Source organism: Heptranchias perlo, chromosome 39, assembly GCF_035084215.1.
Source record: "Heptranchias perlo isolate sHepPer1 chromosome 39, sHepPer1.hap1, whole genome shotgun sequence".
Taxonomy (NCBI): domain Eukaryota; kingdom Metazoa; phylum Chordata; class Chondrichthyes; order Hexanchiformes; family Hexanchidae; genus Heptranchias; species Heptranchias perlo.
In genome coordinates, this window is record NC_090363.1 from 5,377,030 (window position 1) to 5,430,204 (window position 53,175).

The 53,175-nt window shown below is 49.7% G+C and overlaps 1 protein-coding gene across 4 annotated transcripts; it reads right to left on the reverse strand.

Annotated features, from left to right (window-relative positions):
• Nucleotides 1-9,081: 9,081 nt before the first annotated feature.
• abhd16a (abhydrolase domain containing 16A, phospholipase) lies at nt 9,082-51,715 on the reverse strand. 4 transcript variants are annotated; one of them, XM_067973943.1, is made up of 21 exons: nt 51,624-51,715; nt 43,922-43,975; nt 37,268-37,324; nt 34,576-34,642; nt 33,343-33,429; nt 32,608-32,693; nt 31,947-32,020; nt 30,748-30,873; nt 29,989-30,103; nt 27,274-27,375; nt 25,579-25,642; nt 24,938-24,987; nt 23,291-23,414; nt 22,529-22,633; nt 21,547-21,610; nt 20,242-20,298; nt 17,327-17,389; nt 15,755-15,831; nt 14,020-14,118; nt 11,879-11,925; nt 9,082-9,951 (listed from the first exon to the last, which is right to left on the reverse strand). In XM_067973943.1, exons 1-21 carry the CDS (start codon nt 51,693-51,695, stop codon nt 9,868-9,870), a joined length of 1,674 nt encoding a protein of 557 aa, XP_067830044.1. In that variant the 5' UTR covers nt 51,696-51,715; the 3' UTR covers nt 9,082-9,867. The 4 variants fall into 4 exon arrangements, with proteins under 4 accessions (XP_067830044.1, XP_067830043.1, XP_067830046.1 ...); XM_067973942.1 differs by having other exon boundaries at nt 37,268-37,327; XM_067973945.1 differs by lacking the exon at nt 43,922-43,975.
• Nucleotides 51,716-53,175: the final 1,460 nt, after the last annotated feature.

A 53,175-nucleotide genomic window follows, 5' to 3' on the forward strand; every position in this document is an offset into this window, starting at 1 on the left:
TCTGTATACGGCCAGGGCAACATTTAGGGGCGATGACATCTGACCTCCTCACTCGCTCCTGATCACTATCCAGTGACTGCACAGGCGTTGAGATTGGTTAAGAGCTGTGATACCTCCCATGACCAAATATCCCATTGATACCCATTGTCCTGATTTACAAATGAAGAATAACCATTAGGGTGTGGTGCTAGTGGGCAGCAGCTTGTGATATCCAAAAGTCCAGCAACATGATAAGGTTTGCAGGAGAGAAGGGGGGGGTGGGGGGGGGGGGAAGGTTTGAAAAATGGAAAGAGTAGGGAAGTCTTGGCAGTTGACTTGGAGACAATAGTTGAAAGAAGCTCCAAGCACTGGCTTCTCAGAGGCAGGTTGGATGCTTGTCCCTTGTGCGGAATAGGGTGGCTCACTAAATAATTCTCTTATTCCCTCATCTCTCTGCTCCATTAGCAAGAGTAACTAAACCCACACTCAGGCACTGTGGAACCATTCAGGTAAATCATTAACAGCCTCTAATTTCCTCTTGCTAATATAGATATTGTCAAGGAGGGATCAGTGATTCTGCCACTATACGTTATTCAGTCCTGTGTATCCATTATTCTACGTATAAACCATCCAAACACTTTGATTAGATTCTAGCCTGTAACTCACTCCCGAGTATCCATTATCCTATATATAAACCACCCGAACCCCTCGATTTGATCCCAGCCTGCAACTCACTCCCAGGTATCCATTATTCTATATATAAAACCATTTGAACCCCTCGATTAGATTCTAGCCTGTAACTCACTCCCAGGTATCCATTATTCTATATATAAACCATTTGAACCCCTCGATTAGATTCCAGCCTGTAACTCACTCCCAGGTATCCATTATTCTATATATAAACCATCTGAACCCCTCGATCAGATTCCAGCCTGCAACTCACTCCCAGCTATCCATTATTCTATATATAAACCATCTGAACCCCTCGATTAGATTCTAGCCTGTAACTCACTCCCAGGTATCCATTATCCTATATATAAACCACCCGAACCCCTCGATTTGATCTCAGCCTGCAACTCACTCCCAGGTATCCATTATTCTATATATAAACCATCTGAACCCCTTGATTAGATTCTAGCCTGTAACTCACTCCCAAGTATCCATTATTCTATATACAAAACCATTTGAACCCCTCGATTAGATTCCAGCCTGTAACTCACTCCCAGGTATCTATGCTTATATTTCTATTCCATCCAACCCCTGGGTTTAGATTTTAGTCTATAAGTCACTCCCAGAGTATCTGCTATTCTATTTGTACTCCAAAGTCCTTGATTGGATTCCAGTCAGTAACTCACTCCTGGTATTCATTATGTAGAAGTGCTACACATGGGTGGTTTGTGAGGTTATGTGGTTGAATGAACAGTTACTTTTACACATTTCTTTTAAATCTTCAAGTTGACTGTCAAGGTGCTTCTTTAGCTGACCTGTTTCTGTATTTTCTTGCTTTCTAATTACATCTTCACATTTTAAACTGTTCTCAGTTGTGACTCTTTTCTATTCCTATTTGAATATTCTACACTCTATATACTGCTGCAGTAAGCACATGGTTCAATTATTTAGCCTAGTTTTATTCCCTAACTTTCTGTAGATTATTCACCCCAGAATTATTCTCTAACTCTGTCCATTATTCACCATTTTGGTCCTCATTAAGTGCTTGTCCATTATTCCCCTCAGTGTTACTCCAGCTTTCTGTCTATTATTCCCGTTACTCTCTAACTTTTGGTCCATTACTGACCACAGTTTTACTCTAACTTTCTGTCCATTATTTCCCTCAGTGTTACTCTCTAACTTTCTGTCCATTGTTCATCTATTACTCTTGAACTTTCTATCCATTTCTCCCCAGTATTACTCTTAATTCTGTGTTATTCACCCCACTATTACTCTCTAAGTCTCTGTCCATTATTCACCCCACTATCTCACTCTCTGTCTGTTAGTGACCCCAGTATTAATCTCTCTGTCCATTATTCACCCCACTATTACTACCTAACTCTATCCATTATTCACCCCAGTATTGCTCACTAATTCTGTCCATTATTCAACAACAATTTGCATTGACATAGCACCTTTAATGTAGAAAAAATGTCTGAAGACATTTCACAGAAGTGTAAGGATCAAATAGGAGCTATAAAATGCAGGTTTCTTTTTTTTTCTTTAATATTTCTTTCTAATTACTTGATCGAGATGATGTTACATCACCCAACAATCATTCCACTGATACTTCTTCTGCATTTGTTTGTTTTGTCCTCTCTCCTTTTCCTTGTTCTATCAATATGTTTGTTCATTTCTCTCTTTTGAGTTCTGAAAGGTATGAATCCAGAATGCTAACCGGCTGCATAGTTCCACCTTTTTTTTGTTTGGGTATAAAGTTGGTAAACTTGTTTTTGCTGAGAGGCACCTTTCACATTCCTAGATTCCACATTGGAAGGACAGGTGCAGGCAAGACACGTTTTAAATCAGGTGGATGTTTGACAGCCTGATGCATTCCGAGATACATAGTTGATTTCCTTTGTTCCTGTTTGAACGTCAAAGAGAATGGGAAGTACATTTCATCGTCTTGTCCAATTCATGAGTTCCTGAGGCCTTTGAGACTCTGCGAGTCTCTGCCAGGAGCCTCCGGCCAAAACTCCACGTAGAAACTGTGTTACTGCTCTGTCGTTTACAATCCAGCCACTAGGTAATGTTTATTCTATTGCTTCTAGGGCTCGTGACATGTCCAGTAAGTTAACGACAGTAAGAAGGATTTCTGTTCAAACCTTTAGGCTTGCTACATTACGTTACCGTGCACACAAAGTAACACGAGTTTGTAGGAAGAGGGTTTGCTTAAGGGAGTGCTTTGACGCACCCAAAACATAAATATCTGAGCAAAACCCATAAACATAACAGGCATGTTTGGTATAAGTTTACTGAACAGAAGTGGATCATGCCTCCTGCAGGCTAGTGGATAAATGCATCGCCTGGTGTGGTATTGAGTGCTGCACATCAGGAAGACCCAACAGATCTTTCGGTCTTAGGTCCTCTCTTGACCCCCTCCACTGCCTCTGTGTTGTCCGACATCCAGTACTGGATGAGCAGAAATTTCGTCCAATTTAACACGGGGAAGACCGAAGCCATTGTCTTCAGCCTCCGCCATAAATTCCATTCCTTCCCCACCAATTCCATTTCTCTCCCTGGCCACTGCCTCAGGCTGAACTAGACTGTTCGCAAACTTGGCGTCCTATTTGAGAATAAGCTGAGCTTCTGACCCCAAACCCTCTCCATCACTAAGTCCAGCCACTTCCACCTCCGTAATATCGGCTGTCTCTGCCCCCGTTTCCGCCCATCTACTGCTGAAACCCTCATCTGTGCTTTTGTTATCTCTAGTTGATCATTCCGATGCTCTCCTGGCCAGCTTCCCACCTACCACCCTCCTTAAACTTGAGTTCAGCCAAAACACATGCTGCCTGCATCCTAAGTCGCACCAAGTCCCATTCACCCATCACCCCTGTGCTCGCTGACCTACATTGTCTCCAGGGCTATCTACGCCTCAAATTTAAAATTCTCATCCATGTTTTCAAATCCCTCCATGGCCTCGCCCCTCCCTATCTCTGTAACCTCCTCCAGCCCTACAACCCTCCGAGATCTCCCTGGGTAAAGAAGTCCCTATTGAATTTATTAGTGACTATCTTATATTTATGGCCCCTAGTTTTGGTCTTCCCTACAGTGGAAACATTTTCTCTACATCTACCCTTTCATAACCTTAAAGACCCCTATCAGGTCACCCCTCAGCCTTCCCTTTTCGAGACAAGAGACCCAATCTGTTCAATCTTTTAATTTGTACTCACCCAACATTCAGATTCCAGCACTCGATATCGCACAGGAATATGAAGACCGGCCGACCTGCCCCTCGCCTTCTCCCCGTCCCAATGAGACGGAGTCCAATTGCGACAGCACGTACCGTTACCCCTGCTGAGATGAGCAAAATCGGCCCAGAGCAAGGATGGAACCTGGCACCTTCCTGGACTCTACAGCTCTGGCACATACAGCCTTTCACTGAGGGCTCAAGTACTATGGAGTCAGAAGGTCGTGGGTTCAAGTCCCACTCCAGAGACTAGAGCACAAAATATAGGCTAGTACTCCTCAGTGCAATACTGAAGGAGTGCTGCATTGTCAGATGTGCCACCTTGTGGACGAGATGTTAAACCAAGGCTCTATCTGCCCTCTCAAGTGGGTGTAAAAGATCCTATGACCACTATCTCGAAGAAGAGCAGGGAAGTTCGCCCTGGTATCCTGGCCAATATTTATCCCTCAACCAACATCACTGAGTATGTGGGATCTTGCTGTGCATAAATTGACTACAAGCGTTTCCCACATTATAACAGTGACTACTGGTGAAAGGCGCTGTATAAATGCAAGCTCTTTCTTTGTGGGGAGTTCAGAACTTTTGAGGGGCAAGGGTGTTTGATACAAAGACAGCTTTATCGATGGAGAGGAGATGTTAGATAGACATATCATACTGTTGATAATATCAGATGAACACTCAGCTTCTTCCTAAGGCCTTCCACTGTCCAGCACTCTTCCTGTTGGTGTTAAGATGTTTATTTTGAAAGGGCTTTAGCTCTGCAGACAGGGACCAGACTAAGGCTTTCCAACTGCTTCAAGTATTCATCAGTCAACAGTAATTTCTAAAACACAGAATTACGTAGAATGTACAGCACAGACACAGGCCATTCCATCCAACTTGTTTGTGCCGGTGTTTATGCTCCACACGAGCCTCCTCCTCCCACTCCCACAACTTCATCTACCCCTACCAGCATAACCTTCTATTCCTCTCTCCCTCGCACGTACTTATCTAGCTTCCCCTTAAATGTTTTGATGTGGTTCGCCTCAGCTACTCCACGTAGTAGCAAGTTCCACTTTCTCACCAGTCTCTGTGTAAACCAGAGGACCTAATAGCATTGACAGTTGCACAGTAAGGACGGGCAGATTAGGGCACGATTGTCACTATTAGCCGCCATGCTCCCTCTCTTTCCAATCTTGTTCTCCCCGGGTGCCCTGGGCCAATATTTATCTCTCAACCAACATCACGTAAAAGATTATCTGGTCATTATTTCACTGCTGCTTGCTGTGCGCAAATCGGCTGCCGCATTTCCCTATCTTAGAACAGTGACCACAATTCAAAAAATACTTCACTGATGCTGAAGCGCTTTGGGACTTCCTGAGGTGGTGAAAGGCACTATATAAATACAAGGTCTTTCGTTCTCTCTTACGCTTAGTGGTTGGAAGATTGTGGTTAAAGCCAGCTCGAGAGATGAGAGCGGGGAAGAGGAAGAGACAGGACAACAGGAGAGAAAAGAAAAAAGCCATAAATAAACCAAAACTGCTGAAACTTTGCAGTGACCCCCATTTGAGTCAGGAGCAAGTAACAAATCTTTAATTGTGATTTTTTTTTTCTTCTCTTAAGTTATATTTTCACATATCAACTACTCAAGTCGGATGATGCACTTTATACATTCTCACAAATCATCTGGGGCAAAGGAGACAGGAGATTTTCTTTGTTCGATATTTGGACCAAACACGCAAGTAGAAGGAAATGGACTGATGATTTTATACAAATTGGTTACACAGCAAATCTCCTTCCCAGCCCCCTAAACATCGCCTGGACAACAGATTACAAAAAGCAAGCGGAAGCAGAATTTAGAAGCGTTCACTTACTTTATGACCAAAATCTTTAAAAATTAAAAAATGAGATGCATGAACACATTCTCATTCATTTTAGAAGAGACATCGCCCATTTGATGGAGGTTAAAAAAAATCGACTTTTCCATTCCAGGTAGGGGATGGTGGGAGGGATGAGTCACAACTTTGTCGTACAAGTTAAAAGCAGAAAGACGTCAGACAAGAGCAAATATCCACGCAGTGAGCCAAAGCAAGCCAAAAAATAAACTTGCTCAGACATCACAGACACAGTGCGGAGCAGGGGCAGTTTTAACCGAACCCGCCCGTCGGAAAACTCAACGGGATCAAGTGCGATGCTGGTTTTACACCCTGCCCCGATTTTACTCTCCTCTGAAGTTAATAGTGGGAGGGGTGTGAAACCAGTGTTCTACCTGATCCCATGGGGTTCCTGCCCAGTGAGTTAGGTTAAAATTACTCACCCACCCCCCACTAGTGTACATTAGATATTTATGACTAAATAAGTCAGCGAAACGGTTCACCGTGTTTTGAGGCCAGGTCGAAGTATAACCAAAAGTGCAAGTTTCAACAGAATAAGAGGGCTTGTTCGTTACAGTAATTCAACTGGACTGGGTCAGGCTCCCCCGGTGGGTATACGATATACAGGCCAAGGAAGGTTCCCAGGGTCCGCTCTGAATCTGAACCGAGTTAGTCCATCTCAGTCATGGCCTCTGCATCCCAAGGCTGGGGGGGGGGGGGGGGGGAAGAGGGGGGAAATCAGCTCAGGTTCTCGTACTTGATTGCCATCCAGCCACCCCCAGTGGAAAGCATGTGTGTGTGCACCTGCGCGCTGGATGAGGACAGGAGTGTGATGCCCATCGACACACGATTGATAGATTAATGACCACTTGGGGTGAGGTATCAGAGGGCGTCCGGCAACTGTGCATCGGTACCCAGGAGTTGGCAACTTGAGGAAAGGAAGGGAAAACACGAGAGAGAGAGAGAGAGAGAAAACACTAGAGAGAGAGAGAGAGAGAGAGAGAAAACACTAGAGAGAGAGAGAGAAAACACTAGAGAGAGAGAGAGAGAGAAAACACTAGAGAGAGAGAGAGAGAAAACACTAGAGAGAGAGAGAGAGAAAACACTAGAGAGAGAGAGAAAACACTAGAGAGAGAGAAAACACTAGAGAGAGAGAGAGAGAGAGAAAACACTAGAGAGAGAGAGAGAGAGAAAACACTAGAGAGAGAGAGAGAGAAAACACTAGAGAGAGAGAGAGAGAAAACACTAGAGAGAGAGAGAGAGAAAACACTAGAGAGAGAGAGAAAACACTAGAGAGAGAGAGAAAACACTAGAGAGAGAGAGAAAACACTAGAGAGAGAGAGAAAACACTAGAGAGAGAGAGAGAAAACACTAGAGAGAGAGAGAGAAAACACTAGAGAGAGAGAGAGAAAACACTAGAGAGAGAGAGAGAGAAAACACTAGAGAGAGAGAGAGAGAAAACACTAGAGAGAGAGAGAGAGAAAACACTAGAGAGAGAGAGAAAACACTAGAGAGAGAGAGAAAACACTAGAGAGAGAGAGAAAACACTAGAGAGAGAGAGAAAACACTAGAGAGAGAGAGAAAACACTAGAGAGAGAGAGAAAACACTAGAGAGAGAGAGAAAACACTAGAGAGAGAGAGAGAAAACACTAGAGAGAGAGAGAGAAAACACTAGAGAGAGAGAGAGAAAACACTAGAGAGAGAGAGAGAAAACACTAGAGAGAGAGAGAAAAAACACTAGAGAGAGAGAGAGAAAACACTAGAGAGAGAGAGAGAAAACACTAGAGAGAGAGAGAAAAAACACTAGAGAGAGAGAGAAAAAACACTAGAGAGAGAGAGAAAAAACACTAGAGAGAGAGAGAAAAAACACTAGAGAGAGAGAGAAAAAACACTAGAGAGAGAGAGAAAAAACACTAGAGAGAGAGAGAAAAAACTAGAGAGAGAGAGAGAAAAAACTAGAGAGAGAGAGAGAAAAAACTAGAGAGAGAGAGAGAAAAAACTAGAGAGAGAGAGAGAAAAAACTAGAGAGAGAGAGAAAAAACACTAGAGAGAGAGAGAAACACTAGAGAGAGAGAGAGAGAAAACACTAGAGAGAGAGAGAGAGAGAGAGAGAACCCAGAACTGGGCCTTTTAAGAATATACAACCAAGTGTGAAGTTGTAATCGAGTGCTGCCCAGTGATCGCTTCCCGCCCCCCTCTATAGCTAACCTTCAAGGGTGAAAGGTTAATCTCTAGGGCACTGCTTCCAGCAACACTGGAGAAAAAAATCAGAAGGGGTCATCAAAAAAAGTGTTTTTATTCATTTTCTTTGAACACTTTCATTTATTACTTATAAAAATATCGGAGATGGGGGGGGGAAAGAGAATGGGCTGTTTTGACAATCTATCTAATCGGGGTGGGGGGGGAGCTGGAGGGTCATGTGACGATACCTCCAGGAATATGCCCAGAGTTGGCAACCCTGTCCCCCTGGAAGCTCTGTCAACCAAAGACTTGCCAAGTGGATTGATGATCGGCCATTGAAGCCGAGGGAGATGGGGAGAGTCTGGACAAGGAGAAAGAGAGGGACCTCAGCTCTGCCAGGTTCTCATTCCTTCCTTCTACTGCAGCTATAAACAATCGTTCAGTATCGGCATTTAAGGGGAAGCTCGATAAATACACGAGGGAGAAAGGAATAGGGTGAGATGAAGAAGGGGTGGGAGGAGGCTCCCGTGGAGCATAAAGACCGGCACGGACCAGTTGGGCCGAATGGCCTGTTTCTGTGCTGTACATTTTATGTAAGTTCACGCTCCAAGGTTTACTTAGTGCCCGTGTTTTGGATTTCTTTAGACTCTCCCCACTTTGATATGTAAACCCCTCCCCCCATTCGGGCCAGGTGGAGACCCCAGGTGAGTGGGACACAGCTGGGGGCAGGAAGGCCCAAGATCAAATTGTGTACGTTTTAGGACAACTCAGCAAAATAAGGAGCTTCTGACCAGAGGGGCCGGGGCGTTGGGGGGGGGGGTGGAGGGAAGAAAGAGCGGAGAAGGGCAGGGGGCTGCGGAACTATGGACGTGCTTTTTGAGGCATACTATTTTAAGATGGTCCAGGTTCTACCGCTGACCAAACCGATCTGGAGCAAGCACGAGGAAAAGCCAACACATTTACAGCTGGGCCAACAGGCTGATTTCAATGGGCACCCAGAGCCCTTCATCCAGGTTCACAAACCGTTTCCTTCACTGCGCTCAAACGCGTGACACAGCGATGCGAAGGCTTGGGAACGAGCCAACCCTCGTCGCCCACACTGAACATTGTGACAATAAATAAACTGTCGGACGACTCCCTCCCCCTCCCCCACGTTGTTTGAAGATTTGGGGGGGGGGGGGGGGGGGGGGGGGAGGCAGTTTAAGTCATCAAGGGCACGCCACCCTCCCCCAACCATGCGGAGACGATAAACGCAGTGTCCGACGAGGTACTGTCACAGGAGAGCGTCGGGTTCAACTCCTCCGCAGCTGTGCGGATCTCAGGTGAAAACGGCAGTGGGAGAGATACAGGTGACCTCGTCCTTCGGGGAGGGGGGGGGGGGAAAAGAGTGCCGGGGGCGGATTGGGGGGTGGAAAAGGGAGCATGATCAGGGTTCCCCTGCTGTAAAGTGCGAGCGTGTAAACATGGGGCGAGGTCATGCTCTGCTGTGACAGCCCCCCACGGTCGAGTAGCATGGCCACGGTCGCCATTTCAGCTCAGACGGGCAGAGCGGCCACCTGGGCGAGGTACTGGACGGGGATCAAGAGAACCATAACCTGGCAGGAGTCAGCGCCTACAGGAGGAGTGGGGTGGGAGGGTGGGAGGGGGGGGGGAAAAAGAGAGACGGACCCAGACAGGGGCCTTCCGGCCACTCAGACCTCGCTTCAGACTTGTACTTTTTAAAAAATTCATTAGGACGTCAGATCGATCGTCGAGCACTCGAAACAGTCCCCTCGGTTCCTCAAAGGGTTAACAGAAAACACTCAGGACGGTCAAACCCGTTCTGGTCGGAGTCGGATGCCAGCCGGCCGAGAGCCGTTAGCAGCAGCGAAGCCTCCGCGGGTCGAGATGCCGGGGATTGGGCCGCAGTTCCTTTTGCGTCGCTCGCGCTCGGCCGTCACATCCCGTCCCGTCCCACTACAAGGACCAGGGCAGCGTGAACTCGAACGACGGTAACGGTGTGCAGTGGGTGGCATCAAAATTCTTCATGTGCTTGTGTGCCTGGAACACGGAAACGAGCAGACGTTAACATACTGGCCGACGCCCCCCCCCCCCCCCGTGGCATTGCTCTAGGATCAAGAGCACGGTTGTAATTTTTAAGCTGCTAACCTGGCCCCTCCCCTCTTCCCAAACACCGGGTCCCTCACCCCATTACACAGCTCAAAGTCTTAGAGGGTACGACTATCAGAAAAGACTGGAACAGGCTGGAGCTCTTTTCTGTGGAAGAAAAAGACTGAGGGGTCTTTAAAATTATGAAATGGTTTGATAGGGTAGATATAGAGAAGATGTTTCCACTTGCATGAGTGAGGGGAAAAAAAAGAGACACCAAAACTGGGCAGGGGTGGGGGGGGCATAAATAAAAGATAATCACTAATAAATCCAATAGGGAATTCAGGAGAAACTTCTTTACCCAGAGAGTGGCGAGAATGTGGAACTCGCTACAACAAGGAATAGTTGAGGTGAATAGTATAGATGCATTTAAGGGGAAGCTGGATAAACACATCAGTGAGAAAGGAATAGAAGGATATGTTGGTAGGGTGAGATGAAGTAGGGAGGGAGGAGGCTTGTGTGGAGCACAGACCAGTTGGGCCGAATGGCCTGTTTCTGTGCTGTAGATTTTATGTAAAATGTGCCCTTCAGCCCAAGTCTGGAAGGGCAGAATCCACCATTGAGCTGCTGAGTGTTTTCCATAGTTTAAGTGGGCACAGCACGGAAGTGTTGAGCATCGGCTACTCAATTCCCTGTGACAACTGTGTCTAAGTTCAGAAATTCTTGCACAGGGAGGGAAACATCAGCAGCTACAAGGCCCTCGGGGTCAGGCAGCCGAGACCATGCATAGGAACAGGAGGAGGCCATTCAGTCCCTTGAGCCTGTTCCGCCATTCAATTAGATCATGGATGATTTGTATCTTAACTTCATTTATCCGCCTTGGTTCCGTAACCCTCAATACCCTTTGCCTAACAAAAATCTACCAATCCCATGTTTTGAAATTTTCAATTGACCCCGGGCCTCAACAGCTTTTTGGTGGAAAGAGTTCCAGATTTCAACTACCCTTTGTGTGAAGAAGTGTCCTAGGCCCAACCAACTTCAGCTGCTTCATCAATGACCTTCCCTCCATCATAAGGTCAGAAATGGGGATGTTTGCTGATGATTGCACAGTGTTCAGTTCCATTCACAACCCCTCAGATAATGAAGCAGTCCGAGCCCGCAAGCAGCAAGACCTGGACAACATCCAGGCTTGGACTGATAAGTGGCGAGTAACATTCGCGCCAGACAAGTGCCAGGCAATGACCATCTCCAACAAGAGAGAGTCTAATCCCCTTGACATTCAACGGCATTACCATCGCCAAATCCCCACCATCAACATCCTGGGGGTCACCATTGACCAGAAACTTAACTGGACCAGCCACATAAATACTGTGGCTACAAAAGCAAGTCAGAGGCTGGGTATTCTGCGGCGAGTGACTCACCACCTGACTCCCCAAAGCCTTTCCACCATCTACAAAGCACAAGTCAGGAGTGTGATGGAATATTCTCCACTTACTTGGATGAGTGCAGCTCCAACAACACAAGAAGCTCGACACCATCCAGGACAAAGCAGTCCGCTTGATTGGCACCCCATCCACCACCCTAAACATTCACTCCCTTCACCACCGGCACACAGTGGCTGCAGTGTGTACCATCTACTCGCCAAGGTTTCTACGACAGCACCTCCCAAACCCGCGATCTCTACCACCTAGAAGGACAAGGGCAGGCACACGGGAACAACACCACCTCCAAGTTCCCCGCCGAGTCGCACACACGAATCCTTTAATCATCTCAAACACCTTAATTAGATCACCCCTTTTAGAAAGCTGATGCAGGTAATATAATGAACAGTAATATATCAGATACTGGGTATACTCAGCTCTGATGCACAGGCACTTACTAGGAATATTGCCAGCTGCCTTCTCCCTTCTAACGTCATGTCTTCCCCTAAAAAAAAAAGGCGTTAAAAGATAGTGAGACTGACGCAGAATAAAATGACCGCGGGTTCCCCAGCAGCCCACTGAGTAAAACAACGCAGCTGTACTGAGTCACACAGACCAGCAACACCTTTACGATCCATCCCCGAGTCTGTGTCAAGTCAGCCGACTTCACACAGGACAGCAGTCGGACACTTCGATTGGCCTCCGCGCTCCTGGGTTCAGCAGCCTTACCAAAAACTAAGCTTTTTGACACCGATTGCCAGCTTTTTTAAAGAAAAAAAATCATTTTTTGAAAACACGACAATGTTGATGCGGCTCGAAGCTGAAGAGAAGCTTTGGAGCAGGTGCACTGGCTAAACACTCCGGGTGCATCCTAGCGAAATGTCGATTCAGGCCAATTTTACATCGAGTTACATTGAGTCTCAGGCCATTCCGCTCAACACGTCTGTGCTGGCGTTTATGCTCCACATGAACCTCCTCCCACCCCCTCTTCATGTATCCTTATCAGCAAATCCTTCTATTCCTTTCTCCCTCATGTATTTATCTACCTTCCCTTAAAGACATCTATGCTATTCACCTCAACTACTCCCTGTGGTAGCAAGTTCCACATTCTCACCACTCTCTGGGTAAAGAAGTTTCTCCCGCATGAACAGGTGCAGAAAATAATCAATAAGGCTAATGGAATGCTGGCCTTTATATCTAGAGGACTAGAGTACAAGGGGGCAGGAGTTATGCTGCAGCTATACAAAACCCTGGTTAGACCGCACCTGGAGAACTGTGAGCAGTTCTGGGCACCGCACCTTCGGAAGGACATATTGGCCTTGGAGGGAGTGCAGCGTAGGTTTACTAGAATGATACCCGGACTTCAAGGATTAAGTTACGAGAGATTACACAAATTGGGGTTGTATTCTCTAGAGTTTAGAAGGTTAAGGGGTGATCTGATCGAAGTTTATAAGATATTAAGGGGAACGGAGAGGGTGGATAGAGAGAAACTATTTCCACTGGTTAGGGATTCTAGGAGTAGGGGGCACAGTCTAAAAATTAGAGCCAGACCTTTCAGGATTGAGATTAGAGAACATTTCTACACACAAAGGGTTGTAGAAGTTTGGAACTCTCTTCCGCAAACGGCAAATGATACTAGCTCAATTGCTAAATTTAAATGTGAGATAGATAGCTTTTTGGCAACCAAAGGTATTAAGGGATATGGGCCAAAGGCAGGTATGTGGAGTAGGATCACAGATCAGCCATGATCTTATCAAATGGCAGAGCAGGCACGAGGGGCTGAATGGCCTACTCCTGTTCCTATGTAAGTCCCTATTGGATTTATTAGAGATTATTTTATATTTATGACCCCTAATTTTGGACTCCCCCACAAGTGGAAACATCTTCTCTACGTCAACCCTATGAAACCCTTTTCATTATCTTAACGACCTTTATCAGGTCACCCCTCAGCCTTCTCTGTTCTCGGCTGTTTAGCCTTTCCTGATAAGTATATCCTCAGTTCTGGTACCATGCTTTTCAGACAGTAATTTTGACAGCAAAAGCCCAATTCCTGCATTTAAATACCCCACCTCAGTTTAGGACTGGATAGGAGAGGGCAGCCCCTGTATAGAGGCATTGAGGAAGGTGCAAAAAAGATTCTCAAGGATAATGCCAGAACTGAGTCTATATAACTATCAGGAAAGACTGGGGCTCTTTTCTCTAGAAAAAAGACTGAGGGGTGACCTGATAGAGGTCTTTACGATTATGAAAGGGCTTGATAGGGTAGACGTAGAGAAAATGATTCCACTTGAAGGGGAGTCCAGAACGAGAGGTCATAAATATAAAATAGTCACTAATAAATCCAATAGGGAACTCAGGAGAAACCCAGAGAGTGGTTAGAATGTGGAACTCACTACCACAAGAAGTAGTTGAGGCGAATAGCGTAGATTCATTTAAGGGGAAGCTAGATAAGTACATGAGGGAGAAAGGAATAGAAGGATATGCTGATAGGGTGAGAGAAGGCTCGTGTGGAGTATAAACACCGGCATTGACCTGTTGGGCAGAACGGCCTGTTTCTGTGCTGTACATTCAATGTAATTAATTAAAACATCGCACTCACCTACAGTCCAGGGGAACGTGTCGCCGTGCTCCGACTTGTAGGACTGCAAGACTGAGGTGCACCAGTCATCATCCACCTCATACTGGCTGTAGAGAGAGGCTACCAACAAAAAACGAATGAAATCGAAAGCTAATCTTTAGAGACCCCTCGCTTGACCCCCCAGTCTTTTGAAAGAAAGAACGTGCATTTCTATAACGCCTTTCACAACCTCAGGATGTCCCAAAGCGTTTTACAGCCAATTAACTATTTCTGAAGCATAATCACTGCTGTAACGTAGGAAACTCAGCAGCCAATTTGAGCACAGCAAGCTCCCACAAACAGCAATGTGATAATGACCAGATAATCTGTTTTTTAGTGATGTCGGTTGAGGGATAAATATTGGCCCAGGACACCGGGGAGAACTCCCCCTGCTCTTCTTTGAAATAGCGGCCGTGGGATCTTTTGCGCCCAGCTGAGGGGGCGGACGAGGCCTCGGTTTAACGTCTCATCCGAAGGACAACACCTCCGACAGTGCAGCATTCCCTCAGTACTGACACTGGGAGCGTCAGCCTAGATTTTGTGCTCAGGTCTCTGGAGTAGGGCTTGAACCCACGACCTTCTGACTCAGGTTAATAGCTTAGCTGATACTCAGCTAACATTGCTGATTGCAGTCGGGTTGGGATAAGGGCGATACAGTTTGCCTCAGCACCCGAGCAGGGGCGGGGGGGGGCAGTTTAAAAAAACAATTAGCTGGGCTCCTCCTTCTCTTGGGCACAACTGGATCAAGATGTTGCTCTCAGTCTCTGGCAACAGCCGTGTGCTATAATCAGGGTCCTTGTGCATCCTCTCTCTCTTCCATTTGTACTGGGCAGGCATGAGAAGCTCCAGGTCATGTACAGCTTGCTGCCAGCCAGTCACCAATGTATTTCCGAGCTGGCCGCCCTGAGATGCATAAAAGGAGCTTGGACAACAACAAGGCCTCCAAATCTCTCTACTCTCACAAACAGGCATCTTGTCCTACTCACCGTACTGCCTTATTGGCAACACAGTGGTGTGAGGGGAACCAATGCCTCATCCCCCACCGAGATGGAGCCGTACAGCGGTGCTCCTTTAAGCTGAGATAACGCCCATCGGTGTTGCCCTTCTGGGTCTTGTCTGCCCTTATAGAATCCTAGTGATCAGCAAAGGAGTCAAAGGATATGTGGAAAGGCAGGAAAGTGGAGTCGAGGTAAAAATCAGATCAGCCATGATCTCATTAGCTGGCGGAGCAGGCTCGAGGGGCCGAATGGCCTACTCCTATCTCTTTATAGAATGATGCAGCGCAGAATGCGGCCATTTGGCCCATCGTGCCCGTGCCGGCTCTTTGAAGGAGCTATCCAATTAGTCCCACGCTCCCCCTGCTCTTTCCCCCATAGCCCTGCAAATTTTTTCCCTTCATGTATTTATCCAATTCCCTATTGAAAGTTACTATTGAATCTGTTTCTACCACCTTTTCAGCACATTCCAGATCATAACAACTCGTGCATTATTTTTTCCCCCCCCCATCTCGTCCTCTGGTTCTTTTGGCCGATTACCTTAAATCCTTATCTACCGAACTAAAACTAGAGAAAAATGACTTGATTTTTGACACAGTCGGGTCTCATCAACAGGCGTCCTAACCAAAAAAGAAAAGCTCCATTCTCCCAACTGGAGGGTGGACATCAGGTTAAACTCTCGGATATAAATCACTACAGGTAATAGCGTGAGCACAGCTTACTTTCCTGGAGGGGGTTTGAAGCGCTCAGCCATTCTCGGACCACTCGGATTCCCTCCTCCGCCATCACCTTGGGGTACCTGGCAACGAAAGTACAAAGGGTTAAACTGGGTCAGCGTGTGAAGGTTATTGCAGTGAGTCACTCGAGTTTCGGGTGGTCTTGTCCACTAACCTCCATCACAGATGCTCGTCACTCACCGGCGCACATTACACCCCCATTAGAGTGAGACAGTCACTCAACCGATCCACACAAGACCCCCATTACATGGGAATCATTACTCACTAACCTGCACTGAAACCCCATTACAGGGGAACGATAACTCACTGTCCCACATTACAACGTCATGACGTGAACAAAAGATAAAAAGGCAAGTGATCGTTAACATATTCGCGGATCTCCTGTAGGCTTTGCCCACGGAAAGGCAGGACAAAGCAAATTTCCTTTGGTGTGCATCGGTGATGCTGTAGGTATCGGTGTGGGGATCAGTGTAGCTCCTGGAGCTCCATCTAGTGGTAGCGGAGTGCAACTGCAACCACAGGGCGGCGCTGCCCAGATAGGGAACTCGTGACTCACAGAGCAAAATTAATACATTACGTGGACAGCAGCAAAGAGGACGCAATCTATTTTCTGGCATGCTTGGCGGAGGCGTTCAGAGAACCCGCTGCCCCCAGCAATGCAGCCAGGAACTCCAGCAATGCAGCCACGAGGCTCCTGGTGCAGATGGAAGAGAGATTTGCGCTGGACTTAAAACAAGCGCTGCATTTTTTTTTAAAAACTTGCACTCAGGGTAGTGAACAATTGGAGAAGAGAAATATTTACTCTGTCGTGAACCACATTTGTAAAAAAAATGTCTAAATAAAATACAAACCAGGATTTATAAATCCAATGGGGAAATTCAGGAGGACCTTCTTTTGCGGTTCTCAATACAAGTTCTTCTCACAAACCAGGTTTATAATCAAGTTTTACAAGTGGGTGCCCAACAAATCCAGCTCAGTCTCAAAAATGGAAACATGTTAACATTAGGAGCAAATGCATTTAAGGGGAAGCTGGATAAACACAGGAGGGAGAAAGGAATAGAAGGGTATGCTGATAGGGTGAGATGAAGGCAGGAGGAGGCTCGTGTGGAGCATAAATACCGGCATAGACCAGTTGGGCCGAATGACCTGTTTCTGTGCTGTAGACTCTATGTAATTTTCATGGAGATAAAATTGGGGGAGGGGGGGTGGAAAGAGAAGTGATTAATGAGCTCGCCCAATGGCTTATCTGGTAAAGTTAGCATGTAACAGACATACAGGCCAAATGAGGCTGCTGGTGACTGCAGCTAGGGCTTATGGAGGGGAGGGGGAGCGGGAGCGAGGGGTAGAGGAGGGGGAGCGGGGGGGGTTAGGGGAAGGTCAGCCAGATTGCTACCCTGTGACCCCTGCAGGGGAGTGCGTTCAAGTCCTATTGGGCCAGTCTGGTATCAGGCTCGGGTGAGACGACCCCCCACATTCAAACAGCCCGGAAAAATACGCCAGCGCAGGACTGGGCCTTCAGGGGTGGGAGGAAAGAGAAAGAAATGGGTCAACAGTTACCTGAACTGGAGGAGCTTTAGGAGGAGATCATTGCCGCGGTTTGACATGATATCTTCTGGAACCCTGAGAGAGCGGGGGAAAATAAAACACAGCTGGTCAGTAACACGAAGATAAGAGCAAAAGGCTTTCGCATGGAAGAGGCCAGGAAAACGCAAACTGCAGCATCCAATGGCAGTGCCGCAGGCTGAATCTATCAATGCACTGAGGCCGGAGAATTGAGAGATAAAAGTTCCTGCAGACAACCTGCCAAAATCTCCTGACTCCCACTGTTGCCAAGACTGCTTCACGGTGTCTGACTAACGTTTCTCCCAGGCTACATTTATTCTTCGTTCCACTCTATATTGGTACAGCACAGAAGGAGGCCATTCGGCCCATCGTGCCTGTGCCGGCTCTTTGAAAGAGCTATCCAATTGGTCCCACTCTTTCCCCCCCTCCCCCCCCCCCCCACCCTGCTCTTTCCCCCATAGCCCTGCAAATTTTTTCCTTTTTAAGTATTTATCCAATTCCCTGTTGAAAGTTACTATTGATTCTGCTTCCACCGCCCTTTCAGGCAGCACATTCCAGATCATAACAACTCGCTGCTTAAAAGAATTTCTCCTCATTCCCCCCCCACTCTCGGCCTGGGCAGCAGATCGAGCACTATAATTGGCCTCTATAACTCCGAGCTTAGGGAGGGTGGGGGGTGAAAAATCAGCCACGCTCCCTCTAAGGATTGCTGTGTGACATTCACTGTTCAGCTACACACATGAAGAATGGTCACTTGATTGAAACACTGGAGGGGCTGTCAATGTCCATTTTACCACATCCCAGTCATCAATGGGCCAGGGGTGGGGGGGGGGGATGTAAATATAAATCACCTCAGCACCGGCAGCCGTGCCTTCAGCCCTAAACACGAATTCCCTCCCTAAACCTCTCTCTCCTCCTTTAAGACGCTCCTCAAAACCTACCTCTTTGACCAAGCCCCTCTCCTAATATCTCCTTACGTGGCTCGCTGTCAAATTTTGTCCGATTACGCTCCTGTGAAACGCCTTGGGACGTTTTACTTCAAATGCAAGCCGCTGTTGTTGTTTGGCGTGGATTGCTGACTCTAACATGACCTGGGGCTGTACAAATTCTGCAAGCTTCACTTCGATAGTTGAGGGAAGTCATCGGGAGCTGCTTGACTGGATTGTGGAACCCATTCGACTGCACTAAGCTATCCCCAGTCACTTTCTTCCTTGCTAGGATTCCCCTGTTCTTACCGATTCCAGAACTTCACATTCAGACTAGTTGTTGGAGTTTCGAGGTTTGGCTGCTCACTGATAAACCTCCCTCCCTCACTCACCCTCTCAGCTCACTCAATAACCCAATGTCGCAGATCCTCACACACACCACCAGGTGGCGACCGAACTCTCCAGACTGCGCTGAGCTGAACCTGATAACTCTGCACAGGTCACAGAATCGTACAGCACAGGAGGAGGCCATTCGTGCCTGGGCCGGCTCTCTGAAAGAGCTTTCCAATTAGTCCCACACCCCCTGCCCTTTCCCCATAGCCCTGCTACTTTCTCCCCCTCAAGTACTTATCCAATTCTCTTTTGAAAGTTACTATTGAATCTGCTTCCACCACCTTTACAGGCAACACATTCCAGATCACAACAAAGAAAGGTCTCCTTATATCCCCCTCTGGCTCTTTTGCCAATTATCTTAAATCTGTGTCCTCTGGTCACCGACCCTCCTGCCAGTGGAAACAGTTTCTCCTTATTTACTCTATCAAAACCCTTCATGATTTTGAACACTTCTATCAAATCTCCCCATAACCCTCTCTGCTCTAAGGAGAACAATCCCAGCTTCTCCAGTCTCTCCACACTACTGAAGTCTTTCATCTCTGCTATGCAATGTGCCCGATTCATTTGCAGTCACCCACTTCTGCTGGGAGACAACACTGCACCATGGAACGGGCTGGGCACGTGCGACAGTGTAAAACCAGCGTTGCACCCGATCCAGTCAGCTCACGATGGGCGGGTTAGGTTAGAATTGCCCCCATAGTGTGGGTTTTAACAGCCTGGTCAGATTGGCAGTGAATGCAAGAAAGAGACCTTGGCTCCAGGGCCTTAGCCCAACACGGTTAGGAAATTCCCAGTGACATCTGCTGCCTGAACCTGCTGTTCCTCCATCTCCAGATTACCAGACGTCTCCCGCTCCCTTACATGCTAACCGTTAGGCTTCCGCTCTCTGGAACTAATTCCAAACCACTTCACCTCAAACTCTTCTTATGCATTCCGCCTCCCTTCTTTACTCCCCTCACTGAGTGTCCGCCTCTCCCGGTGTCTTCCAGATGAGACGATAAACTGAGGCCCCATGTGCCTTCTCGGGTGGGTGTAAAAGATCCCACAGCCACTATTTTGAAAAAGAGCAGGGGAGTTCTCCCTGGTGCCCTGGCCCAATATTTATCCCTCGACCAACATCACTAAAAAAAATTATCTAGTCATTATTACATTGCTGTTTGTGGGATCTTGCTGTGCACAAATTGGCTGCTGCGTTTCCCACATTACAACAGCGGCTACACTTCAAAAAAAAAAAAGTACTTCATTGGCTGCAAAGAGCTTTGGGATGTCCTGAGGTCGTGAAAAGTGCCATATATAAATGCAAGTTTGTTCTTTCTGTTGCGTCAGGAGTTCTCTCGTGAAGCGCAGACAGTCGGGGTGGAACTGGGGAAGAGTTTACAAAGGCTCCACCGACCGGCCTCTAGACCGCGGGGTCCAAGAGAGTCGGTGATGCTACCACTGCCCGGGAAAATCAGTTCTGTGCCGCTGATGGGCAAGAAACGTGCCCAGCACGAAGCTTTGGGTGGGTGGGGGGGGGGGGGCGGGGAAATTAAAGGGCCCTCACAGACGGCAGATACTGTGCGGCTAATCCTGACAGCGCGCACTACATACGTGGTGGTAATGATCTCGTCCTTCGTTCGCCTGATCAGTAACACGGGTCCTTGGTACCTAAAAAAAAACAACCCAGCTCGTGAGAAGCCTCGGGCGATTGGGCAGTTCAGCCACCTCATTTTAAATGATTCACGGTTCACACACAGATGTAAATGACAAGAGTTTCGTTAATACCACCTGACCTGGCAACGCCTCGAGTTTAAAATTCTCATCCGTGTGTTCAAATCGCTCCGCGGGCCCTCGCCCCCTCCCTATCTCTGTAACCTCCTCCAGCCCCACGACCCTCCGAGATCTCTGCGCACCGCCAATTCTGGTCTCTTGCTCGTCCCCCGACTGCCATCGCCCCACCAGTGGCGGCTGTGCCTTCAGCTGCCTAGGCCCTACGCTCTGGAATCCTCTCTCCCTCCTCCTTTAACAAAGCTCCTTAAAAAGACTAAATTTAACACCAAGCCACATAAGGAGTAAGACAGGTGACCAAAAGCTTTGTCAAAAAGGTAGGTTTTAAGGAGCGTCTTAATGGAGGGGAGAGAGACGGAGAGGTTTAAGGAGGGAAGGGCCCAGGCAGCTGAAGGCACGGCCGCCAATGGTGGAGCGATTAAAATCGGGGATGAGCAAGAGGCTAGAATTGGAGGAGCGCAGAGACCTAAAACTAATAAACAACAGTGTTCAAAGAAAATTAAATGCACCATTTTTTTAATGCCCCGATGGTTGGTCGCAGCAGTCTAAACAATAGCCGCAGCTGAGGTAGCTGATACTCCTCCGACTTTGCACTGCACTATCGCTCACCCCCACGTGCTAGCGAAGAGGGAAGCTAAAGGCCCTGGATAATCCCGGGGAACGCACCGCGAGCCGGCCGCAGGGTCCGCCCGGGGAACGCACCGCGAGCCGGCCGCAGGGTCCGCCCGGGGAACGCACCGCGAGCCGGCCGCAGGGTCCGCCCGGGGAACGCACCGCGAGCCGGCCGCAGGGTCCGCCCGGGGAACGCACCGCGAGCCGGCCGCAGGGTCCGCCCGGGGAACGCACCGCGAGCCGGCCGCAGGGTCCGCCCGGGGAACGCACCGCGAGCCGGCCGCAGGGTCCGCCCGGGGAACGCACCGCGAGCCGGCCGCAGGGTCCGCCCGGGGAACGCACCGCGAGCCGGCCGCAGGGTCCGCCCGGGGAACGCACCGCGAGCCGGCCGCAGGGTCCGCCCGGGGAACGCACCGCGAGCCGGCCGCAGGGTCCGCCCGGGGAACGCACCGCGAGCCGGCCGCAGGGTCCGCCCGGGGAACGGCCGGCGGGATCTTTGACAAGAAACTGACTCACTTGCACAGCTGCTCCGCGTTGTTGAGGTTCAGGTAATCGCGAACTGTCCGGGTGACGAGACCTCCTGCCGACGACACAGTGTTACAGAGAGTTAGAGACGATCATCCAGAGCCTAATGCCAGCATTGGAAAGCACAACAGGAGTTCCAGTCGACAATGCAACAGGTGGATGACATGTTATATATTAACTCCCCAAAGCCTCTCCACCTACAAGGCAGAAGTCAGGAGTGTGATAGAATACTCTCCACTTGCCTGGATGAGTGCAGCTCCAACAACATTCAAGAAGCTCGACACCATCCAGGACAAAGCCCATCGGCCTGATCGGCACCCCATCCACCACCCTAAACATTCACTCCCTTCACCACCGGCGCACGTGCCTGCAGTGTGTACCATCTACAGGATGCAGTACAGCAACTCGCCAAGGCTTCTTTGACAGCACCTCCCAAACCTGCGACCTCTACCATCTAGAAGGACAAGGGCAGCAAGTGCATGGGAACAACACCACCTCCAAGTTCCCCTCCAAGTCACACATCATCCTGACCATGGAAATATATCGCCGTTCCTTTATCGTCACTGGGACAAAATCCTGGAACTCCCTCCCTAACAGCACTGTGGGAGAACCTTCACCACACGGACTGCAGCGGTTCAAGGAGGCGGCTCACCACCACCTTCTCAAGGGCAATTAGGGATGGGCAATAAATGCCGGCCTTGCCAGCGACGCCCACATCTCGAGAATGAATTTTTTGAAAAAAAAACAGGTCCCTTTTGATGTTTCTAGATTTAATTAGGTCAACATTCTGCTGGCTGACATCCTATCCTCCACCCTCCATAAACTCCAACTTGTCCAAAACTCTGCTGCACACGTTCCTGTCCTGTTTGCCCATTTCTCCAGCACTTGCTGACCTACATTGACACCCCATGCGTCAACGCCAATTCTCATCCTGGTCTTTCAATCTGCCCGGAGAAGGTTAAAGGTCACTTACTGCAGCTCTCCGGCATGACCTTCAGGGCAAGGGGTACAAGGTCATCAAAAGAAGCATCCAAGACCAGGGCGCTAATCTCTGGGTAGGTCATCGTTCCCCAGGTAGCTGGAAAATAAATGTAAAAGCAATTCAAAGTCTACATTTAGTAAACAACCTGTTCCAGTTTTCTCCCCTCTGTGCCTGGCTCCCTGCTGCGTGGGGGAATGGGGAGAGCGCAAGAGAAAGAATTGAAAGAAAGAAAGAAAAATTTGCATTTATATAGCGCCTTTCACGACCTCAGGACGTCACAAAGCGCTTTACAACCAATGAAGTACTTTTGAAGTGTAGTCACTGTTGTAATGTAGGAAACCTGGCAGCCAATCTGCACACAGCAAGATCCCACAAACAGCAATGTGATAATGACCAGATAATCTGTTTTTTTAGTGATGTTGGTTAAGGGATAAATTTTGGGCCAGGACACTGGGGAGAATTCCCCCTGCTCTTCTTCCAATAGTGTCCATGGGAACTTTTACGTCCACGGGAACTTTTACGTCCACCCGACAGGGCAGACTCTGGTAGTGCACTCCTCCCCGCCCAATTTTCCTGTACCGGCAGTGACCGGGTAATTAAATCGCCCCAGGCGCAGGAGCAGGAAGATCTGCCCCAGAGCGTCCAGCGGGCTACTCGAGACTGGAGCATTTGCCGACCGAGGTCGCTGGATGGTGATCAGGAGCAGGAAGGAGAGGAAAGGTCAGGGGGGTCAGCGCTGGTGGTGGGAGTTACCTGTGAATCCGCCAATGGACCAAGCGTAGACGATGATGTCCTCAATCCGGAAGTTAAGGCGATGGATGGCGTACTGTACCACCACATCCATGGCGTTGGCCTCGTTCTGAGGGAAAGGAACCCCCTACAGTCAAAACACAGGCAGGAGTCAAAACACAGGCAGGAGCCCAAAGACCACGGTTTGAATAAAACTTCACTCGCGTCTCCCAACTGCAGCTTCTGGAATTAACGACTGATCGGAGTGAGCACACATGCCTGGCGATGGGGACAGCCTCTCCATCTTACTGTACCATTAACACTTCATCAAAGTAAGATCTGGCTGACTGTATCCAAGCTAGTACAACTTCATTACAGATTATTTCTCCAGGGGCTTGCGAGACACTGTCCTTTCCCCCTCTGGGACTGGGTGGTACAGTGGGTCAGACACTGTCCTTTCCCCCTCGGGGACTGGGTGGTACAGTGGGTCAGACACTGTCCTTTCCCCCTCGGGGACTGGGTGGTACATAAGAACATAAGAAATTGGAGCAGGAGTAGGCCAATCGGCCCCTCGAGCCTGCTCCGCCATTCAATAAGATCATGGCTGATTTGATCCCAACCACAAATCTAAAGAACACAAGAAGTCGGAGCAGGACCCGGCCACATAGCCCCTGGGCCCTCTCCGCCACCCACAGGGCATTGACCGATCCGAACTCAGCTTCATGTCCAATTTCCTGCCCGCTCCCCATAACCCCTAATTCCCTTTACTTCTAGGAAACTGTCTATTTCTGTTTTAAATTTATCTAATGATGTAGCTTCCACAGCTTCCTGGGGCAGCAAATTCCACAGACCTACCACCCTCTGAGTGAAGAAGTTTCTCCTCATCTCAGTTTTGAAAGAGCAGCCCCTTATTCTAAGATTATGCCCCCTAGTTCTAGTTTCACCCATCTTTGGGAACATCCTTACTGCATCCACCCGATCAAGACCCTTCACAATCTTATATGTTTCAATAAGATCGCCTCTCATTCTTCTGAACTCCAATGAGTAGAGTCCCAATCTACTCAACCTCTCCTCATATGTCCGCCCCCTCATCCCCGGGATTAACCGAGTGGGTCAGACACTGTCCTTTCCCCCTCTGGGACTGGGTGGTACAGTGGGTCAGACACTGTCCTTTCCCCCTCTGGGACTGGGTGGTACAGTGGGTCAGACACTGTCCTTTCCCCCTCTGGGACTGGGTGGTACAGTGGGTCAGACACTGTCCTTTCCCCCTCTGGGACTGGGTGGTACAGGGGGTCAGACACTGTCCTTTCCCCCTCTGGGACTGGGTGGTACAGGGGGTCAGACACTGTCCTTTCCCCCTCTGGGACTGGGTGGTACAGGGGGTCAGACACTGTCCTTTCACCTTGAGGACTGTTGGTTCATAACTAGGCTGGAACGATGAGGTTAGAACCTCTTTTTGCACGACAGCTTGATTAGGAAATGCCCCTCACAATGGGGTGCCCACTGCTTGAACATTGAACAGGCAAAATTCCTCACAGGGGTAGCTGGGGGTTCATATGTCATGCAATGATGGGTCACAGGAGTGGGAAGTATTTTAAAAATCACTGATGCTGTCCTGGAGCATTCCTCGCTCATCGCCATCAGACTCAGCCCCTCCGTGAACCTACTCACCGTGCTCCCTGCAAAACCCGGGTGGTTCCATCCGAGAACCGAATACCCAGCTGCAAAGGACAAAAAACAGGCGATGTTATTCACTCAGATTAGAATCATAATATCCTACAGCACAGGAGGCGGCCATTTGGCCCATCGTGCCTGTGCCGGCTCTTTGAAAGAGCTACCCAATTAGTCCCACTCCCCCTGCTCTTTTCCCATTAGCCCTGCAAGTTTGTCCTTTTCAAAGTATTTATCCAATTTCCTTTCGAAAGTTGCTATTGAATCTACTTCCACCACCCTTCCAGGCAGCGCATTCCACATCATAACAATTATCATAACAATCTAGACTAACAATTCGGAGGTGCCGTCTTTTGGATGAGACATTAAACTAAGGCCCAGTCAGATCTCACGGCCACTATTTGAAGGAGAGCAGGCACAGCACGGTTCCGCATGAAACTTTCTCGGCTCTTCCCCGACAATGTGCCCAGCCTCAACCTAATGTGCTGGCATGACATTTTCCAAATCGCCTATTGGCCTTTTAAGTGCGTGGGGAAATTTAGGGGTGCAGTAGTTTTGCGCCCACTAGGAACTGCATCGAGTCTGCCCCAAATTGGTTTCATGCAAGATGCTTCAAGGACTTTGTTTAAAACGTGCCATACCTTCCAGTGGGGTGGAGACGCACCCAACCTCGTAGAAGCCGGCATTCCCCTCACAGCAGATCACCTGTCATTGAAAAGAAACAAGGCAGTTACTGTGGGGCAGACAGAGACGCCCTCTGTAGTCTAATGCAATTCATTAACACAGCACGACTGCCTGACTGTCAATCTCCCCCTCCTTTTTAAAAAAAATTTGTTCATGGGATGTGGGCGTCGCTGGCCAGGCCGGCATTTATTGCCCATCCCTAATTGCCCTCGAGAAGGTGGTGGTGAGCCGCCTTCTTGAACCGCCGCAGTCCGTGTGGTGAAGGTTCTCCCACAGTGCTGTTAGGAAGGGAGTTCCAGGATTTTGACCCAGCGACGATCAAGGAACTGCGATATATTTCCAAGTCGGGATGGTGTGTGACTTGGAGGGGAACGTGCAGGTGGTGGTGTTCCCATGTGCCTGCTGCTCTTGTCCTTCTGGGAGGTGAAGGTCGCGGGTTTGGGAGGTGCTGTCGAAGCCTTGGCGAGTTGCTGCAGTGCATCCTGTGGATGGTACACACTGCAGCCACAGTGCGCCCTTGGTGGAGGAAGTGAATATAGAAACTTACAGCACAGGAAGTCGCCATTTGGCCCATCGTGCCTGTGCCGGCTCTTTGAAAAAACTATCCAATTAGTCCCATTTCCCACTGCTCTTTCCCCGTAGCCCTACAAATTATTCCTTTTCAAGTATTTATCCAATTCCCTTTTGAAAGTTACTATTAAATCTGCTTCCATCTCCCTTTCAGGCAGTGCATTCCAGATCAGAACAACTCGCTGAGCACAAAAAAAAAAATCCTCATCTCACCACTGGCTTTTTTGCAAATTATTTTAAATCTGTGTCGTCTGGTTACCAACCCTCCTACCACTGATGAAGCTCCCTATTTCCTCTATCAAAACCCCTCATAATTTTGAACGCCTCTATTAAATCTCCCCTGAACCTTCCCTGCTCAAAGGAGAAAAGCCCCAGTTTCTCCACATAATTGAAGTCCCGCAACCCTGGAACCATTCTAGTAAATCTCCTCTGCACCCTCTCTAGGGTTAGGGTTCTTCCTGAAGTGTGGTGCCCAGAATTGGACACAATACTCCAGCTGAAGCCTAACCAGTGTTTTATAAAGGTTCAGCATAACTTCCTTGCTTTTGTACTCTATTTATATAGCCAAAGATTCCGTATGCTTTATTAACAGCTTTCCTCTGGGAGCCCTGAGAAAGCAGCTCCCCAAGTGTCTCTGGGCTGCCACTGATCTCCCCCGCCTGTTTGTGGGACAGCTGTGGGGCATTTCTGTCCTACATGCTCATATACGCAGTCTCAATTTGAAGTGTCAGCCCGTGGCTCAATGGGTAACGCTCTTGCCTCAGAGTCAGAAGGTCGTGGGTTCGAGCCCCACTCCAGGGCTGGCTGTGCTCCCCTCTACTGGTTGGCTATAGAATGCCATGGGCAGGAGACCAGCAGCAGGTTGGTTGATAAAGGGACATGACGCAGGGGGAGACATCAAGGCGGAGAGGGAGGAAGAAGCTTTTTTGTTTGTTAAATGGGCTTGTTGCACCTCAAGTACTTTTTTTTTTAAGAAATGGGATTTGAGTGCTGCACATTAAATAAGGGGGTCCCAGAAAGTCAAGTTAGGCAAACCGGCCCTTGTCCCACCCGGGTGATGACTCCTGCCCACGGTCACTTACCAGCTTCTTGCCACGCTCGCTCTCCGCTGCCCTCCGGTCCACAAACACTGTGTCGATCTGGTTCCCATCGCAGGCAATCAGCTTCGCTCGCTTACCCTGGTGCTGAGAAAGAGAACGAGAAAAGGCGTATCATCTTTATCATAGAATCATACAGCGCAGAGGAGGCCTTTCAGCCCATCAGCCCATCGTGCCTGTGCCGGCTCTTTGAAAGAGGTATCCGATTAGTTCCACTCTCCCCTGCTCTTTCCCCATGGCCCTGCAAATTTTTCCCAACAAGTATTTATCCAAATCCCTTTTGAAAGTTACTATTGAATCTGCTTCCACCACCTTTCCAGAAAGTCCATTCCAGATCATAACAACTCAGAGTAAAAACAATTCTCATATTCCCTCTGGATCTTTTACCAATTACCTTATATCTGCGTCCTCTGGTTACCGACCCTTCTGCCAGTGGAAACAGTTTCTCCTTATTTATTCTATCAAAACCCTTCATAAAATTGAACACCTCTGTCAAATATCCCCTTAACCTTCTCTGTTCTAAGGAGAACAATCCCAGCTTCTCCAGTCGTTCCACATAACTGAAGTCCCTCATCCCTGGTGCCATTCTAGTAAATCTCTTCAGCACCCTCTCCAAGGCCTAGACATTTACGATGCATCAGGAGCAACCTGCGTTCCACCCTCCCCAAATGATCGTTTTTGTTTTAAAATACGGTGGCATTTGTCTCACTGCATCTCTTCCTTCAGTTTAGCAGGTGTTGGGGGGGGGGGGTGCAGTGACGCAGGAGATAAAATCCAGGCTGTGACTTTATTCACTACTCCTCTTGATGTCCTCCGCATTAAGTCAATGCTTTCGGAAGAGGGGGGAAAGAGCAAAATCAAAAAGAAAAGCAGTCATTCTGTGGTTCTGCTGTTGCCATCTACGACTCCTCTGGTCCCAGCTTTTGTTTCTGAATATGTCCCATTACCGCCCTCTTTGCCTTGCACCAACATCTTTTTTTGTCATTTAATCACTCCTGCCCTCCACCCGATCACAGACTTCCCCTTTTGTTCTTTCCTCCCCTTCCTCGGTACTTGCTTATAAACTGTTAAATTCTCTTAACTTCTTCCAGTTCTGTCGAGAGGTCAGCGACCTGAAACGTTAACTCTGTTTCTCTCTCTCTCTCTCTCTCCACACATGCTGCCCTGACCTGACCTGCTGGGTGTTTCCAGGCATTTTCTGTTTTTATTTCAGGTTTCCAGCCTCCGCAGTATTTTGCTTTTGTTTTAAGAAATGCAGTCAGGTGTTTTCAGGGAGTTTCAGAGGAGCCAAGGGAGGTACAACACAGTCCGTCGTTACACTGGGGAGCTGAGCGGTAACCAGTAACCAGGAGAGGGAGTTAAATTGCTCAGTCTGGAAGGTAGGTGGAAATATTAGTAAATGGAGGCAAGTTTTCATCTGATTGGGGGGTCACCATCCAAGCACTGCAGGACATTGCCCCGATACTCCCTCCAGAACGTCGATGTTTACTGGGGTTATTGTCCGGAGTGCTGGCAGCAACATCCAAGCAGCCGTTTGTCACGTGCAACACGAAACAGTGAGTTTAGCTTATTCGACCATGAAGGGCAAAAGAGCGCATTTATACAGTGTCCTTCACCACCTTAGGATGTCCCAAAGCACTTTGCAGACAATGAAGTACTTCTGAAGTGTTTTTTTTTAATTCGTTCATGGGATGTGGGCGTCGCCGGCATTTATTGCCCATCCCGAATTGCCCTTGAGAAGGTGGTGGTGAGCCGCCTTCTTGAACCGCTGCAGTCCGTGTGGTGACGGTTCTCCCACAGTGCTGTTAGGAAGGGAGTTCCAGGATTTTGACCCAGCGACGATGAAGGAACGGCGATATATTTCCAAGTCGGGATGGTGTGTGACTTGGAGGGGAACGTGCAGGTGGTGTTGTTCCCATGTGCCTGCTGCTCTTGTCCATCTAGATGGTAGAGGTCGCGGGTTTGGGAGGTGCTGTCGAAGAATCCTTGGCGAGTTGCTGCAGTGCATCCTGTGGATGGTACACACTGCAGCCACTGTGCGCCGGTGGTGAAGGGTGTGAACGTTTAGGGTGGTGGATGGGGTGCCAATCAAGCGGGCTGCTTTGTCCTGGATGGTGTTGAGCTTCTTGCGTGTTGTCGGAGCTGCACTCATCCAAGCAAGTGGAGAGTATTCTATCACACTCCTGACTTGTGCCTTGTAGATGGTGGAAAGGCTTGTTGTAATGTAGGAAACGCAGCAGCCAATTTGCGCCCAGCAAGGTCCCACAAACAGCAATGTGATAATGACCAGATAATCTGTTTCTGTTTTTCAGCGAGATTGGTTGAGGGATAAATATTGGCCAGGACACCGGCTCTTCTTCGAAATAGTGACCGTCGGATCTTTTACGTACACCCGAGGGGGCGGACGGGGCCCTCGGTTTAACGTCCCATCCGAAAGACGGCACCTCCGACTGTGCAGCGCTGGGATCGTCAGCCTGGATTACGTGCTCAAGTCTCTGGAGTGGGACTCGAACCCAGGACCTTCTGACCCAGGAGGCAAGAGAGAGAGAGAGAGAGAGAGAGAGAGAGTGCTACTCACTGAGCTCAGATTCCTAGTCCAGTAACATAACCGCTACACGACCGTACCCCCGCCCCCACCCAATCTTTACACTGTCCGGGCAGCGTGCGGGCGGATTCCAGCTCCGGAGTGATCGATCGTACCTCCTCCATCAGGCGTGCCTGTCCCTGCAGCAGCATGGGCATGATGGCTTTCTGTAGCAGAGACACTGAGCCAGGGTACAGCATCCGCCGGCCAAAGGAGTTGGCGATGAAATAGCTGCAAAACAAACAGGCGCTTGGTTAACCAGCTGTTACTGGAGGACGGACCTGACCGGAAGATTAGTCGGAGGTTACTAATCACCCTGGTCAGAACAGACAAGGAAGGGTTTAAAAAAAAAAGGTAGACAAACACTTGCATTTGAAACTAAAACAAAACCATTTCTTCACCTCATCATTGGCGGCTGTGCCTTCAGTTGCCTGGGCCCCCAAGCTCTCGAATTCCCTCCCTAAACCTCTCCGCCTCTATCTCCCCTCCTTTAAGATGCTCCTTTGATCAAAAGCTCCTGTGCTAATATCTCTTATGTGGTGCGGTGTCAAATTTTGTTTGCCAATCACTCGTGAAGCTCCTTGGGACCTTTTACTAAACTGGACTTTGAAACACTCTTGCGGCCTGTGAGCAAAGTTTGACAACTTTAGTCAGCCCAGCTTTCGGCTTTTTTTTTTACTTCTAATGAAGCTGAGGTATTACTGCAGGTGGTTTACATACATTACTAGGGTTAGATGAAGTGGGGTGAGGGGAGGCTCGTGTGGAGCATAAACACCGGCACGGACCAGTTGGGCCGAATGGCCTGTTTCTGTGCTGTAAAAATTCAATGTAATCTACGTGGAAAAAACACCCCCATTGCACATAGACGAGCTCACCTGATAATCTGGAAAGGGAATCTCATAAACTGTCCGAAGAAGCTGTCCATCGACCCTCTGTGCTTGTGCTCTGGTTTCAGTAGGGGAACTCCAACCTTGGTCATCTTTGTCAATCCATGATCCTTCCTGGAATGCGAAGAATGGCAGAAGTCAGAGGGCGTCAAAAATACAATCGTCTGCAGGTTACCGAATACGTAGAGAAACAGGAGGAGGCCATTCAGCCCCTCCGGCCCGTTCCACCATTCAATTAGATCATGGCTGATCTGTATCTTAACTCCATCTTGGTTCCGTAACCCTTAATACCCTTGCCCAACAAAAATTTATCAAACTCAGTTTTGAAAATTTCAATGGACCCCCAGCCTCAACAGCGTTTTGGTGGGGGGGGGGGGGGGGGGGGGGGGGGGGGAGGGGAAAAAAAAGAGTTCCAGATTTCCACTACCCTTTGTGTGAAAAACTACTTCCTGACATCACCCCTGAACGGCCTAGCTCTAATTTTAAGGTTATTTCCCTCTTGTTCTGGACTCCCCCACCAGAGGAAATAGTTTCTCTCTATCTACCACATCAAATCCTTCAATCATCTTAAACATCTCGATTAGATCAGCCCTATATTCAAGGGAATACAAGCCTAGTCTGTGTAACCTGCCCTCAAAAGAGGGCCAACATTACAGCTGAACCCAATCCCGTCCTCATCCTGACGTTTAACCAACATGCACTCTCCAGCAATCAGGAGCAGGAACCTTGGCTGATTTGCCCCACCCCCTAACCCAGGGGCAAAGAGGCCCAATTGTAGCCTAGATCAGAGCGTTTACCAACCGACCCACTGAAAAGGCAATTCCAGCACATTTGTAAAGTTGCACTTTTGGAGGTGCCAACACTTTCAGATGAGATGTTAAACCGAGGCCCCGTCTGCCCCCTCAGGTGGATGTAAAAGATCTCACAGCCACTATTTCGAACAGCAGGGGAGTTCTCCCAGGTGTCCTGGGCCAATATTTATCCCTCAACCGACATCACAAAAGCAGATCATCTGGTCATTACCCCAAAGCTGTTTGTGGGATCTTGCTGTGTGCAAATTGGCTGCCGCGTTTCCTACATTACAACAGTGACTACACTTCGAAAGTACTTCATTGGCTGTAAAGCGCTTTGGGACGCCCTGAGGTTGTGAAAGGCGCTATATAAATGCAAGTCTTTCTTTCACTTACTGGCTGCTGACCTCATTCCATCTGAAGTCTTCAGGCCAATGACCAAAATCAAAGCTGTAAGAAGCCAACTTTCTCTGCAAAGAAACAAAAAGAAGAATGTGGAACTCGCTACCACAAGGAGCAGTTGAAGCGAACAAAATAGATGCATTTAAGAGGAAGCTAGATAAGTACATGCGGGAGAAAGGAATGGAAGGATATGCTGATCGGGTTAGATGAAGTAGGGAGGGAGGAGGCTCATGTGCAGCATAAACACCGGCATTGACCTGTTGGGCTGAATGGCCTCTTTTTCAGTGCTGTACATGCTACGTAATTCTTTGCAAGAGAAGCAGTTTCACAGCAGTTGTACAATTCCAAAAAAAAAAGGCAACTCCATGCAATGTGTAGTCAACCGTGAGAGGTTATGACCTGGAATGCGCTGCGCCTGAAAGGGTGGCGGAAGCAGATACAATCGTAGCTTTTAAAAAGCAATTGGATAAGTACTTGAAGGGGAAAAACTTTGCAGGGCTACGGGGAAAAGAGCAGGGGAATGGGACGAATTGGATTGTTCTTACAAAGAGCCAGCATGGGCTCAATGGCCCGAATGGCCTCCTTCTGTGCTGCAACAATTCTATAATACAGTTCCGGGAGTATCCACTGTTTTGAAGTGTACTCACTGCCCTACCTTGTTTTCAGCTGTGTTATTTCGCTTGGTTTCTTCTAAAATGGTGATAAACTGCACATATTCAGGATTGGTCCATCGTCCCAAACCTAGCAAACAGCAAGGGTTACACTCATTCAGATCACAACAGGAAGGAATGGGGTGGGGGTTTGGGGGGTTGCTGGGGTGTACGTTTCCTCCCCGTACACTTTCATCACACTTATCTTTTATCGAGAAACCCAGGTGGAGGGCCATGGTCCACAGTGCAGGACACACAGGAAAGGAGGAGAAAATGAAGCAATTAGATTCCAACCAAGCTTGGGTTTTAGTGATCTGTAGATTGCAGAAGGAAGGGAAGGCTGAGAGAGGTAAGGAGTTAAGAACATAAGAAATAGGAGCGGGAGTAGGCCATCCGGCCCCTCGAGCCTGCTCCGCCATTCAATAAGATGATGGCTGATCTTCGACCTCAACTCCACTTTCCCGCCCGATCCCCATATCCCTTGATTCCCTTAAGAATCCAAAAATCTATCGATCTCAGTCTTGAATATACTCAACGACCTAGCATCCACAGCCCTCCGGGACAGAGAATTCCAAAGATTTACAACCCTCTGAATGAAGAAATTCCTCATCTCAGCCCTAAATGGCCGATCCCTTATCCTGCAACTATGCCCCCTCGTCCTAGACTCTCCACAGGTCTGGGGTCCTGGAAAAGAATGAAGCAATTTACTGGTGAGAAATACAACTTAAGAAATCTCCTACCTCTGAGACAGGCCACACCAGTAAGCATCAGCAGGAGAACACTTGCATAGGGAGTGGCAGGGACGATCTTTGACATACACAGGTAACCTAAACAAAGAAAGCAAGCACAAGATAAACACATCACAATGGCTTTCGCAACAACCTGCTTGGTAAAGGCACCGTGCATTACTTGGGCTGGGATGATCTTAAGTTTGATCTCCAGTCTAATTCGTGCTTTGTGCTGACTGTAACCAGGAGGCAAACTGGGGGGGGGGGGGGGGGGGGGGGCAACAATTGGCTTTGATGCCCTGGGCTGAAGGTTAGAGAGGGAGGGTGCGGGGGGAAGCGGGGAGAAAAAGCGATCATGATTTGTACACCTATCCTGATTAATGCAATTGATAATAGCAAACACCAAGGCCGTCGCCATGTTGGTATCTAACAATTTATTAGTTTGGCAGTGCTTTGAGCTTCTGAGAACCTTACACAGTCCTTTAGAGAAATGGCTGAGCAAACAACATACCAGCCAAAAGAAATCAGGCAAAGACTGTTATGCATGATTTGATTGGTTGGTTTTGTCACGATTGCTAGCTCCTGATTGGTACCTTTGAAAAAGGTTGGAGTGACTTGATTGGTTGCAATTTTTCCCTCCCGGTTTGTGATTGGTGGGGTGAGCCGACCTATCTATAATTTAAGCGAATCCAGCAGACTTAACTTAATAGGCGGCAGTTTTTTGAGCCAATTTAACGCAAGTGCGACAAACACTTTTAAAATGTGACGCACACTTCCCGAATGCACAATACTCACCCGCAAGATGCAAAACTTTTAACAATCCAGATTTTATTTTTCAACGCAGCGAGTTGTTATGAACTGGAATGCACTGCCTGAAAGGACGGTGGAAGCAGATTCAATAGTAACTTTCAAAAGGGAACTGGATAAATACTTGAATGGGGAAAAATTACAGGGCGGTGGGAGAAAAGCAGTGGTGGGGAGGGGAAAAAAAGAGTGGGGACTAATTGGATAGCTCTTTCAAAGAGCCAGCACAGGCAGGATGGGCCCAATGGCCTCCTTCTGTGCTATAAGATTGTGTGAACCAAGGAAAGCGATAGTAACACTTTTTTTTTTACACGGCATGTAAACACACGCTTTATGTGTTTTCCCAAAAGTCTGTTGGGGAATTTCCATCACTCAACACCACCCCCAAGCTGTGAGAGCGAGCCAACGTTCAAATGCACAAGTTTCAGTCACACCTCTTACCTTTCCTGTAGCAGTACAGCAGTAATAATGGGGAGGTGTAGTAGGATACAGACCACAGGATATATGCCTGCGTGGAATCAAACAGAACAATTAGCTGAAGAGTTTTGTCATTCCAGCAGGCAGTTGTGAACTTCATGGTTGACAGGCTAACATTGGGAGTCAGAAATGACCAGGTAAACTGGACATCTTCAGCCTTTGAAAGAGATGCCTCAGGTGGAACTGTTTACAGATTTAGAAGAGACCAAACAGGACACACAAGTTAAACACAGCACAATACTGTCACAGCAAGTTCAGGCCCGTGAAGCATTTCCTACATTACAACAATGACTACACTTCAAAAGTACTTCATTGGCTGTAAAGCACTTTGGGACATCCTGAGGTCGTGAAAGGCGCTACATAAACACAAGTTCTTTCTTTCTTTCTTTACACGGAGTGACCAACATCAGGGACGGTTTCCACGAAGGGCGATGACAGTGGATTCATTTAAGACAGTGTCTGACCCACTGTACCACACAGTCCCAGAGGGGGGAAAAGGACAGTGTCTGACCCACTGCATCACCCAGTCCCAGAGGGGGAAAGGACAGTGTTTGACCCACTGTACCACCCAGTCCCAGAGGGGGAAAGGACAGTGTTTGACCCACTGCACCACCCAGTCCCAGAGGGGGAAAGGACAGTGTTTGACCCACTGTACCACCCAGTCCCAGAGGGGGAAAGGACAGTGTCTGACCCACTGCATCACCCAGTCCCAGAGGGGGAAAAGGACAGTGTCTGACCCACTGTACCACACAGTCCCAGAGGGGGGAAAAGGACAGTGTCTGACCCACTGCATCACCCAGTCCCAGAGGGGGAAAAGGACAGTGTCTGACCCACTGTACCGCCCAGTCCCAGAGGGGGAAAGGACAGTGTCTGACCCACTGTACCACCCAGTCCCAGAGGGGGAAAGGACAGTGTTTGACCCACTGTACCACCCAGTCCCAGAGGGGGAAAGGACAGTGTTTGACCCACTGCACCACCCAGTCCCAGAGGGGGAAAGGACAGTGTTTGACCCACTGCACCACCCAGTCCCTCTCTAGCAAGATTTAACCTTTACTCTGCCTATTTTCAAGCTTCCCAGAAAGAAACAGGATGAGTTGTGATTCTTCAGTTAATTAGACTTTAGACTTGTGAACTGTGGATCATTTCTGCTGGTTCAGCATGTTTCAACAGGTTGTCCAGTGGATTTCTTTCTAAACTTTATTTTCATGGGGACATTCTGCATGAATTTCCCTTCCTTTTCTACTTAGCAATCAGGAGCCAGGATCCTGCCTGATATCTCCTTCTCCCCCCAACCTCTGTAACCTCCTCCAGCCCTACGACCCTCCGAGATCTCTGCGTTCCTCCAATTCTGGCCTCTTGCGCATCCCCGATTTCCATCGCTCCGCCATTGGCGGCCGTGCCTTCAGCTGCCTCGGCCCTAAGCTCTGGAATTCCCTCCCTAAACCTCTCTCCTCCTTCAAGACGCTCCTTAAAACCTACCTCTTCGACCAAGCTTTTGGTCACCTGTCCTAATACCTCCTAATGTGGTTTGGTGTCAAGTTTGGTCTGATTACACTCCTGTGAAACATCTTGGGACATATTTCTATGTTAAAAGGCGCTATAGAAATGCAAGTTGTTGTTTCAGGTATTTACTTTTTATGGTTTTATGCTAACATCAATCACTGGCTGCCAACAGCACTCTCACCTCTGAGTACAGAAGGGCGTGGCTTCAAAGCCCACACTCAGACGTGAGCCCATATTCTAGGCTGACAGTGCAGCATTCCCTCAGTGTTGCACTGTCGGAGGTGCCGTGCCTCAGATGAGACATTAAACCGAGGCCCCATCTGAGCATTCTGGTGGACGCTAAAGGTCCTACTGGACGACGTAAAGCAATAAAGCTATTTCTGAAGCTTAAATTATAAAGGAAGATTTGCATTTATAAAGCACCTTTCATGACTTCAGGTCGTCCCAAACATTTTTACAGCCAATTGAGTACTTTTTGAAATGTAGTCACTTTTGTAATTTAGGCAGCTAATTTGCATACAGGAAGCTCCCAGATAATCTGTTTTAGTGGCATTGGTTGAGGGATAAATATTGGCCAGGACACCAGGAAGAACTCCCCTGCTGTTCTTCGAAATAGTGCTGTGGGATCTTTTACATCCACCTGAGGGGGCAGACGGGGCATCGGTTCAACATCTCATCCGAAAGACGGCACCTCCGACAGTGCAGCACTCCCTCAGCACTGGGTTGTGTGCTCAAGTCTCAGGTGTGGAACTTGAACCCATGTCCCTTCTGACTCAGAGGCGAGAATAAAGTCCACTGAGCCACGGCTGACATCCAGTTTAACGTCACTATAATATTAGCATTTATTTCAGTGTTATGTTGTGTGAACTCGAACAGATACAAAAAACAGACAGCCTGAGAATGTCCCTGGACCTCAAGGCAGTCTCAGAACTCAAAAACAGATACAAGCAACAAGGTGATTCCAAATCCCGCTGAAGTGTTTGTTCAGCTCCATGCACAGTCAGTGCCTTCAAAGGAGATAACTTTGAGCCTGCAGTCAATAACTATATTGCCTAAGTAATACGATGAACACGAAGAGTCTCTTTATTGGGAAGGAATAACTGCAAGATTCAGAGAAAGTAAATACCATTAAAAAAAGAGATCAAACACTTACCCATCCCAGGATGCTGTCCGAATGTTTCTCCATAATCTTCGGGAGATAGTAGAATCCCTGCTAATGAACAAATAGTTTGTGATTTAATATTACTATCACCTCACCAGGAAGCTACAGTACATTAAAAAACATAAGGGGACTGGGTGGTACAATGGGTCAGAAATTGTCCTTTCCCCCTCTGGGACTGGGTGGTACAGTGGTTCAGGCACTGACCTTTCCCCCTCTGGGACTGGGTGGTACAGTGGGTCAGACACTGTCCTTTCCCCCTCTGGGACTGGGTGGTACAGTGGGTCAGACATTGACCTTTTCCCCTCTGGGACTGGGTGGTACAGTGGGTCAGACACTGTCCTTTCCCCCTCTGGGACTGGGTGGTACAGTGGGTCAGACACTGTCCTTTCACCCTCTGGGATTGGGTGGTACAGTGGGTCAGACACTGTCCTTTCCCCCTCTGGGACTGGGTGGTACAGTGGGTCAGGCACTGTCCTTTCCCCCTCTGGGACTGGGTGGTACAGTGGGTCAGGCACTGTCCTTTCCCCCTCTGGGACTGGGTGGTACAGTGGGTCAGGCACTGTCCTTTCCCCCTCGGGGACTGGGTGGTACAGTGGGTCAGGCACTGACCTTTCCCCCTCTGGGACTGGGTGGTACAGTGGGTCAGGCACTGACCTTTCCCCCTCGGGGACTGGGTGGTACAGTGGGTCAGACATTGACCTTCCACCACCGAGACCTGGGTTTGAATCCAGATCGAATTAAATGTGCCTGTATCTGCAGGCTGCAAGAGATCTATTTAGAATGATCTTGGGCAATCTGAACCCGTTTCCTAGTGGGCGTGGAGCCCACAGCCAAAACATGGCCCTAATTCATCACTAAATTGGCAATCTCTCTGAGAGACCAAAGGGCAGCTGGCATGAGAAGTGAAAATGTCACATTGGTGCAGTGGGGAGACCCCTCTGTACTTGGGACTAAGGCAAATTGCTGGGACACTGCAGAGGCAGGTTTGCTGTGCAGGTGACTGTGCTTGTTGCTGACATTAAAAGTGTTCAGTTCCCCAGCAGTAACTCCCCCGAGCCTTGCACCGCACATAACACTCACCAAAAAAACTTGCAAGTGGAAAATAGTGCAGAGAAAATACTGAAACTATAAAAAGGCAGCCACCTCTCAAATTCAGGAGGTAGCTTGATCTTAGCTGGCTTAAATGTATTGGCTGTACTTTCCTTCTCCCGTCCACTTCCCTTTTTTGAAATGTTCCAATGAAGCTCAACGGAAGCTCGAGGAACAGCACCTGATCTTTCGATTAGGCACTTTACAAACATCCGCCCTCAACACTGAGTTCGACAACTTCAGATCATAACCACTGCTCCCATTGTCTCGAATGTAAGGAATCTTACAACACCAGGTTATAGTCCAACAAATTTATTTTAAAATCACAAGCTTTCGGAGATTATCTCCTTCGTCTCGGACAGCAGGTGCTGGTAATGGTTCTGCTGTACCCATTTACACCTCTAGACCCATCTTTTGTTTCTTTACTTGTCCCATTACCACCCCCTTTAGCCTTACACCATCACTCCCTCCCTCCCTCCACCCTATCAGAGACCTTTCCTTTTGCTCTTCCCCCCCCCCCCCACTCCCTGGCTGTGTGCTTGCTTATAAACTGTTAAATCTCTAACTTCTTCCAGTTCTGTTGAAAGGTCATTGACCTGAAACGTTGACTCTCTCTCTCTCTCTCTCTCTCTCTCTCCACAGATGCTGCCCCGACCTGCTGAGTGTTTCCAGCATTTTATGGTTTTATTTCAGAATTTCAGGAGCTGCAGTATTATGCTTTTGTAACATTCCCCAACAGTTTTCTCCCCCCCCTCTCCTGAAGGCACTGACTCAGGCTAGGAATATGGTTCCACAGACACCAGCTGACTTCTGTTACCTAGAACCTTGCAGCGCAGAAAAAGGTCGTTCAGCCCATTGTACCTGTGCCATCTCTCTGGAAAAAGCTTTCCACTGAGTCCCAAATCCTTTTTCTTTTACAAATACTTATCCACTTCTCTTTTAAAAATGATTGTGGATTCTGCTTCCACCACCGTTTCTGGTTGGGCATTTCATGTCTTAACAACCCTCTGCGTAAACAAAAAATTCTCCTGGCCTTTCCCTTCATTCTTTTGGCCTTCAGCCGTGACTCATGGGCAGCATTCACCCCTCTGAGTCACAAGGTCATGGGTGCAAGACCCACTCCAGAGATTCGAGCACATAATCGAGGCTGACACTCCCAGTGCAGTACCGAGGGAGTACTGCACAGTCGGAAGTGCCGTCTTTCGGATGAGACGTTAAACCGAGGCCCCATCTGCCCTCTCAGGTGGGCATAAAATGTTCCAATGGCATCATTTCAAAGAAGAACTGGGGAATTCTCCCCAGCATCCTGGCCAACATTTATCCCTCATCCAACACCTAAAATTAAAGTGAATGGTAGAAGGATTATGAGGGAGCTGAGAAAAAAAAATTCACCCAGAGGGTGGTGGGGGTCTGGAACTCACTGCCTGAAAGGGTGGTAGAGGCAGAAACCCTCAACTCACTTAAAAAATACCTGAATGTGCACCTGAAGTGTAGTGACCTACAGGGCTACGGACCAAGCGCTGGAAAAGGATAGGGAGGGGCCGGAAATAAAGGTTCTAAATTGGGGGAAGGCCGATTTTAATAGGATAAGGCAGGATCTGGCCAAAATGGACTGGGATCAGCTGCTTGTAGGAAAATCCGCATCGGAGCAATGGGAGTCTTTCAGAAGGGAGATTGAGACCATACAATGGCAACATGTTCCCGTAAAGGTCAAGGGTGGTTCCAAGAACTCCAGGGAACCTTGGATGTCAGGGGATATACGAGAATGGATTAGGAAAAAAAGGAGGGCTTTTGGCAGATACAAAAGGCTAAAGACGGAGGAAGCCCTAGTGGAGTACAAAAAGTGCAGGGGGATACTTAAAAAAAGAAATTAGGAGATCAAGGAGGGGCCATGAAATAACACTGGCGAGCAAAATAAAGGAAAATCCTAAGATGTTTTATAAGTATATTAAGGGTAAGAGGATGACTAGGGAAAAAATAGGGCCCATTAGGGACAAAAATGGCAATGTGTGTGTGGAGCCGGCAGATGCAGGAGGGGTTCTAAATGAATTTTTTGCATCTGTTTTCACTATGGAGAAGGACGATGTAGACATAGAAATACGGCAGGGGGACTGTGATATACTCGAACATATTAACATCAAGCGGGAGGAGGTATTGGCGGTTTTAGCAGGCCTAAAAATGGATAAATCCCCAGGCCCGGACGAAATGTATCCCAGGCTACTGTGTGAGGCAAAGGAGGAGATTGCGGGGGCTCTAACACATATATTCAGAACCTCTCTGGCCACAGGGGATGTGCCAGAGGACTGGAGAACCGCTAATGTAGTACCATTATTCAAGAAGGGGAGTAGGGAAAAACCGGGGAACTACAGGCCAGTGAGCCTAACATCAGTGGTAGGAAAATTATTGGAAAAAATTCTGAAGGACAAAATTAGTCTCCACTTGGAGAAGCAAGGATTAATCAGGGATAGTCAACATGGCTTTGTCAAGGGAAGATCATGTCTGACTAATTTGATTGAATTTTTTGAGGGGGTGACTAGGCGTGTGGATGAGGGTAACGCAGTGGATGTGGTATACATGGATTTCAGTAAGGCCTTCGATAAAGTCCCCCACAGGAGACTGGTCAAGAAGGTACGAGCCCATGGAATCCAGGGTGCCTTGGCACTTGGGATACAAAACTGGCTTAGTGGCAGAAGGCAGAGGGTGATGGTCAAAGGTTGTTTTTGTGACTGGAAGCCTGTGGCCAGTGGGGTACCACAGGGATCGGTGCTGGGTCCCTTGCTGTTTGTGGTCTACATTAATGACTTGGATATGAATGTAAAAGGTATGATCAGTAAGTTCGCTGCTGATACAAAAATTGGTAGGGTGGTAAATAGCGAGGAGGATAGCCTCAGTCTGCAGGACGATATAGATGGGTTGGTCAGATGGGCAGAACAGTGGCAAATGGAATTTAACCCGGAAAAGTGCAAGGTGATGCACTTTGGAGGGACTAACAAGGCAAGGGAATACACAATGAATGGGAGGACCCTAGGCAAGACAGAGGGTCAGAGGGATCTTGGTGTGCAAGTTCACAGATCCCTGAAGGCGGCGGAACAGGTAGATAAGGTGGTAAAGAAGGCATATGGGATATTTGCCTTTATTAGCCGAGGCATAGAATATAAGAGCAAGGAGGTTATGATGGAGCTGTATAAAACACTGGTTAGGCCACAGCTGGAGTACTGTGTGCAGTTCTGGTCGCCACACTACAGGAAGGATGTGATCGCTTTGGAGAGGGTGCAGAGGAGATTCACCAGGATGTTACCAGGGCTGGAGCGCTTCAGCTATGAAGAGAGACTGGGAAGATTGGGTTTGTTTTCCTTGGAGCAGAGGAGGCTGAGGGGGGACGTGATTGAGGTGTACAAAATTATGAGGGGCACAGATAGGATGGATACTGAGGAGCTTTATCCCTTCGTTGAGGGTACAATAACAAGGGGACATAGATTCAAGGTAAAAGGCGGGAGGTTTAGAGGGGATTTGAGAAAGAACTTTTTCACCCAGAGGGTGGTTGGAGTCTGGAACTCACTGCCTGAAAGGGTTGTGGAGGCAGGAACCCTCACAACATTCAAGAAGCATTTGGATGAGCACTTGAAATGCCATAGCATACAAGGCTACGGACCAAATGCTGGAATATGGGATTAGAGTAGACAGGGCTTGATGGCCGGCGCGGACACGATGGGCCGAAGGGCCTCTATCCGTGCTGTATAACTCTATGACTCTATGACTCAAGTGGGATTAGGCTGGGTGGCTCATTTTCAGCCAGCGCGGACACGATGGGCCGAATGGCCTCCTTCTGTGCCGTAAATTTTCAGTGATTTTAAAATCAGATGATCTGGTCATTATCTCACCGCTGTTTGTGGGACCTTGCTGTGCACAAGTTGGCTGCCGCATTTAATAAATTACAACAGTGTCTACGCTTCAAAAAGTACTTTGTGGGCTGTAAAGCACTTTGGGACACTCTGAGGTCGTGAAAGGCGCTGTAGAAAAGCAAGTTCTTTCTTTTGGTGGTGATCTTAAAGTTATGCCCTGAATTTACCTCACCGTTATTCATGTACGAGTCTTGGCGCTGAGTGGTGGATTTTGACATTTCTGAAGAAAATTGCAAGCGGTGACGGCCCATGATTTATTTTCGGAGGGGGGGGGGGGTAACCTCTGGGGGCAGGAACATTCCATTTTAAGACACTTTACATGCCAGCTATTCCAGAATTTGAGAATAAACCATTTAAATATACATGCAAATATTTTACACTATGAATATTACTCCAAGGGGGCAGCACAGATTCACCAGAATGATACCGGGGCTAAAAGGGTTAAATTAGGACAGGTTGCATAGACTAGATTTGTATTCCCTCGAGTATAGAAGATTAAGGGATGATCTAATTGAAGTGTTTAAGATTTGTTAAAGGATTTGGTAGGGTAGATAGAGAGAAACTATTTCCTCTAGTTGGGGGGGGGGGGGGGGGGGGGGGGAAGGGAAGAGTCGGGAGTCCAGAACAAGGGGGCATAACCTTAAGATTAGAGCTAGGCCGTTCAGGGGTGATGTCAGGAAGCACTTCTTCACACAAAGGGGAATGGAAATCTGAAACTCCCCCAAAAAGCTGTTGAGGCTGGGGGTCAATTGAAAACGCCAAAACTAAGATGGATAGAATTTTGTTAGGCAAAGGGTATTAAGGGTTATGGAACCAAGGCGGGTAGATGGAGTTAAAGTACAGGTCAGCCATGATCTAACAGAACTGCGGAACAGCCTCGAGGGGCTGAATGGGCCTCCCCCTGTTCCGATGTTCCAAACGACTTGGTTCAGTGTTGACGTGAGAGAATATATCCCAGCACAGCTGAGAAACCCAAGCAGCTTTTAATTGTACCAAAGCACCTTTGACACAACACCAGAATCTGAAAACGTTTAAAAACAACCTTAAGTTCCACTTGTGCCAGTTCAGTCCAAGAAATACACTTCAGTCACTAAATCTTCCACAGAGTGAGTGCGTGTGCGTGCGTGCCCGAAACTCGGGGTCATAAATTTAAGATAGTCACTAATAAACCCAATAAAGAATTTAAGAGAAACTTCTTTACCCAGAGAGTGGTTAGAGTGTGGAACCACAAGGAGCGGTTGAGGCGAATAGCATAGATGCATTTAAGGGGAAGCTAGATAAGTGCATGAGGGAGAAAGGAATAGAAGGATATGATGATAGGGTTAGATGAGGTAGGGTGGGAGGTGGCTGGTGTGGAGCATAAACACCAGCATGGACCAGTTGGGCCGAACGGCCTGTTTCTGCGCTGTAAATTCTATCTAATGTACTGTGGAACGTCACAGCCAAACTCAATCCTGGTCTAGCCACATGTTACACGCACGTGCAGCGATCAGGAGCGGGAAATGCTGGCTGATTTTCCTACTTCCCAACCCAGGGATCATTTGGTTCCTCTACCAAGCTGTCCAGCTGAGATCGACTTAATCAGCGTCTGTCGGAACCTGGCACCTTCTCCTCTGTACAGCTCAGTACTAACCTGGGCATCATCTTTACTCACCAGGGCATCAGAGGCGGGCACTTTCTGGGCTGCATTAGATTTCCCAGGTGTAGACTGGGATGATGAATCGAGAACAAATTCATGAACGAGTTATAGTCAGTGTCAGGATACAAAAAAAGAAACAGTATAAAATGGGTTTTCATACTGTTATCCATTTGAGCCATACTTCAAACATGTGTATATTATTTTTTTTTTAAATCTTTCATAAAGTGCACACTCCCTGTCTGCAAACGTTAATTCTTTTTCTAACAATTTTTGACCATGCTTTTGTAAATTGAAATATCAACGTTACCCATTCAATTTTACCAAGTCAACGGTCACGGTGTAGTTGCAAGCTCTGGCCACTAGTTGGCTCTGTGCAACAAGTTTCTGAAGTCTCTCTCCCAGCTCCCTTCCCACCTTGCATTAAAAAAAAAACACATATTCTACTGACCGTGGGCGACATCAGGAGCAATTTACTTGTTACTCTGGAAACGAGCCAGGTAAAGCACTAATAACGGTCTGCTAGTCCACCATATCCCTTTGTGATTTGATTCCAATATCAGTATGGAGGCAGCGTGAGTTTATTGAGAAAGCTAGCCCAGGAATTAGAATGTGTCGTCATCGGCATTGAATATTATTCATGCTATCACTACACTTTGAGTAATACAGTACGCCACTAACACATTTTCTTGGGAACTGGGTGAGTCAGATACAGCCTTTCATCTCTGAGATCTGGGTTTAAAGTCAGCCTAGGATGTCTGTATGCAAATCTCCTCTGCCTGCTGAAACAAAGGGGCACATGTATATAAATCACTAAAAACTAGTGGACAGGTACAAAGGCTGGAATACAAAAGGGTGGAAGTTACGCTTCCGTTGTATAAAGCTCAGGTTAGACCCCCATCTGGGCACCGCACCTTAGGAAGGATACACTGGCCTTGGAGCGGGTGCAGCATAGATTCACCAAAATGAAACCGGGGCTAAAAGGGGTTAAATTATGGGGACAGGTTGCACAGACTAGGCTTGTATTCCCTTGAGTATAAAAGAATAAGGGGTCATCTGATTGAGGTGTTTAAAATGATTAAAGGAGTTGATAGAGAAAAATTATTTCCATTGGTGGGGAAGTGTCTAACCCATGCTGCACATGATCTGGTAGAGTTTGACAGGACAGTGTAGAGGGAGCTTTACTCTGTATCTAACCCATGCAGTACCTGCCCTGGGAGTATTTGATGGGACAGTGTAGAGGGAGCTTTATTCTGTATCTAACCAGTGCTGTACATGATCTGGGAGAGTTTGACAGGACAGTGTAGAGGGAGCTTTACTCTGTATCTAACCCGTACTGTACCTGCCCTGGGAGTGTTTGATGGGACAGTGTAGAGGGAGCATTACTCTGTATTTAACCTGTGCTGTACCTGCCCTGGGAGTGTTTGTTGCTGATACGGAGTCCCTGAAATAGGAAAATTATTCAACATTGACAATCTAGAAATGAATTCTAGTGCTGAGTGCAACAACCACCTACAGTTACAATAAAAAATAAACCAAAATGAAAGACTCATTTACACAAACCATTAATCTCAGATACTGACAGATCTGGAGAATACTTCCAGCATTTTGTTTTTTTGCAATTTTCCTCAAATGAACAAAACATTAAAGGGAAAACACAGTGAGTTAAAATGCTGGGTCATCTTATTTCACAACAAAACTGAAAATTTTGCTTGGCTTTTAATTTTTTTTTATAAAACAGATTATTAACTGTGTGTTTTAAGCCCTCCCCACTGCAGCTTTTCTCATTCCCCCAGTGCAGGCCCTCTGCCCCACTGCAGTTTCTCTCATTCCCCCAGTGCAGGCCCACTGCCTCACTGCAGTTTCTCCCATTCCCCAGTGCAGGCCCTCTGTCTCACTGCAGTTTCTCCCATTCCCCCAGTGCAGGCCCACTGTCTCACTGCAGTTTTTCTCATTCCCCCAGTGCAGGCCCACTGTCTCACTGCAGTTTCTCCCATTCCCCCAGTGCAGGCCCACTGTCGCACTGCAGTTTCTCCCATTCCCCCAGTGCAGGCCCTCTGTCTCACTGCAGCTTCCCCCAGTGCAGGCCCTCTGTCTCACTGCAGCTTCCCCCAGTGCAGGCCCTCTGTCTCACTGCAGCTTCCCCCAGTGCAGGCCCTCTGTCTCACTGCAGCTTCCCCCAGTGCAGGCCCTCTGTCTCACTGCAGCTTCCCCCAGTGCAGGCCCTCTGTCTCACTGCAGCTTCCCCCAGTGCAGGCCCTCTGTCTCACTGCAGCTTCCCCCAGTGCAGGCCCTCTGTCTCACTGCAGCTTCCCCCAGTGCAGGCCCTCTGTCTCACTGCAGCTTCCCCCAGTGCAGGCCCTCTGTCTCACTGCAGCTTCCCCCAGTGCAGGCCCTCTGTCTCACTGCAGCTTCCCCCAGTGCAGGCCCTCTGTCTCACTGCAGCTTCCCCCAGTGCAGGCCCTCTGTCTCACTGCAGCTTCCCCCAGTGCAGGCCCTCTGTCTCACTGCAGCTTCCCCCAGTGCAGGCCCTCTGTCTCACTGCAGCTTCCCCCAGTGCAGGCCCTCTGTCTCACTGCAGCTTCCCCCAGTGCAGGCCCTCTGTCTCACTGCAGCTTCCCCCAGTGCAGGCCCTCTGTCTCACTGCAGCTTCCCCCAGTGCAGGCCCTCTGTCTCACTGCAGCTTCCCCCAGTGCAGGCCCTCTGTCTCACTGCAGCTTCCCCCAGTGCAGGCCCTCTGTCTCACTGCAGCTTCCCCCAGTGCAGGCCCTCTGTCTCACTGCAGCTTCCCCCAGTGCAGGCCCTCTGTCTCACTGCAGCTTCCCCCAGTGCAGGCCCTCTGTCTCACTGCAGCTTCCCCCAGTGCAGGCCCTCTGTCTCACTGCAGCTTCCCCCAGTGCAGGCCCTCTGTCTCACTGCAGCTTCCCCCAGTGCAGGCCCTCTGTCTCACTGCAGCTTCCCCCAGTGCAGGCCCTCTGTCTCACTGCAGCTTCCCCCAGTGCAGGCCCTCTGTCTCACTGCAGCTTCCCCCAGTGCAGGCCCTCTGTCTCACTGCAGCTTCCCCCAGTGCAGGCCCTCTGTCTCACTGCAGCTTCCCCCAGTGCAGGCCCTCTGTCTCACTGCAGCTTCCCCCAGTGCAGGCCCTCTGTCTCACTGCAGCTTCCCCCAGTGCAGGCCCTCTGTCTCACTGCAGCTTCCCCCAGTGCAGGCCCTCTGTCTCACTGCAGCTTCCCCCAGTGCAGGCCCTCTGTCTCACTGCAGCTTCCCCCAGTGCAGGCCCTCTGTCTCACTGCAGCTTCCCCCAGTGCAGGCCCTCTGTCTCACTGCAGCTTCCCCCAGTGCAGGCCCTCTGTCTCACTGCAGCTTCCCCCAGTGCAGGCCCTCTGTCTCACTGCAGCTTCCCCCAGTGCAGGCCCTCTGTCTCACTGCAGCTTCCCCCAGTGCAGGCCCTCTGTCTCACTGCAGCTTCCCCCAGTGCAGGCCCTCTGTCTCACTGCAGCTTCCCCCAGTGCAGGCCCTCTGTCTCACTGCAGCTTCCCCCAGTGCAGGCCCTCTGTCTCACTGCAGCTTCCCCCAGTGCAGGCCCTCTGTCTCACTGCAGCTTCCCCCAGTGCAGGCCCTCTGTCTCACTGCAGCTTCCCCCAGTGCAGGCCCTCTGTCTCACTGCAGCTTCCCCCAGTGCAGGCCCTCTGTCTCACTGCAGCTTCCCCCAGTGCAGGCCCTCTGTCTCACTGCAGCTTCCCCCAGTGCAGGCCCTCTGTCTCACTGCAGCTTCCCCCAGTGCAGGCCCTCTGTCTCACTGCAGCTTCCCCCAGTGCAGGCCCTCTGTCTCACTGCAGCTTCCCCCAGTGCAGGCCCTCTGTCTCACTGCAGCTTCCCCCAGTGCAGGCCCTCTGTCTCACTGCAGCTTCCCCCAGTGCAGGCCCTCTGTCTCACTGCAGCTTCCCCCAGTGCAGGCCCTCTGTCTCACTGCAGCTTCCCCCAGTGCAGGCCCTCTGTCTCACTGCAGCTTCCCCCAGTGCAGGCCCTCTGTCTCACTGCAGCTTCCCCCAGTGCAGGCCCTCTGTCTCACTGCAGCTTCCCCCAGTGCAGGCCCTCTGTCTCACTGCAGCTTCCCCCAGTGCAGGCCCTCTGTCTCACTGCAGCTTCCCCCAGTGCAGGCCCTCTGTCTCACTGCAGCTTCCCCCAGTGCAGGCCCTCTGTCTCACTGCAGCTTCCCCCAGTGCAGGCCCTCTGTCTCACTGCAGCTTCCCCCAGTGCAGGCCCTCTGTCTCACTGCAGCTTCCCCCAGTGCAGGCCCTCTGTCTCACTGCAGCTTCCCCCAGTGCAGGCCCTCTGTCTCACTGCAGCTTCCCCCAGTGCAGGCCCTCTGTCTCACTGCAGCTTCCCCCAGTGCAGGCCCTCTGTCTCACTGCAGCTTCCCCCAGTGCAGGCCCTCTGTCTCACTGCAGCTTCCCCCAGTGCAGGCCCTCTGTCTCACTGCAGCTTCCCCCAGTGCAGGCCCTCTGTCTCACTGCAGCTTCCCCCAGTGCAGGCCCTCTGTCTCACTGCAGCTTCCCCCAGTGCAGGCCCTCTGTCTCACTGCAGCTTCCCCCAGTGCAGGCCCTCTGTCTCACTGCAGCTTCCCCCAGTGCAGGCCCTCTGTCTCACTGCAGCTTCCCCCAGTGCAGGCCCTCTGTCTCACTGCAGCTTCCCCCAGTGCAGGCCCTCTGTCTCACTGCAGCTTCCCCCAGTGCAGGCCCTCTGTCTCACTGCAGCTTCCCCCAGTGCAGGCCCTCTGTCTCACTGCAGCTTCCCCCAGTGCAGGCCCTCTGTCTCACTGCAGCTTCCCCCAGTGCAGGCCCTCTGTCTCACTGCAGCTTCCCCCAGTGCAGGCCCTCTGTCTCACTGCAGCTTCCCCCAGTGCAGGCCCTCTGTCTCACTGCAGCTTCCCCCAGTGCAGGCCCTCTGTCTCACTGCAGCTTCCCCCAGTGCAGGCCCTCTGTCTCACTGCAGCTTCCCCCAGTGCAGGCCCTCTGTCTCACTGCAGCTTCCCCCAGTGCAGGCCCTCTGTCTCACTGCAGCTTCCCCCAGTGCAGGCCCTCTGTCTCACTGCAGCTTCCCCCAGTGCAGGCCCTCTGTCTCACTGCAGCTTCCCCCAGTGCAGGCCCTCTGTCTCACTGCAGCTTCCCCCAGTGCAGGCCCTCTGTCTCACTGCAGCTTCCCCCAGTGCAGGCCCTCTGTCTCACTGCAGCTTCCCCCAGTGCAGGCCCTCTGTCTCACTGCAGCTTCCCCCAGTGCAGGCCCTCTGTCTCACTGCAGCTTCCCCCAGTGCAGGCCCTCTGTCTCACTGCAGCTTCCCCCAGTGCAGGCCCTCTGTCTCACTGCAGCTTCCCCCAGTGCAGGCCCTCTGTCTCACTGCAGCTTCCCCCAGTGCAGGCCCTCTGTCTCACTGCAGCTTCCCCCAGTGCAGGCCCTCTGTCTCACTGCAGCTTCCCCCAGTGCAGGCCCTCTGTCTCACTGCAGCTTCCCCCAGTGCAGGCCCTCTGTCTCACTGCAGCTTCCCCCAGTGCAGGCCCTCTGTCTCACTGCAGCTTCCCCCAGTGCAGGCCCTCTGTCTCACTGCAGCTTCCCCCAGTGCAGGCCCTCTGTCTCACTGCAGCTTCCCCCAGTGCAGGCCCTCTGTCTCACTGCAGCTTCCCCCAGTGCAGGCCCTCTGTCTCACTGCAGCTTCCCCCAGTGCAGGCCCTCTGTCTCACTGCAGCTTCCCCCAGTGCAGGCCCTCTGTCTCACTGCAGCTTCCCCCAGTGCAGGCCCTCTGTCTCACTGCAGCTTCCCCCAGTGCAGGCCCTCTGTCTCACTGCAGCTTCCCCCAGTGCAGGCCCTCTGTCTCACTGCAGCTTCCCCCAGTGCAGGCCCTCTGTCTCACTGCAGCTTCCCCCAGTGCAGGCCCTCTGTCTCACTGCAGCTTCCCCCAGTGCAGGCCCTCTGTCTCACTGCAGCTTCCCCCAGTGCAGGCCCTCTGTCTCACTGCAGCTTCCCCCAGTGCAGGCCCTCTGTCTCACTGCAGCTTCCCCCAGTGCAGGCCCTCTGTCTCACTGCAGCTTCCCCCAGTGCAGGCCCTCTGTCTCACTGCAGCTTCCCCCAGTGCAGGCCCTCTGTCTCACTGCAGCTTCCCCCAGTGCAGGCCCTCTGTCTCACTGCAGCTTCCCCCAGTGCAGGCCCTCTGTCTCACTGCAGCTTCCCCCAGTGCAGGCCCTCTGTCTCACTGCAGCTTCCCCCAGTGCAGGCCCTCTGTCTCACTGCAGCTTCCCCCAGTGCAGGCCCTCTGTCTCACTGCAGCTTCCCCCAGTGCAGGCCCTCTGTCTCACTGCAGCTTCCCCCAGTGCAGGCCCTCTGTCTCACTGCAGCTTCCCCCAGTGCAGGCCCTCTGTCTCACTGCAGCTTCCCCCAGTGCAGGCCCTCTGTCTCACTGCAGCTTCCCCCAGTGCAGGCCCTCTGTCTCACTGCAGCTTCCCCCAGTGCAGGCCCTCTGTCTCACTGCAGCTTCCCCCAGTGCAGGCCCTCTGTCTCACTGCAGCTTCCCCCAGTGCAGGCCCTCTGTCTCACTGCAGCTTCCCCCAGTGCAGGCCCTCTGTCTCACTGCAGCTTCCCCCAGTGCAGGCCCTCTGTCTCACTGCAGCTTCCCCCAGTGCAGGCCCTCTGTCTCACTGCAGCTTCCCCCAGTGCAGGCCCTCTGTCTCACTGCAGCTTCCCCCAGTGCAGGCCCTCTGTCTCACTGCAGCTTCCCCCAGTGCAGGCCCTCTGTCTCACTGCAGCTTCCCCCAGTGCAGGCCCTCTGTCTCACTGCAGCTTCCCCCAGTGCAGGCCCTCTGTCTCACTGCAGCTTCCCCCAGTGCAGGCCCTCTGTCTCACTGCAGCTTCCCCCAGTGCAGGCCCTCTGTCTCACTGCAGCTTCCCCCAGTGCAGGCCCTCTGTCTCACTGCAGCTTCCCCCAGTGCAGGCCCTCTGTCTCACTGCAGCTTCCCCCAGTGCAGGCCCTCTGTCTCACTGCAGCTTCCCCCAGTGCAGGCCCTCTGTCTCACTGCAGCTTCCCCCAGTGCAGGCCCTCTGTCTCACTGCAGCTTCCCCCAGTGCAGGCCCTCTGTCTCACTGCAGCTTCCCCCAGTGCAGGCCCTCTGTCTCACTGCAGCTTCCCCCAGTGCAGGCCCTCTGTCTCACTGCAGCTTCTCCCATTCCCCCAGTGCAGGCCCTCTGTCTCACTGCAGCTTCTCCCATTCCCCCAGTGCAGGCCCTCTGTCTCACTGCAGCTTCCCCCAGTGCAGGCCCTCTGTCTGCCCCACTGCAGCTTCCCCCCAGTGCAGGCCCTCTGTCTGCCCCACTGCAGCTTCCCTCATTCTCTCTCTCTCTCTCTCTCCTCCCACCCACCAAAAGGTGCCAGTCACACTAACTATACTGAAAAAGGCGGGGGAGAAACACAGTAACAACCTAACCTAACCGAAGCAATTGATTGACAACCACTGCAGCCAATCGGCGCGGCGCCTCCTAGCGACGCAACCTCACGTCCAGCCAATGGCAGGCGGGGAAGGGCGGGACTAAGCGCCGAGCGGGGCTGTCCCGCGACCGACTGACTGGCCGAGGGGAGTTATCGCTGTCCCCGGCCTGAACCCCAATATAACCTCCCCCTCTCCCCACAGTTAAAGTTTGTAAACGTTCCCGCCCGAATCCGGGCCCCGCTTACCGAGCCGTCGGCGCCGCGATGAATGCGGAGCAGTTTGGGTCCCCGAACATAGCGCATGAAGCCGGGCGCCATTGCTGTTGTCTCGCCGACTGCCGACTATGGCGGCGCCGGGGGGACACGTGGGGACTGAAGGAAAACGCGACCGCAAGCACTTCGATACGGAGCGTCAGAATAAAGAGCAGGGCACACTTTTATTGTCTCAAATGTAATCTTTTTTTTTACTGCGAACGATATGAATATTGGGTGGGGTGGGTGGGGAATGAAACGATTTTTTTTTCAATACCACCATCAATGTCACCTGTAGTATTAGGTTAAAGAAGGAATTTACATGGCTAACTTGATGTACTTATGAACAATTTTACAACACCAAGTTATAGTCCAACAAATTTATTTTAAATTCCACAAGCTTTCGGAGGCTTCCTCCTTCCTCGGGTGAACGGTGTGGAGTACTTGATGTACTTAATCAGGAAAGGCTACACAGGCTGGGGCTCTTTTCTCTCGAAAAGAGAAGGCTGAGGGGTGACCTGTTAAAATTATGAAGGGGTTGGATAGGGTAGACGTGGAGAAGATGTTTTCACTTGTGGGGGAGTCCAAAACTAAAGGTCATCGATATGAAATAGTTGCTAATAAATCCAATAGAGAATTCAGGAGAAACTTCTTTACCCAGAGAGTGTAAGAATATGGAACGTGCTGCCACAAGGAGTAGTTGAGGCAAAAGGCATAGATGCATTTAAGGGGAAGGTAGATAAGCACAAGGGATAAAGGAATGGAATAAACACCAGCATAGACCAGCAGGGCTGAATGGCCTGATTCTGTGCTGTAGTTTTGATGTAAATTGATATAACTCCACATGGTTTGGTAACAAATACAGCACTCGAAAAAAAAAAGGAAGGAACTTGCATTTATAAAGTGCCTTTCACAACCTCAGGACGTCCTAAAGCGCTTGTACGGCCAATGAGATATTTTCTGAAATGTGGTCACTGTTGTAATGTAGGAAACGCGGCAGCCAATCTGCACAAGGTCCCACAAACAACAATGAGATAAATGACCAAATAATCCGTTACGGGATAAATATTGGCCAGGACACCAGGCAAATTCCCCTGCACTGCTTCAAAATAGGATCTTTCGCATCCATCCGTCAGAGGAGGCAGGACCTCAGTTTAACATGTAATCTGAAAGACAACACCTCCGACAGTGCAGTACTGCACTGGGAGTGTCAGCCTGGATTACATACTCAAATCTCTGGAATAAGGCTTGAAACCACAACCTTCTGCCTCAGAGGCGAGAGTGCGACTGAGCCAGTGCTGACCACAACAATCCGGCTTATAAAGTAGATTGAAAAGGAGATAATGGGGTTGATTTTAAACTCCAAGAACGGGTAGGGGGAGTTGAAAATAATTGTTTTTTGGGTCGCGACCGCAACCCAGCTTTATTTCCGGGTTTAACCTCAGCGCGTAAAAGTCCAGGCTTCCCACTGGGAATGCAAAGTCCAAAAATTTTGAGGTTGCGTCCAAAAAACAACAATTATGGGGGCCATTTTAAACCCCAACAA

What these genes read in the sequence shown, in the direction of transcription:
- abhd16a (XM_067973942.1), bottom strand. Translation starts at nt 51,695, where the DNA reads ATGGCGCCCGGCTTCATGCGCTATGTTCGGGGACCCAAACTGCTCCGC. An exon ending in TGCCCGCCTCTGATGCCCTG is followed by an intron (nt 37,328 to 43,921) that starts GTGAGTAAAGAT and finishes TTTGTTCATTAG; the next exon opens with CAGGGATTCTACTATCTCCC. An exon ending in CTAAAGCTCCTCCAGTTCAG is followed by an intron (nt 15,832 to 17,326) that starts GTAACTGTTGAC and finishes TTTCGTTGCCAG; the next exon opens with GTACCCCAAGGTGATGGCGG.